The sequence below is a fragment of the Ipomoea nil genome, unplaced genomic scaffold (assembly GCF_001879475.1).
Source record: "Ipomoea nil cultivar Tokyo-kokei standard unplaced genomic scaffold, Asagao_1.1 scaffold1043, whole genome shotgun sequence".
NCBI lineage: Eukaryota > Viridiplantae > Streptophyta > Magnoliopsida > Solanales > Convolvulaceae > Ipomoea > Ipomoea nil.
In genome coordinates, this window is record NW_017617471.1 from 1,277,109 (window position 1) to 1,346,615 (window position 69,507).

The 69,507-nt window shown below is 35.9% G+C and overlaps 11 protein-coding genes and 1 long non-coding RNA gene across 14 annotated transcripts in view; 7 read left to right on the forward strand and 5 right to left on the reverse strand.

Moving 5' to 3' along the window:
• The first annotated feature begins 266 nt into the window (after window positions 1-266).
• Window positions 267-3,708, forward strand: LOC109182285 (ubiquitin-conjugating enzyme E2 variant 1D). The gene is made up of 4 exons (XM_019332413.1): window positions 267-497; window positions 2,228-2,367; window positions 2,876-3,001; window positions 3,350-3,708. The coding sequence occupies exons 1-4, from the start codon at window positions 464-466 to the stop codon at window positions 3,488-3,490; spliced, it is 441 nt and encodes a 146-aa protein (XP_019187958.1). The 5' UTR covers window positions 267-463; the 3' UTR covers window positions 3,491-3,708.
• Window positions 3,709-5,454: 1,746 nt separating this feature from the next.
• Window positions 5,455-6,576, forward strand: LOC109182215 (probable CCR4-associated factor 1 homolog 9). Its single transcript, XM_019332324.1, has one exon. It carries the CDS (start codon window positions 5,594-5,596, stop codon window positions 6,476-6,478), a length of 885 nt encoding a protein of 294 aa, XP_019187869.1. The 5' UTR covers window positions 5,455-5,593; the 3' UTR covers window positions 6,479-6,576.
• Window positions 6,577-8,735: 2,159 nt separating this feature from the next.
• Window positions 8,736-10,097, forward strand: LOC109182217. Its single transcript, XR_002054342.1, has 2 exons — window positions 8,736-9,895; window positions 10,033-10,097. It is a non-coding gene; the product is annotated as an uncharacterized LOC109182217 (long non-coding RNA).
• Window positions 10,098-13,205: 3,108 nt separating this feature from the next.
• LOC109182216 (transcription repressor OFP15-like) lies at window positions 13,206-14,290 on the forward strand. Its single transcript, XM_019332325.1, has one exon. It carries the CDS (start codon window positions 13,486-13,488, stop codon window positions 14,251-14,253), a length of 768 nt encoding a protein of 255 aa, XP_019187870.1. The 5' UTR covers window positions 13,206-13,485; the 3' UTR covers window positions 14,254-14,290.
• A 10,674-nt stretch (window positions 14,291-24,964) lies between these two features.
• On the reverse strand, window positions 24,965-26,046 carry LOC109181330 (transcription repressor OFP6-like). The gene has a single exon (XM_019331082.1). The coding sequence runs from the start codon at window positions 25,924-25,926 to the stop codon at window positions 25,357-25,359; it is 570 nt and encodes a 189-aa protein (XP_019186627.1). The 5' UTR covers window positions 25,927-26,046; the 3' UTR covers window positions 24,965-25,356.
• Window positions 26,047-27,450: 1,404 nt separating this feature from the next.
• LOC109180950 (lipid droplet-associated hydrolase) lies at window positions 27,451-31,421 on the reverse strand. The gene is made up of 14 exons (XM_019330675.1): window positions 31,290-31,421; window positions 31,103-31,207; window positions 30,805-30,878; window positions 30,430-30,501; window positions 30,294-30,322; window positions 29,944-29,994; window positions 29,782-29,832; window positions 29,535-29,594; window positions 29,350-29,432; window positions 28,875-29,022; window positions 28,748-28,798; window positions 28,536-28,640; window positions 28,274-28,427; window positions 27,451-27,996 (listed from the first exon to the last, which is right to left on the reverse strand). Exons 1-13 carry the CDS (start codon window positions 31,340-31,342, stop codon window positions 28,293-28,295), a joined length of 1,017 nt encoding a protein of 338 aa, XP_019186220.1. The 5' UTR covers window positions 31,343-31,421; the 3' UTR covers window positions 27,451-27,996; window positions 28,274-28,292.
• A 1,240-nt stretch (window positions 31,422-32,661) lies between these two features.
• Window positions 32,662-35,980, forward strand: LOC109182394 (putative HVA22-like protein g). Of its 3 annotated transcripts, XM_019332572.1 has the most exons (7): window positions 32,662-32,759; window positions 32,925-33,010; window positions 33,104-33,202; window positions 33,390-33,446; window positions 33,529-33,592; window positions 33,687-33,896; window positions 35,682-35,980. In XM_019332572.1, exons 2-7 carry the CDS (start codon window positions 32,979-32,981, stop codon window positions 35,772-35,774), a joined length of 555 nt encoding a protein of 184 aa, XP_019188117.1. In that variant the 5' UTR covers window positions 32,662-32,759; window positions 32,925-32,978; the 3' UTR covers window positions 35,775-35,980. The 3 variants fall into 3 exon arrangements, with proteins under 3 accessions (XP_019188117.1, XP_019188119.1, XP_019188116.1); XM_019332574.1 differs by lacking the exon at window positions 32,662-32,759 and having other exon boundaries at window positions 32,834-33,010; window positions 35,685-35,980; XM_019332571.1 differs by lacking the exon at window positions 32,662-32,759 and having other exon boundaries at window positions 32,835-33,010.
• A 99-nt stretch (window positions 35,981-36,079) lies between these two features.
• Window positions 36,080-36,628, reverse strand: LOC109181112. Its single transcript, XM_019330866.1, has one exon. It carries the CDS (start codon window positions 36,626-36,628, stop codon window positions 36,080-36,082), a length of 549 nt encoding a protein of 182 aa, XP_019186411.1.
• Window positions 36,629-41,887: 5,259 nt separating this feature from the next.
• Window positions 41,888-43,136, reverse strand: LOC109180935 (transcription termination factor MTEF1, chloroplastic-like). The gene has a single exon (XM_019330655.1). It carries the CDS (start codon window positions 42,968-42,970, stop codon window positions 41,984-41,986), a length of 987 nt encoding a protein of 328 aa, XP_019186200.1. The 5' UTR covers window positions 42,971-43,136; the 3' UTR covers window positions 41,888-41,983.
• A 945-nt stretch (window positions 43,137-44,081) lies between these two features.
• Window positions 44,082-48,117, forward strand: LOC109180906 (2-Cys peroxiredoxin BAS1, chloroplastic). Its single transcript, XM_019330620.1, has 7 exons — window positions 44,082-44,441; window positions 45,112-45,186; window positions 46,261-46,342; window positions 46,456-46,535; window positions 46,992-47,117; window positions 47,384-47,497; window positions 47,774-48,117. Exons 1-7 carry the CDS (start codon window positions 44,223-44,225, stop codon window positions 47,888-47,890), a joined length of 813 nt encoding a protein of 270 aa, XP_019186165.1. The 5' UTR covers window positions 44,082-44,222; the 3' UTR covers window positions 47,891-48,117.
• A 712-nt stretch (window positions 48,118-48,829) lies between these two features.
• LOC109181366 (cytokinin riboside 5'-monophosphate phosphoribohydrolase LOG7-like) lies at window positions 48,830-53,348 on the reverse strand. The gene is made up of 7 exons (XM_019331116.1): window positions 53,082-53,348; window positions 52,215-52,312; window positions 51,092-51,122; window positions 50,787-50,886; window positions 50,630-50,700; window positions 49,661-49,804; window positions 48,830-49,097 (listed from the first exon to the last, which is right to left on the reverse strand). The coding sequence occupies exons 1-7, from the start codon at window positions 53,190-53,192 to the stop codon at window positions 48,990-48,992; spliced, it is 663 nt and encodes a 220-aa protein (XP_019186661.1). The 5' UTR covers window positions 53,193-53,348; the 3' UTR covers window positions 48,830-48,989.
• Window positions 53,349-66,447: 13,099 nt separating this feature from the next.
• Window positions 66,448-69,507, forward strand: part of LOC109181979 (protein SMAX1-LIKE 3) — a 3,652-nt gene continuing 592 nt past the window's right edge. The window contains exons 1-3 of the mRNA XM_019331969.1: window positions 66,448-67,846; window positions 68,318-68,564; window positions 68,821-69,507. The exon at window positions 68,821-69,507 is cut by the window's right edge and continues 592 nt beyond it. Of these exons, the coding sequence (XP_019187514.1) occupies window positions 66,645-67,846; window positions 68,318-68,564; window positions 68,821-69,507 (2,136 nt within the window). The 5' untranslated portion in view covers window positions 66,448-66,644. The remainder of the gene's footprint in view (window positions 67,847-68,317; window positions 68,565-68,820) is intronic.

A 69,507-nucleotide genomic window follows, 5' to 3' on the forward strand; every position in this document is an offset into this window, starting at 1 on the left:
TGTTGACTTTTGAATGAAATAACCAATTAAAAATAAAACAGAACAATAGTTAATCGACCTGGGAGTAATTTTTTCAACAATGAATCAATGATTGTACTCAAAAGTCATGATTTTATGGGATATACTCACGTATATAAACTACTGCATCAAATATCACTATAATTGTTTATTAGAGAGTAATTTAATACCATTGGATCACAAGCTCCTTGGTTTATTGGAAACCTAGATTGTCAAAAAGTAAATAAATAATTGATTAATTTCGCTGCTACTTTATTCTGTCTTTTACTTTTGGGTTTTGGCTTTGTAGCGTTTTTATTGATTAGATTCTCTGTCTCCGCCTCTGCGCCCTCCCACTCTCCCTGCTCCACCAGCATCTATTATCTCTCTCGCTTTCTCTTCTCTTCTCTCCTCGATCAAATCGGCTTCTCCGCCCTAAACCTCGACGCAGCAGCACTGCTCAACCATGACGCTTGGCTCAGCAGGATCGAGTGTCGTGGGTGAGTCCACTCATTCCTCAACGCCGCCCTTTGATCTGCTACTTTTTCTTCGTCTCTGTATCCGATGTCGTGTCGTTTTAGGATCTTCGTGATCGGATTTTGTGTTTTTGGATTTGTTCAATAGATGTCTTACTATTGCTGATTGTTTCCGATTGCCTGTGTCGTGATTGAATCTGTGAAGCGTTTTTTTTACGTGATTGACGTGTCTGTATCGGTTTTGATTCGTGATTTCTAGCCGTTTTGGATGTTTTAAAGTGGATTTTTCGCTGGTTTCGAGTGTTGCATATTGCGTGTTAGGATGGTGATGTTCAATTAGGAAACGAGCTGCTTATGTTTAGCTCTTGATGTTTAAGTAAAGTTGGCATGAACTTCTAATTCAATAAGGTGGTGTGTTGTTTAAATATCTGCATGAATTGGCTAGGTTTTAAAGCTTTTATGATGAAGGTGCTGGTTTTGTACTAGAGTTTGTCAAGGTGGAAAGTTGTGCCAGTGGTGCCCTTTGTAGTTCAATCACTGAACATATGTGGGGTATTTGATGTTTGTGTTAGCCTGTTGTTACTGAGTGAAGGCATTTTCAGATTTATATTGATATCAAGTGATTGGAATTGAAGGAAATGGTTGTAGTTCTAATGTTTGTGCACACTCCTTATTTGATATGGCTTCATAGCATTTCCCTGGTTCGCTGTTATCATTAGTTGTGTGTTAGAAAATATGGAGAAGTTCTAGGCAACCGATTGGCATGCATGTGGAAGTTCGAAATGGTTTTTGTTTAAAACAAACTCCTGCCATACAGAAAATGCCTTAGAAATTTCATTAGTGAATTTGGCACACTTTTAGACAGCACATGCCTGAGAAAACTTCTTGTTACTAACTCCACTCAAATGCTGAGGGGAAGCATGGTGCAGCCTTATAGACAACACATGCATGAGAAAGCTGTCAAATTCATGTTTGTTGTAGTTCTACATCTGGATTCTGGTTTTCTGTTTCTTTGATTGAATGCTATCCATTAATATATTGTTCTCATTTTTGTTGCATTTGTTGTCAATTCATGGGTTTGGAAACTATCTTTTACTCTGATGGTTTTCATTTCTTTTTGCCTTGTGTTCTGAACTACTGATTTTGATCCATAATTTAGTTTAGTTATTTGGAGTAACTAGGCAAACAAGGATTATAGACTTATTTCATCTGTAGACTTGGGAGTGGGAATGCCTTTGAAAACTTATAATTAGAAGTGTAAGAACTAACTTGAAAAGATAAGGCATCTTTGTATTTGTGCTTTATCTGTCTGTTTATTTCCTAGTAATTTTAATTGCTTCCATGCTGAGTTTTGTATTGCTATTTTCACTTCTTAGAGAGTAAGAATACAATTATAAGGGTCTCAATGTTTGAGCTGAAAAAATTTGAGGTCGTATATCAGACTGTTTTATGATCATGGTGGATATAAAATGGGACATTAGGATTTATGATCTATATAAACAGACATGAAGTTATGAGATGTTATTTACTGACATGTTTATCTTTTTTCTTATTCAACCAATTTTTATATGGTAGGACATGCTGCAATCCTTAGTGATCAAGTACCTGATGCATATTTGCACATATGATCTTAATATTGTCTTTTTAACCTACATGTCTATCCTGCAGTTGGAAATCTTCACAGAAATGTGTTGATTTTTTTCAGATATTTTTTTAATTAATTCAATGTCTCAATTATTTCAATTTCCTCCCAGTCCCTCGCAATTTCAGATTGTTGGAGGAACTTGAGCGTGGAGAAAAAGGTATTGGAGATGGGACAGTGAGCTATGGTATGGATGATGGAGATGATATCTACATGCGTTCTTGGACGGGCACCATTATTGGTCCCCACAATGTGAGCAATATATTTCTCCTTCTAGACCAACTGCATTTTTGCTTTACTTGTTTTGAGGGACTAATCTTATCTTTTCATATATTTCTGTAACGCATTTCTTCTTTATTAGTATACTGGTTTTATGTCCTTTCAATTTGTTACATTTGACCTTTTGCTGCTTTTGATCTGCTTGACATGAGACCCAACATGAACTGAATTCTGTATATTTATTCTTGTTGATGCGTTATGCGTAGTGGATGCTGTAATTTCAAGGGAAATTTCTGATATTCTTATGATTTCTTTGTAGATGTTTCTTTATTAAGATTTTGCTTCTTTATGATTTATAAAGCATACATGGTGATGTGACAGAGGTGATTGTTGCTAGAAGGATTCATAGCTCAAGTTGTTGTGTATACTGTTATTTATTATTACATTTTTAATGGTCTTGAAATGATTGATTTTTACATTTATTGAATTTTTATAATTTTTATTGTGGGAACAACCCAGATTAATAAATAGCTTCTTGCAGTCTGTGCATGAAGGTCGTATATACCAGTTGAAGTTGTTTTGCGACAAAGATTACCCAGAGAAGCCACCAAGTGTTCGTTTCCATTCTCGAATCAACATGACCTGTGTGAATCATGAAACAGGAGTGGTATGCAAAATTGCAAAAAGCTGCCCATTTTGTTATATGGATTTAAGATTTTATTATATTATATTATGTTCATGAAATGCAGTTCCTTTTTTGCTATTGTAATGGGAAATTAGAGGTCCAAACAAATCTACAGATTTGAGAAATGCATTGAACTCTGGTTTAGGCCCCGTCATACGAAGCATCTTGCTGTTTATTATATACAGCATTGCATCCCTTTATACTGACCTTATAAGATAAAAATACACAGCCATTAAGAGTGTCTGTTGGATGGCATTCCATCTGCTAAAAATGTTTGCTTGTTGTTTTGTGCTGCTGAGAGTGATGCCTAATGCCTAATATGTGGTATAGGTTGAACCAAAGAAGTTTGGTCTTCTAGCAAATTGGCAGCGAGAGTATACCATGGAAGACATTTTGACACAGCTGAAGAAGGAGATGGCATCTCCACACAACCGCAAGCTAGTCCAGCCACCTGAAGGCACGTATTTCTAGTCTACAAGTCATGGAACCGTGTAAAACTGTAATTGTGTTATGGCAGTGAAAGTTTTATGCAGAGGCCAACGTCCTCTGCTGATCTATCATGCCTTCTCAATCCCCACTTCTCTGCTTTCTAGTTTCTCTGAACAACGTTATGGAACGCTGTTTCTTTAAATGGGATTTTGTGTGTGCCGAACAAGTTTGAAATTAAATATGAATCATTTCGTTACAATTTGTTTCCTGCACGCATGAACCCTTTCCATTCTATATCTCTCTTCAATTTCACAGCTTGTGTGATGACCGTGATCTGAAGTTTTGGTGTATTGTTGTCATGGTTAATAGTTGGTAGGATGGTGGTTGAAATAGATATGATTTGTTGGGATGCAGTGCATGTGAAGGGTTGTTTGTTATTCTGATTCGGTTGGATGCTTCACGTCTTTGTCATTTCATAGGCAAAGATGCATAGCAAATGTATTTATTATGGAACTGTTTATGCTTTATACCCAGTCTTATTAAAAGTAGGATACATGAATGGGGAAGATGATAGTCTTGTTGTTCAAATCAAGCACAAAACTTTCGTGTTTGGTGGGCTATTTTTCTCTAACCGATCCATTACGCCATTATTTTAACATGGAAGAAAAAGACATTTCTTTTACCCAGTCAATGGGGCCGGCGGATGGCGGTCAACCCATGTTCACATTCCCTATCAACTATAAAGGCTCACCAGTCTTCTCCATTTGAAAGAATTAAAGGTTTACCAGACGTTTTCCCTATTTAGTTTGGTGGGATGGCACAAGGCACCAAATCAAACAATAAAATAGAATTAACCCCTTTCAAGTAATCGAATGAGTAGAATATGATTCTCATACCAGAAAGTTGTGAATTTAATTCTAAAATTAACCCCTTTCAAGTAATCGAATGAGTAGAATATGATTCTCATACCAGAAAGTTGTGAATTTAATTCTTGTTGACGCTTTCTCAATCAGGTTTGCCTAATTCATTGAGTCCATCACACAAAGTCTTCTCCCATACAATTTACTTCTCTTGGACTAAAGTCAATAAATGTTGTTTTTAAGTGAAAAAAAGGAGATAATCAGGGAAAGGCACACTGAATTAGAGAAAAAAGTAATAGGTAGTATAAAAAGTTGTCATGATTTTCAAGAATTAGAATAAAATATAAACCAGAATAATTAATACGCCGAAGAATTACATTACTCCAGTGCATTTTTATAATCCACAAAATGCTAGATTATATATAAACACGTTGCTTTAACGTTTGATGTATTAAAAGAGATAATCAGATGTAACGAATATGATTTATATAATTCCAATTTAGCCCTCGATAGTGAAAATTGTGAAAGAAAAGCAAGCAAGCATGTTCAAAAGAAGAGTTTAGTAGATGAAAAGTCTAACTTAAAACTCGCTTCTAATATTAAGGTGTAACTGTGTGAGTTAGATTCTTGCAATGAACATTGAAGATTTAGATTTAGGCTGAACCTCTTTGTATGCAGGAGTATACAGTTTGCGAGTCTAATATATAGTCCAGAAAAGTCGAACAATCGAAGTTATAAGTCGGTTCTTATGTGGTATATTATGAACAATGACACAAGATTAAGCCTTTGTTATCATAGTGTTGGAGTTATGTCCAATATAATAGACTCATTGTTAGTATCGGATACTAGTCTTCTCATCTAATAGACTGATGAGTCACCATAATTTACATATCTATTAGGATTCGGGCATGGACTTGGACGAGAGAATTTCATCATTTGTGTGGGAAAAGAAAAGAAAAAAAAAAAAGGATGTGGGAGGGAAGAAGAAAAGAAAAAAAAAAAAAGGATGTGGGAGGGAAGTTAAAGAAGGGTAATATAGTAATTTGGAAGTGCGAAAGCAAGGCCAACGCAGAGGCCCACTTTGTCGAATGCAGAAAAAATCGGTTCACATTGCGCTGATCACCTGTCACCGCTCCACGTCCTTGTCCCCATCTCTACGCATATACGCTTTGTATACGTATAAAGTAACCTTCCGTATAAATATACTGTCGTTAACCCTAGCCGCTCTCACCCACCAATCGCTATCACCTCACTTCCTCGATCTGGAGTCCTCAGATTCTCTTCCATGGCCGCAGGCTCTCCGCCCCCCTCAACTCCCCCGATTCCGCCGCCCCAGGAGGCGCCGCCGCTCATAGTTGATTCCAAGAAGCCGATTCAGATCCGATCCGTTTGGGCCGAAAACCTCGACTCCGAAATCGCCTTAATCCGTTGTCTGGTTGACCGTTACTCTTTCGTGTCCATGGATACTGAGTTCCCTGGCGTGGTTTTCCGGCGGGAGCTCCGGTCTCGGGACCCGGACGAGCATTATAAAACTCTTAAGTCGAACGTAGATGCCCTTAAGTTGATTCAGGTGGGGATCACTCTAACTGATGCTTCTGGGAACTTACCCGACCTCTCCTCCCCCTTCCGCTACATTTGGGAGTTCAACTTCTGTGACTTTGACGTGGGGCGTGACGACCACGCTCCGGGATCTATTGAGCTCCTCCGGCAGCAGGGGATTGATTTCGAAAAGACACAAGCTTGTGGCGCCGATACCGCCCGCTTTGCGGAGCTGATGATGTCTTCCGGCCTCGTCTGCAACGATGACGTCACCTACATCACCTTCCACAGCGGTTATGACTTTGGATACCTGATCAAAGCCCTCTGCGGCCGCGACCTGCCCGGGACACTTGGGGAATTCCTCGAATTGCTGAATGTGTTCTTCGGGAACAAGGTTTATGATGTGAAACACTTGATGAAGTTCTGCTCAAATCTCCATGGCGGGTTGGACCGTGTTGCCAGTATGCTTCAGGTGAACCGGGATGTCGGGAAGTGTCACCAGGCCGGCTCGGATAGCTTGCTTACTTGGCATGCTTTTCAGCAGATCAGGAAGTCATACTTTGAGGACAAAGAGGCTCTTACTGAAAAGTATGCCGGCGTTCTTTATGGGTTAGAGATCTTCTCTCTGTAGGCTCTGTAGATTACGAGTCCTCGGTTGAAATTTCTCAGTTAAGCTGTACAATCCATTTGCTTAATATTAAAAAAAAAGAAAATATGGTTATAGTTTAATTGCTTCTTCCCATGATTGATCTTGATCCTGCATTTTATAGATTTTCATGTGTGTGCATTTGATCACATTGAATTCTGACTTAAAACTTGATATGTCTGTCAGCACTCTGGAGATGAAAATTTAGTAGTAGAACTTGTAAATAACACAATTTCAGATTCAAATAGCATCTAATCTCAATTAATCTCTGGATTCCTTGTGAATGTATTGATATTGAACCTTTCTCCATGTCCTTGGCTAAAAGACTTGAAACCCATAGTACTAAGGTGAAATCATTCATTGAATTCAAATTTTGCATTTTTTACATTTCTAACAAACAAGAAACAACTAATGTCAAATTCTGGGATGGGTGAACTTGTGATGAGTTTAGGTGATTTGATGTTAAATATTATTGAAGCTGGTGCTTTCTGGATTGTTTGTGATGTAAATCATTCATTGAATTCAAAGCTAACAATTTAATTTTTTTAAAAGATTTCTAACAAACAACTAAATGTCAAATTCAGAGAAGGGTGAACTTGTGATGAGTTTAGGTGCTTTGGTGTTGAATATTATTGAAGCTGGTCCTTTCGGGATGGTTTGTGATTTCATTACAAGTTGACTTGAGAAGTAAGCGGACAAAAGTTGGATAAGAATGGGTTGTTCAAAGTTTGTCTTTTTTAGGCCTTTTATTTTCCAGGTGATTTGGAATGTGTTCTGGGGATGCTGGTGACTAAATAACTCAGTGGTTCTGAAATCATGCTAATAAATTACTTAACCTTTTATGAAGTTAGGGGCAGATTACTGGGAAATGTTCATTAGAGTTGGAAGTTGATTGTCTTACTTCTCAGACTGCTTACTGTCTGTATTTCCAATGTTATCTGATTTAATGTTGATGAATTACAAGTTCAACAGATTAAAGACTTAGAACGTGATAGGTGTCTTGTAGTAATCTTTTTATTGTAATTCAGGATCTATAATGATATTTTGAAATTGTTAGGTGGATTAAGCTCAATTGGTTTCTAGCTTCTCATTATCAAATTTGTATTGTCTTTGGTTGAGGAAATGCTAATTTGGTTTGTTTCAAGAATAAAGTATGGAAATTACTGATTTACTCGGTTTTTACTTATGAACCTGCAAGATTAGGAAGTTTTGGGGTTATTAATAAATTTGGCTTCAATAAATATTTGAAATTGTGCATTTTTTAAGCACTGATGATGCAAGAAGCTACTTTTAGAAGTTAAACATGGAAGCGCTCTTCGACATTTATGATCTTTAATTCTTTATATCATGGAGGAACTTAAATAGAGCACCCGTGCTCTGCTTTCCTCTTAGATTCTTTTCTCTCCATTTTCCTAATATATGCAGAAGTACATGGTTTTATGTAATCCCGGTTTTAAACAACACGTTATATGTGATCCCATACGCTAAAAGGGGGTTCTCACTGTGCCCATGTAAGCACCATTCCTTTTAACGATTTGGTTCATAATACACTGGATATGCAGCATTATTATAAAAATCTTGTCAATGGAAATTATATGCAGGAACATTATAAAGACGCATAGGACTTGAGATGGATTGAATTTTTGGTAACCATGGGTTCAATAATGTGCGTTTATGCATCATTTGCCACTCAGCGTCCCAGCAGTCAAATGCATTGGTGATCCGAGGTGTGGTTAGGATTTCCCTGTTAGCCTTAACTACAGGCGATGTGGCTGGCAAGGGAAGTGAATGAAACAACTCTGAGGGAATTGACCAACATTGTATTCTTTGCCTTATCTATTTGGAAAGGTATGTTCTCTGTCTACTTTACTCAAGTAATAAAGCTCATTAAGGTGTAAATGCTAGATTAGAATCTGTTATGTTTGGTCCTTTAAAAGCCCTTCTGAGCTCTTAGGAGTAACTTTCTTGAATACAGTCATAAAGTGGTTTGGGGACTAACGGGATAGGCTTAATTTCTCCAAAGGCAGAGGTTTTTAGGAGAAAGGAGCATTCTCACTTGAAATATGACATTTGGATAGGATTTCTTGAACAATGATGTTTTTGCTTCATCATCCTTGAGAGCTTGAAGGTTAAACAGCAATATGTTCTAAAATCCACAATTTTCTGAACATGTTTTATTGGAAATTTATGTCAGAAAGTTGTTAGAATTTGGGTAAGATTATGTTTTACTTGGGGTTGCGCTTGCACATGTGTTTGTACATGTATTCATACTGTGAAGATGCCGTTTGCCTTTTCTCTTCCTTTCCAATTTCAAAGATGATCATATTACATCTTCAGAAGTTCATCTCATTTTGGCACTAAGGATTTATTCATTTTCATGTCATGTATTTCTACCCTCTTATTTGCCTTTCCATCAACTATAGCATCATGTAATTTTTAATTTCTTAGCATTTAAATGCATAAAAGTTATCTGTGCCTCTATGATATAACCTTTTTTATTTTCAACCATCATGCAGATTTTCTGCACCCATTTAATATCTGTCCCAACTCCCATTAGGAGTAGATTGAATTTCATTTCATAATTTTCTAAGTTTTTTGGCATTTTTCATCCACTCAAATACTCAATTTCATCAGAGTAAAGTTGAGTGGTGAAATTAAACCAAACCACTTATTGCCAGTTTGGCCAAGTTGATTAGAAGCAAAATGGTTTATTTTTGAAATAATTTATAAAAAGATCTTTTCAGAATATATTCTATTGTGATTATTTAGAATAAAAACAGAGCTTTTAGAAAAAGCCTTAAATTAGTGCTTGTTAAGAAAAGGCAAATTGTTCTCTTATTTACTCCAAAAGCCACTTTGTAAAAAACATTATTGACGTGACATATGGCTTCTTCTTGGAGTAGATAAGATTCACTAAATTGCAGGCAAACAAGCACTTACAATGATCATGAGAAGCTTGTTCTAATTTAGTCGTTTACCCTTTTTTCCATGAATTGGATCCTCGGGGAATAATTTGAATATGGTGGCTGTAAATGCTTCATGAATAATCACCCTTTGCTGTCAGCCTGTCATTTAAGGAAAATCATGATGCTCGTGTCCAATCTGGATGTACTTATGTTCTTGAATTCTTATCTAAGCCAAGTGAAATACCCTACTTACTGTGATACCCTACTTTTTATGCATCGTAGTTCTAAACTGAAATACCCTACTTACTGTTTAGTTTCTATTTTGGATGAAATTCTGTCTCTATTTCATTTAAAGAGTCATGATAGAGGCCAAGAAAGATATGGTTGACTTATGAACAGAGCAAAGCTTGGCTAATATTCCATTAATGTCTGAATGGAGAAAATGGTTTCCACTTGCCACATCCATCATGGCTGCTCTGCCCTACAAATCAATCAGGTATTTTTAGCTTTTTGTTCCAAAAATTTGATTGGTTTCACTTCTATGCATGTAGTAAAGTGATGACAGTAACATATGTATCATATTTCAACTCTTAAAATCTGGGTTATTTTGCTTGTTTGGTACTTCATCTGCAGGGTTGCATGCAGGCCATGGAAAAGGAAACCATGATATCTGCAGGATTGCACCGCAACCCCACTCACTCATATCATGTATGTATAATGTATTTATATGTTTTGTTTTCGAAACCCACCATTCAATATCTCCAATACTGTGAGACTAATCTGGATTCGACCCGAAAAGTTTGACTCCCAGACTTGACTTCACAGTTGTATTAGCAGCTCGCTTATCAACTGGATTTGATAATCGTGTTAAAGTCGAAACTACCATCCAACCCTTTCCCATGTTTAATAACTATGTTACACATGTGTGTCTCCATACATATGTTTATATATCTAGAAAGAGATGCCTAGGATGTGGTGGTGCCCACATGGACCACCCTCACTGTCAACTGTAATTGGTCCCTTATTCTGAGTATCCACACATTATATACACAGAAATTTAGTGCCATCAAAGCCATGTCTTGTAGGCTTAATATCATCTGGGCCATCACAACTTGGGTCAATCTATCAGTGTATGGTCCATCTATAATAAATGTGCAACTATGTTCGATAAATTCTAAAACTTGTGTCGACCCATTGCTGTGGCAACGTGGCATTATCTTTAAAGATGTCATTATCCTCACAAAACATGCCATTAAAATGTGTACTTTTATTCAGTTGGTTCAACCAACCAACTAATCACACTAAAGTCTTCCTCTAAGGCTATAATGCAGTGTGGAGGTTCGAATCCTACTGAAAATCTGGGAGCCATTAGGAGACCTTGATCGATCAGAGTTGATGAAAATCCCTTATGTATAGAGTGTAAAAGCAAGATTTGGGAACTTGTGATTTATCTCCTCTAACAGCTCTTGGGTAGGGGTTCTGGGGGTTTAGGATTAGTCTGACATAAGTTATGGTTGATATTAGTGTTTTCTGCACCGAATATAATTATACTTGTTTTTTTTTTTTTTTTTTTTGGATATCATTGGTATTTAATATAATCATGTATATTATTTATAGTTAATGTAAAAAATAGTGGTGCGGATCACAATATCCGAAAATATTTCAAAAATTATAATTGAGATAATAGTAAGTGGATAAAATCAACTAAGATTGCAGATGAGTATATTGAAGGAGAGTCCCTCTCATGGATGGGGTCTCCATCTGTTTCTTGGGATGCATATGCGATGCACGTGACTGATATTATTGTGTTGTATGCATCACATGATGCTCAACCCCACACGCCCACACCTCCACTCGCTATATAGTCTTTTTATGTACTCTTTGCTTCTTAATAAGTGTACTTATTACTTGTAAGTTGTAAACCACTATTATTTTTAACTTTCAAATTCATGTGCTTTGGGAGCTTTCTATTAACATTCTTGGTTTGAGCTGATCAGTTAAGATATAATGGGTAACTTAAGCTGGTTTACCTTCTTGTGATTTTTTGTCGGTTAAAATCATAGGGAGGATTTCACTCGGAACGTACCTTTGAATAGTGATGGCGGGTTTTCTCATAAATCAATATTAAGTTTAATTATCAAGTTAATATTGTAAGAACTAAGTAAGAATGTGTTAGCGGTTGAAGTGGTTTACCTTCTAATCAACCACTCTCTAAAAGGTCATTTAGATAAGTCACAGTCGAAACTAGAGAATTGAAGTAATCACATACCCGACAAAAGTTGTTATCATTAATTTTTTGTGTGTAATTCAAATCGAAGTCAAAGGCTTAAAAGTTGGTCATAGAAGTATAACTTATGAGCATTATGTTGCTGCTTATAAACTCTTTAAATTACTTTCATTATTATGCCAAAGTGACAAGGATGAAATGGCGTTTCTTGATGATAATCTAATCCCAACACAAGAAATGAGACAAAAGTACAAAGGGTACAAATAATTTTTTAAATAATGTATTTGATTTGTCCATCAATACATATGCATTGGCAAGACCTACATACCAACCCCATCACCAAAATCTTACTAGCTAATTAACTACTATGTATTGGGCGTGTGTTCAAGTTGTAAATCGATGGCTCAGTAAACAGGGTCAAATGTCAATACATATAAGGGATCTGTTCACTTTGAATATAATCCTCACACTGTCGTTATCGAAATTCAAACATTGGTTTCTCCTCCCAAATACTTTCACTTTTTATTCTTAACAATATGATTCCATGCTAGAAAAGATAATGAAAGGAAATTTAGAACTTGTATGCTCATGACTTACTAGTTTATTTAATATTTTGCTAGTATGAATTTCATATAATGGCCTTGAAAATTATGGTTTAAATTTTATAGTGTCATACGTGAAGATATTTTACGTAGGTGAATATATTTTGCACTTATAAAGTTGGATTCTCCTCTCTTTATATTTTTAACTAAGCATATAAAATGTTCGCACAAGGCTTAGCTCGGTTCAGTAAGCAGTATTTGTAGGAAGAAGAATAAGAACTAAGCATATATAATATATTTGAGTCACATCTTAAAATTTATGTCATTCACAAAGTCTGCATTCAGCAATAGGATCATGGAGAACTACCCTTACATTCAACGATTTACACTCATGAGTAGAGAACCAATATTGTGCATTAAAAACACATACCTATGGATGAGATTAGTTAAAAAAATTTAACATTCGCGTGTGCATATAAAGCATGTGCTGTATGCATATCCTATTTTTGTACACAACACACTCCATATGCACAGTTAATATTGAATTTGCCCAATTAATCTCATCCATGGATCTGATTTTTTAATACATACACCAATATTGACTCTTATGTACTCATGGAAATATATATATATATATATATATATATATATATATATATATAGTCGAGTTCCGGTGCAATGAGACCTTCCCGTGCGCATCACCAACAACACACCACTAGGTATGACTAAAAGCACCACACAGTGTTTGGAAATACATTAGTGGTAGAGAGGTATATGGTGTATTTTTTAGGTGTGTTGTGTATTTTTGTATTTCTTTGTTGTGTGTTTCTTTTACACTATACATTGTTAACATTGTTGGTGTATTTTGAAAGCCACTGCACGACTGCACGGGAAGGTCTCACCGCATTTGAACTTTTACCTATATATATATATATATATATATATATATATATATATATATATATATATATATATATATATATATATATATATATATATATATATATATATATAATGTGTCTTGGTCATTAAATATACAACATATATTGTGCATATATGAGTCCTTGTAGTTGTAATAAATTTTGTCTCCTTGATGAGCCACCACCCTCTTTCACCATTGAACTACTCAGCCTTGTAACATTAATTGCCTCATTAACAAAACCCAACCCTCTCCCAAGCCCCTCCACCAAACCTTTCTTTCTACTCTCTATTCAAACTTCCATTTTCAATTCTTCCCTCCCCACTCCCACTATTTCATTACATTCAATTCAAACCTCTCCCCCTTAGCTTAGCTTTCTTGAAAAACCTTCTCAAGCTATGAAGCTCATCCCTTTCCTCTCCAAATCCTCAGAAACCACATGGCCATGGCAGTGCGGCGTCAGCAGCCCCAGAACCCTCTCTTTCCGAGCAGATGACGCCACCGTTTTCGGCGCCTCTCAACCTTATCATCACCCCAACTTCGCCGCCGATCAGTACTCCTCCCCGGACGATGACTCCGTCGAGAAGGTCATCAAAGGGTTGCGGTCGGAGAGGCTGTTTTTCGAGCCCGGACAAACTAGCTCCAAACTGGAGGAGGAGGCGGCGGCGACGGTGGAGGAAGAATCTCCGTTCAAGGAAAGCGTGGCAATGTCCGTGGAGTCCACCGACCCTTTTCTGGATTTCAGGAGATCAATGGAGGAGATGGTGACAGCCCACCATCATCACGGCCATGAAGACGAAGAAGAATCTGGGTTGAAAGTATTGGATTGGGAGTTTCTTGAAGAACTGTTGACTTGTTATCTCAAAATCAATGGAAAAAGCAATCATGGCTATATCGTTGGAGCCTTCGTCGACTTGCTGGTTTCCCTCTCTGCTCATTCTTCATCATCTCATCCCTCAAACCACGAAAAGTCTCCGGCCGCCGCCGCCGCCACCGCCGCCATTATCCTTCCTCCATCGTCGTCTCCTTCTTCATCTTCAAGCAGCAGTAATGAAAACTGCTTGTTGTCTTGTACTAACAGCCATTCTTTTACCTCTCCTTTGTCTTTCTGCTCTTCCACTTGTTCCACTAGTCCCTGTTTGTCTTTTCCTCAGGATCGAGATTGAAAGATTCTGCAGACATCCTTTAATTCTATTTTATTATTACTATATATATATATATATATATATATATATATATATATATATATATATATATATATATATATATATGACTTGAATTATATTTGATTCATATAAAGAGAAAGAAACAAAAAATGGAGAGAGTTCCATTTATATTATACTGCTGCTTAATTCTCAAGAAATTAGTGTTGAATGCTTACTATTCTACTGCTCTCTGTATGTTTGTTTTGATGAGTTACATAGTTAATATGTTAACACAATTATGACATGGAACAAGTCTATGAGTCTAAATATAGGTTGTTAAGACACAAAATTAAGGATCCCTCATAACTCCTGTCTGGGAGATTAGTGGATAAGGTAAATTGCGAGATGTGTCTCAAATATTTATTTTTTGGTTGTAAGTATGATTACAATCCTATACAATGTCGCAGTTGCTAGCAAAGCAAAGTTTGTAAACCTATTCTTGATTGGTTGACCAGTTAGGCAATACTCTAAAGGCTTGTGTTTGGTTCTCTGTCTATTAATTAGTTGTGTTGAAATTAACTATAGATATAGATGTATTCCTAAGAGGTGAAAGAATTAGGCATATCGAAAATACTACATTTTTTTTTGAGTGTATTAGGGTTTCTATCGTCGGACACAATGATTAATTTCCTCACTGAATTCTAGGCACCTCTTTTAGGTGGGACAACTAGCCTGGAGATTTAAAACTGCTCCATACTTAAAGTCAAGGATCGAACCCTTGAAAATACTACATTAGATATTATATGTTCCACTCATATATATTTTAATTTATTCATATTTTTTGTTAATTAACTATTGATATGAATAAAATATAAATAGTTGACATGTTGATTATCTTGAATAACTATATAATCCTGTTTCTCCTAGGAGTAATCAAAACATAGAGATTGTGAAAAGAAAATTGAGAGCAGTAAGAATTGGTGTAGCAGTTGTTGGAAGATGATGGCTATATATGAATATATACAACTACTGCAAAATAATGGAGTATGGACCATTGGATGCATGGGAAAGACCACATTGCAGTTAACTAAAATATTAACTATAGCTCCCCGAAAAACAATGGTCGAGTGAGTGAAGCATAACTCTCGTATCTATCGATCATTAATTGATTATATTCTTGTCAATACTCCCTATGTCAAGTTTATAGCACAAAATCTTCCTAATGCGATTTACCTTTTCTGTGTAATTGTGAATTATTACACAAAAATGAGATTTATCTGATACACACTCGAATAATGACCGCAGATTTTTCGCTATCCGAAAGTAATAGTAATAATGACTGCACAGCCCCCAGATTTGAAATTGTTGGATGGTCATTTTCAATTGGAAAGTTACACAACACTGTGGCACAGATTTAATTTTTGGCTGGGAATTGGCCTCAACTGGTCCTGCTGTTGCAGCCTGATGAATCTGCAACTTTACCATAAGACCTAAAGATTGATGGATGACCTAAGTGAAAAATATATGACAACTTTTATCTCTATGTCCCCTTATAGCAACCTAATATGTGATATATAGGGTTTTAATTTGCTACTCTTTCTTCTAAGATAAAAATAAAAGACAACCTTTAAATTAAATTTGAATCGAAAGGAGGGAGACACGCTGAGCCTATCATCCCAGAAACAACTGAACGTCTCATGTATGGCTGTTCTCACTGGCCTGGTCGGGAGTCAAACTTGGAACCTTGTGGTTACCAAACCAACAACCAGGATATACAATGAAATACATATAATTCAAGAATGGAAGAACATTATTAAAGATATTTTGTTTAGAGGGTATGTATGTAGGGAACCTTATCATCACCCTCAATCCTCACTGGCCAAATTAAAGGGGATCTTGAGCCCTTCATAGTGATGTCTACTGGCCAGCAAATTAAATTAAAGTTTTGTAGGAAAAATACAAAGAAATGACAAATATTCTCATGGGTGAGGAAGAGGGCATGTCACTGCCACTGCACAACAAGGTAGATTAAACTGCTCCACTTGTTGGTTTATGTGGTCCTTTTTTGTGTTTCTCCTCAATCTCATATTGCAGGATGGATATCTCATATAAATCTAGTGAATCTCATCTTGAATTTCCCTCTTGACGTCGTAATAAAACTCTTTATATTCATTGGTTATCCATAAATTAATTAACCCTCTGTTTTTTATAAGTAATTACTTAATAATCATATACAAACAGAATCAATCTCATACTATTATGTAACAAGATAAAATTTAATAGATAAGATAGTAAAGGAACACTACCACATCAATCTTAAAAAATACCCATCTTATAATTTCAAGACATTACATGATTAATTAAAAAAACTCAACGACAAAACTCCCAAACTAAAAAGTGGAGAGTTGGAATAACCAATGTTTGCAAACGTTATTCATGTACATATAATAGGATTTCAAGGAAACATCCTAACGTAAAATGCTCCGTTGTTTGTGCTCTCTCTCCCTAATTTCAAGTCATTAATAATGTAATTAATACAAAATATTAAACTACTACTGCTGCATTTAGTAAGTACTTGTTTTTGGTTAGTTTAATGTATAATTACATTATCATCTTAATTAAGTTCTTAACCTTAATATCGATGCCAAAGATTCTTGCCGAGCGCCGAACCTTCCAAACCTTGTGCTATACCATATTTTCTGTTCTCTTTTCTATGAAAAAAAAAAAAATTAATGTCGCATTAAACAAATTACATGTGATTACCTAGTAATTAAAAGCAACAATAAACAATATAGTATATATACTAAGCAGTAAGCATATACTAATCCTTATTAGTAGATCCGATCCAGAAAACAGGCAAACCAACCCTAAAAGGCATTTTACTCTGCAGACTCCAACTTGTCAAATCCTTTGGAAACCAATACAACTAAACTAAACTAATAAAAAAAATTATAAAAGTGAAGAGTCGGTTCTAATTCAGTTAAAATATATAATAACTAAATGATTAATCCATATACACTATATATATCAGTAGGTCAACCCGTGTAATTCACGGGCCAACCTGTATAACCCACCTCACACTACATGTTAGGCGAGTCGGCTTAAAAAAATTATGACCCAACCCGTTAAAACTCAGTTAAACAGGCTCAATCCAGTTTTGACGACTCTAATGTCTATATTTAATGTATATATACATTAGTACATTACCATAGTCATGGAAGATGGGTGGTGATGATTTTGTGAGGGAGTGAAGCTAGCTAGGGTCATTTTCATTTTAATGAGCCATTAATTTTAGTTTCAGTTCCCAAGAAGCAATAATTATCCTGAAAATTATGACCAAAGGTCCAAAACCAAATGCTATGGGAGTTGGTTTGTCAAATCTAGTCATCTTCTATATGTTCATGGCATTCAATGCTCCCACTTGGGCCAAGGCCCAATATACCCACTTCTCTCAATGCCCTTTACTCATCTCTGAATACCATTTGCTTTCATATACACATACATACACTTCTCACCATATCTTTATAACTTTCAAATCTCATTTTATCATCTCTTTAAAAAGCTAAAGTAAAAATAATATATGAAATTCTTATTTACTTAATTTGCACTCGTGAACTTCAATTTGACTCGCATCTACAAAACTATTAGTTAGAAGAAGATCTAAATTAAACTTCTTTAACATGACATGTACATTACCTTGTATTCTTGTCATTGTAAAATTAATTCAGATTCTTGGTCATGCCAGCAGAATTTATTAGTGAAAAAACTTGACCTAGAATTCTTTTAACATGACACATAAGTAGTACGGAAATAGAATCCCCGTTCTTGTAATTGCATTAGGCTTGACAAGTGATTCTACAAGAAATTAGATTGGTAGCCCTAGAGTAGTGGTTTAGTGAATAAACAGTTGCACTTAACTCTATTCCAGTCGGATGGTGGTTGGGCACAAAAAGGGTACAGTTCAGTGTTGGCTTAAAGTTAGACAAACTCGATTTACTTCCTTATAGAGTTATAGGTCTAAAGACAGATTTATAGGATTCAAAAATAGTTCGATGAAGCAGAGAAATCTGGGTTAGCACTAGTAAAAATAAAAAAATAATTAAAAAAAAATTGTTGGTTTGAGGTGAAGTGAAGAAGTGGTGGGAGGCAGGTTGAAGCAGTAATATGATGGACAACTGGAAAAGACATTGAAATCTTCCATTGTGCAGTAATCATGGCGCTCAGAAACATCAGATCTTCATGAATGGAAATGGATCAGATATCACCATCTGATCTGACCTACATCTATTTATTTACACCAGTTATTGTAATTAAGTCAGGCAGGAGAAAGCTCATATATATATATGCATGCAAGATTCACACAGGCCCCTCAAAATTATATACTTCCTGCAACAGGCAAAACTTCTGATATGATGTGTATGTTTCTTTGTTTCTTGCTTCTGGGGATTTGAGGAGGAAAGTGACCTGTGCTGTGCATATATGGTTTCATTTCCCAACCAAATTACCTCAACCTCAGATTTAATTTTCTGTCTTTGAGGGTGGGTTCACACTTTGACAGATATATAGATCAAAACTTTACATCTGTCTGCTCTGCTCTGCTTCTCAACATCATATCATGGCTTTAATTGTCTTTAAATATTCATAGCTAGCTTCCCAAAGCTTACCTCTAAAAACATCAAACTTTTCTTGAAAAAGATTAGCTTAAGAATGATAATATATATGGTGGATTATTGGAAACTTGGTTCTTGAAATTAAGTTTTTTTAAGTCACTCTGGATCATGATATGTTTTTGATTATCCATAAAGAAAATTCATAATTCAAATGTATGTAATTGTTTAAATCTTATTGTTGTGTAGAGATGTCAATCAGGTCAGTCCACTTAATTTCGAACACTAAATCTTAAGCTGTCGAGGTTGTCGGAAGGTTAAACCTCTTAATAAAAATGAAAAAAATGAGAGTGAGCATTCACACTGGTGGAGTGGGATGAGTTTTGAAAAAATCCACCCATGTCGTCCTAGAATTGGAATTTACTTTAGGACATCCTCAATGGTGAGGATCTTGTAGTTTTTGAGGGGTTTTTGAAGGTGTGATTAGAAAAGAGAAATGAGTGAAAAAGGGAAAAAGGAAAAGAAAAAAAAAACGGACAAAAAAAAATCAATGCAAAACCCTGACAAACCCACAAATTAGCAGGACTACCTCAACCCTCTCTCTCCTCTCTCCTCCACATACCCATTTTTCTTGTTGGGGATGCCCTTAGACACCTTATAAATTAATTATGCGACATATAACTATGTAATGTTATGTCAAACGGGCTAGTCCATTTGGTTTCAATTTCAGGCTAACCCTATCAGGATATTATCAGACTTGTCGTATCGGATTATCTTCTTTTTTTTTTTTGTCTGGTTCAAATTTTTTGCCTAATCCTAAAATTTCAAGTTGTTGGACTTATCAGGAGGCTCAACTGAAACTTTTGACATTTTCAAATTTCAAGTTGATGGGCTTAATATATTTCATATTAGGTGGCACGAAAATGAAAATAAAAAATAACTAGTTAAGAATATGCATTGGGTAACCTTACTCCTGTGTAATAACTCATAAGTCACATATAAAAAGTAAATTTCATTAAAAAGATATTATCCAATAGGATGTAAACATTTTGCAATTTTCTATCATATTATGCACATCAAGATCAAGGGGTTATCACAAATGTAAACCTTACAGTCCAATAATGGTCCTCAGAGCTCACTCCAAAAAGGCCAGAAGATATGATTGTTTCTTTTTCCAGCTTTTATCCATCAAAAATTATGGGATTCATTCTCTTGTTTGTCCAATCTTTTTCAAGCAAAATGAGCTGATCCCTTATTTTGTTGATTGACCTTCCACCTGAAAACTATCATTTCAATTGAGGCATATCACATGTCAAACCCCTGCTTTCTCTATTTGATATAATTGATATTATCATATAAAGATGGCAACACATAATTGAACTACCCTTGGATTTGACTTATTAAAAAAAAAAAACTAAATTCAATCTAACAATTAATAAATATTGATAATTAGCGGACTATTAGTTTAACTGTAAGGTCGAAAGATTAACATTACAAACTCTGTATGCACACCGAACTAAATCTGATTGTTAATATAATTGTGTTGGGTGGCACTTAACGGTATTGACCGACCAAGTATAGCATCATGTTGATACGTACAAACAAATTATATGTAATCTTATTACATATTCTGATAATTAATAATGTGTCCCTTCCACTCAACCACACCCTCCAGGTTACTTCAAGTTTCATTAACAGTACTTTTAGAATATTATATACACGTCAAGTTAATTTTATCCATAAAATTTTTGTACTATGTTAGTTGGAGTTTCTTAAGATTTTTTGTCCGGGTCTTTCTCTGTCCGTTTAACGGTCCAGGTCCACCTGGTTCGCTCCGAGAGGCACAGAAACTGGCCCGAATCAAACCCTGGTTATCCCAAAATTCTTCCCCACAAAGAGAACTTATTTGCCTATTGAGCTACCCTGTTGGGTGGAGTTTCTTAAGATACATAGTATATATTACTGCATTAGGACCACATCAAGTGAGTCTAGTGATCCATTAATAAGCTTTGAGAGTGATAATAATGAGAGACAAAGATAGTTGAGTTGGAAGTAGCTTTGCACTTCATCCACAAAATAAGTGGGGCTTTGCTCTATTATTTATGCTACTATACATATATCAAATTTTGACGTAAAATCCCGAAAGAAGTGATTTAATGGATGAAGTATGATTCTCGTATCATAACGTCACGAGTTTAGTTTTTGTTAACATACTCTCGGTCAAGCTCACCACATAAAAATCATCATAGTAGTGCCCTCTTGTGTGGTTTACTCCTAGTGTACAAACACTTTTTTTTTTTTTTTGTAAGGTCTATACAATATTATTAAATTTAAAAATCAAATCGGAAAGAAAAGGGGAAAATATCTACAAACCTTTAATGAGCAATGATAACTAGAATTAATTGCAGCATTTTATTATGTCCTCTGACTAATTTAATAAATTTTTTCACATAATTAGCTATCATGTCAATTTTTTCGTTCCAAATTTTCAAGGGTATAACATGACTGTTTTATTAACTAATCTACAGATATTATATTATAACTTAGCTTCATGGGTGACCACATACATGTTGTATGACTTGATTCCTACTTAGTAAAGGTATATAATTGACATTGTTTTGAGTACTAGTGTACAAACATTTTGGGAGAATGTATTCCGCGATTTACCTTCTTCACCAAATTTTCGAACGTCGAACCCATCACAAAGTAATCTAGCTCGGTTAATCGATCTAAATCTAATTTAATAATAATAATAATAATCTTAAGTGAAACTATAAACATATATCTAATTTAATAACATTAGAAAAACATGGAGTTGATCCAATATAATAATCCAAAAACAAACTTGATTAGACTTGTGCTAAGAAAGTAGTAGAATCAATTATCCAAAAAACATTATCACAAACATTAAAAACAAGAAGCAGCATAGAATGACATTTAGCTACTCAAGACACCACATAGAGCTAGTGTTGCACTGCAAAAGTTGGACATCCAAAACTCTTTATTCCCATCATCATCTTACTTGTACACATATATATATAAAAGAAGCCCATTGGTCTACTCCATCCACACATCTACCCCCACCCCCACCCCCCTCTCCCTCTATTTATTAAGTATCTAGCAGTTTATGCTTAGATAAACTAATCCTAAATCCCTAAAGTCGCTAGTAGAGTTAAGTCGCGAATTACTCTATCAGTCCTCATGTCCATCTATCTGTCTAACCCTTATCTGTACACTCTGTGCAAAAATACGTCTTTATCTCATTTGATTAGTCAAGGACTTTCAATGACCGATTAAGTTTGGAACTCCACGTTACCGCTTGAGCACCGCTTGAGCAAGATTTTAAAGTGATTGATCGATTGAAAGTTGATTGGACTTCTCCATCCATCCATCCCCCTCTCCCCTCCCTTTTTTTTTAACATTAAAAAATACCCACAACTTTAGGCATGCAAATGGTGGAGAAAACATCATTATTTCACAACCCACAAAGATTTTCCCCTCTATTTGCTAACAACATTACATGGTACATGGACCCAACCTTGTGCAGTTGTGCCTTGACATCCACAAATTCTCAGTCCCTGCAGTCACCTTGGGTTTGGTTGGTTGTCATGTTCCATTTCCCAACCCCTTTTATCCCCTCTCTTTTGGCTCTCCCTTTCTGTCTCCTTCTTTTGCCTTCATTTAGCTTCCCACTTGGATTACAATGCTTGTGATTATGCACAAACATGGTTTTTGTGTCTCTTAATTTCTTCTTCCTCTCTCTCTGGACCTTTTCTTGCATTCTATTAGCTCAAGAAAAGTAGTGGGCAACCAATAATGCTTGTTTGCTTCATCTTACAATGTGTTTAAGTAGCAAACTATTTAGACCACGTAGTTTTTACCTTAGCTTTTATGTCAAAAAAGTTAGGTATTATTATTTCAGACTTCATCAAATTTTTTATGTCATGAATTATGATTTGTCGAAAAATAACAACACAGGTCAATAAAATTTAAATTTATGACCTGATATTTTTGACATCTTATAATAATATCATACACGTACCATATGATATAATTAATACTGAATGAAGTAATCTTTAAGCAAAGGTGGCCTGAACAATATGCCAAACGGGTCCTGCTCCTTAATGCACCTGCCTCGAGAATAGCACAAGTCAAGATTATACTCTTGCTACATGCAATGTTCTTTATTAATCCAATAAATATTTTGTATAGTATAGGACAATTCTATTCCGTCCTTACTCATAAATTATGTACCACTATAATGATATTTGAATACAAATTCCTATTCCTTTTATCTTGTAAACTCTTTTCAATAGCCACAACTGAATTATTTCAAATTTCACGATTTTAACTATAACTTTGATTCCAACATACTAACAACGTAACCCACAATAAACAGCACAAATTAAAGTTCTGTTGATGACAAAGCTTATTAATCACGACACCAACTCTAAACTGAACTCGAACTATTATCGACTTATCGTATAAATCAGTAATTAAATGTGTATTTTGTAGTGCAGAGGGCAGCATTGAGATGATTCAGTGTAGATGCAAGTTGCAGAGAAAGGACAACTGAGACTAATAATTAGAAGCACAGAGCATCATTTGACTGCATCTGCAGCTCAAAACTTGCACTTCTTTTTGTAAATTTGTGGCAACAATTTAACTTTACCTCACTTGGACTTACTAGAAAAAAATTATTAACTTTTATTTTTATTTTAAAAAAACACTAATATATTTGTTTTATCTATTGACTTTCTTGATTAAAACTGATCAACTATAAATAACTTAAGATAATTTATCTTTTTATGGTCGTTTATCAACTAAAATTATATGGTGCGATGAACTCTCCCCAAAGTATACTTGTGTTGGTTACCTAACCCCAGGGACATGGCGCTTAATTGCTTTCCATTGCTCATCAAATCATCAATGTTTACCACTCCCATTCACAAAAAGTTCCAGTCTTTATTTTTGACTATGACTATACATAAATATAATTAATTCCTCGAAAATTTATTATTACTAGCTTTATTGAAAACTATGAACTCAATTTAATGCTAAATTTTTTTTATAAAAGTGTGTCACACTATATACAAAAGAAGTAAATTATACTGGATTGGACTCGAAAGATATTGACGATGATTAAACTCGTGAACATTTAAATACAAAATTCATGTTTCACTCACTCAAACCTCGACGAAGACAAAAGGACATCATAACCCTTCAGATGGAAGCAAACAAGCAAAAAAACTTTAATGGCAATATGGTTGGGAAATGTTGAACCTTGCTGGCGACTCACTCAAACTTCACTATCTCATTCAATTAACTGCATTTAAAACAACTGTCTCTTTGCCTGTTTTATTTATTTATTTCTTAATAATAATGTGCTGTAAATTTTTAATTTTTTCATTATTTTAATTTCTTCTTTTTATTAGTAATTCAAATCCCAACGTCTATCTTTTATAACTGGAGGAGGGAACTATAGCTCCAAACCCGGTAAAGATTTTGAACAAATACCTCTTCTTTTCATTAAAATATTTCTCTCTAAACTGCACACCACTTTATAGTATATCCGAATTTTTTTTGTCATTTAAAAAAATATCTCTTTAATTATTATTATCTTTTTAAAATATCATCTAATATTTCCATCATGAAACTAACTCGAATTCACTTCAAGTCTACTCAACTTTTAATCAAGAGAGACTTGATTCAAATTTTTTTAACACGACACACAAATACAACGGTTTGATTCGAACTTTGTAATAGTACAAGAATCTAGCCTACAATATCATTTAAAAAAAAAAAAAAAAAAAAAAAACAGCCAAGTCCAAACGCTCTAATGGTTTTAAAGATTTGTAAACCTTATTATCAAGAATGATTAGGGTGTATTATGTTACCATCTAATATGCACAAAAATTAATTTGTCAATGTATATGTTTGATAAAGCATATATAGTCACGACTAAAAATCTCTCTAATAGGCATAAATGGTTGTGTTAACATCCAATCTGCACAAAAAATAGCTTCTTGGTTTATTATGTATATTTATTTGTCATTTAACAAAGCTTTCTTAATATAGTAATGATCTTTTTTGTGAAAAATACTATGAAATGCAACCATGTCATATAAGATGAAATATATATTATATATATTCATGATGACGTAATATATAGCTACAGATTACAATTTTCACAGCATTTTTAACCACCATGATGATATCATGACCAAAACAGTACACCCTAAAAATGTAGCAAAAAAGGCTGTGAAAATAGAACCTTTTAGCTTAAACTAACCCTAATTAACCAAAATACACTAATTATAACAATACACTAGCTAATAACTTCAAACACTACACGTAGACTCCCACCAGTAATTTTTATGGTGGTCAGAAATTACCATACTACCCCTACAAGCTACACTACTTACTTACCTACACTTAAACGTGACACTCTTGATTACACTTTATTGATAAGTTGGAAGTTGGAAGGTTAGTCGTGGGGGGAAGTCACGTGCGTTTCCTAAAAGCCACGTGACATCGAAGCACCACCGGTGGTGAAGGTTGCGGCCACCGGCGGCTTGACGGAGAAGACGCCGTTCCAGATCTCCGTGAAGGCGCGGACGATGACGCCATGGTAGTACGGCGAATTGAGCTGGAGGAAGCAGTTGAGGAGCTCCTTGAGGTCGTCTTTGGAGTAGATGTTCTTCTCCAGGATCATCTGGAGCATGGAGTGCCGGAAATCGAGGTAAGGGTCGTCGGAGTCTTTCTCGACGGCGACGCTCTCGCCGCCGATCCTGCCGAAGCCCTGCACCGCCCGCAGGCTCTTGATTTCGGAGTCGGTGTCGGAGGAGGCGTAGGCCGGGGAGAAGGTGGTGGTGGTGGTGTCCCACGAGCTGGAGGAGTAGTTAGAACCATTTGCGGCGGCGACGCCGGAGTAGGAGCGGCGGAAGGTGGTTGTTGTTTTATGGTGTCGCCGTGGTTTGGGTTGGAAGACGGCGGAGAGTTTCGGCCGTCTGCAACTCCCGCCGCCGCAGCCTAGCTTGACTGCCACACTGCTGAGAATGATCTTTTTCTTGTCATGACTCGACATTGCCGGAAAATTTTTTCAGATTACAGACTGAGAAAGTTCAGAAGAAGAAGAAAGTCAGAAATTTTGAGAAGGGTGGTAGTGAGTTATATGGTTATGGAAGGCCAACATTGGTATATAAATTCTGCATGTGACTGTGGTTGCCTCATTGTGCGGTCCATCAGATTATTATAACATTTATTATTATTATTATGTAATTCACATTTATATCCCATGCTATTAATGCTAGCTAGCTGGTTATAATACTAATACAAGTAAGTTGAATATTACATTTTCATATTAGCTTCCCACATATTGTTTAGTAGCTAACTCTATAGTAATGTCTTTGACCCTATAAAAGTTTTTTGGTATAACGGAAGAAACAGAATGTCATTACATTTTTGTCCATAAAAGATGAAAATTTGTTATTTGGTCGATTTTAATTAGGTCTCGGGGTCTTTACACTCCGAACCAGCAAGATAGCGAAGGGATAGTAGAAATACAGTAGGTGATATTGAAGTACAAAGGGGGGATTAGCAGAGGTGACAAATATAAAAGTCAAAATTAAATACTGAAAATAATTAAGGTTCAATTCTGACATGACAGTAGGGATAATCATAAATCTGAAAAAATATAATGTAGAGTTATTTCATATCTTGAGCCATCAGATCATATCCAGCGCACGCTGCTGCCATTTTTTTATAATGAAGTTCCTGAAAAATGTATCCCTGCCCACCTGATTCCCCTTTATGAGAAAAAGAAGATCCAACTATCTTACCCTCAATTTTATATACTCCAAAAATCATATTTCTATATAGGGCCAAAAGAAACTAAAATGTCTGTGAATACGTGTAGACTAATCTCATCTATCAATCTAAAACACGTTTGGCAGTGCATTTGAAAACGCTTGTACACAGTTATTGCCAGAGAAATTGGAGCACGGGGTCTGGAGTGCGCACGAGAGAGGCGTTGTCAAGAGAAAATCGAAGGTAGCACATGAGGGAAGCATCCAAGAAGAGTTTATGAAAAATGAGAGAAATTTAGCATAGTAACCTGCTAAGAATGCTAATTGTAACTCTTTTCTGAATTTGTAAATTATTTTGGAGGTTTTTTTGAGTTCAATGACTTATAGAAAACATTTTCTAAATGGGATGCAGAACACAATATAAAAATTAAGGCCAAAATGTGACGAAATTATTTGTTTAAAATATGAATCCCAAAAAAAAACCATTAGTCAGGATTAAACCTAAATTAACCCTACTATAGCACCATTAATAGAGTATACCAAACAGTCTATGTACACCAACCACAAAAAAGACTAGGGCTTTAACAGTTGTAGCTACAGGGAGGGCCTGGGGAAAGACAGTTTCCTATGCATAATTGCTACCCCTACTTAACATTAAAGAATAAATATTGTAATACTTTTAAAATATAATTTTAGTTTATAAATTTATAAAAAAAAATTATATTTTAATTAAAAAGTATTACACATTTCACGTAAGACAGTCTTATACAAGACTTACCCGGCATGAAATGGTGCCCAGAAACTAACAGACAAAATTTAAGGATGCTTTTAACATTGTAGCTTATGAAACTGTGTTTTGTTATCATAAACATGAGTTATGAGTACAGTCCCAGAAACCAAAAGTCAAGAAAGAGGAGAAACAAAGACAGTACTGTAATAACTTCAATTACATGAGTTATCTGCAGAGAAAACCATAAATTTAGGCAGGTTTTCCATAGGTTCTTGAAGTCTTAGGTACCAAAGCTGACCTAAACCTTGCTTTTGCCATAAATGTCATTAATATGAAGATGGAAGCTCCTAGCAGAAAGATGGTAATTTGGGAGTGTTCTGCCGTGGCGTCCGGGCTAAGTACTGAACCTAATATACAACCATGATGTAAGTAGCATTCATTTGACAGATAAGTAGCAGGCGGGGCGAGAAGATTGAGATCAAACGATCCTCTGTAACATGGCAACAACGATATTCAATATATATGCATCTCCGCTTTTTGTTTCAAGTTTGGCGATGGAAAAATTCTTGCTTTCCCCGTTCTTGAAAATGAAAATGAATGATGTTACGGGTGCCTGTCTGTCAATTCGAAGGAAGGAACGCATTTAACTAGTGAAGGTAACGCTCTAACAGACAAGTAGAGCTGTCAAAACAGGCTTAGCCCGCCGGGCTTTCCCGCCCCGTCCCGCCAAAAGGGCGGGGTGGACTCGTGTTTTAGAATCCCGTATTAAAAACCGGCTTTTTTGTCCCCCACCCCCCCTCGGCTAGGCGGGGCGGGCAGACCCCGCCCCGCCAGCCCGCATTGACAGCTCTACAGACAACGTTACATTAAAAGGAAGAAGATATTAAGGATTAAGATACGAGGGAATGATTACTTCTATGATATATGTCTCTTAATCAAGCTCGCAACATACTGGGCTACCCATACCGAGCCATCCTTTGTACACGAGAAAGCGTGAGAATGGCCCGCCTGTTCTACCGCTAAACTAGCACCAGGAACCTTCTCCGCAATCTGGAAATATAATAAAGCCCAGCAAGAAAACACGAGTTCAAAACAAGCAGTTGACATTATTTTAGGCTTTTGAATCAAATTTGTAAAGCCTCAGAAAGAAAGATTTACCTCGTCAAGCAGATGCGTAGGACCCCAGTGATCATCGTTACCAAACAAAAAAGCCATCTCGTTTTTATTTTGCCTCATGAAGGACCAATCAAGTGTGTCCGAAAGCTAATCCATAATAAACATAACAAAAATTTATGTTTTTTGCACAATTCAAGAACTCGTTTCGGGGAACATTAATCCGTATTCCCAGTGCACTTCATACACAATCTTACCTTATCAAACTCCGTCATTGCCATGAAAAGTACATTCTGCATAGTGTGGAACTGAAAAAATCGATTTCCAACTATTATTAGCACTAGAACGAACGTTGATAGTATTAAATTGAAAAAAGATCCCGACCTGGAGGACATGAGTGCAAAGGGCCTCGACAGCAGCAGGAGACCAAAATTTTCCGACTAATTTCTTCACTAGAGATCTCGAGAACCAGGCTGGTAGCATTCCCAAAAACGCTATGACAGCACTAAGCATTGCAGAGATACACCGGGATCTGAAAATTGCGTGTTATTGCAACACTGAGACAAGACACATGGTAGAAACAAATATAACCTAAATGGAAACTCGGTAATTTGAACGTTAATATTTATAAAGATGTAATTCGGTCTATATAGCTGCAAGTCTAATAGGATTATAAGATAAACTTATAGTCTATTCTTTTCTAGAATGAACACCTTTAACTTCATGCATCTTTGGGTTCGATAAGCAAACATTATTACTAAGCAAATTATAAAGGTCCAAGAAAACAGATAACTACATACTCGAGTCTTTAAGCAAACAAGTGCAATAACTAAGCAAATTAAAAAGGAAGGAGCTTTACGCTGCAATCTTCTTAATAAAAAATTGCGTCCAAGATTTGGTGTTCACGGTTAGAAATGGATATAGTCCGATGCAGAATCCCACCTAAGTAAACAAGGTAGAAAAAAAAAAGTAAAAATTTGAATTGTGGAAAACCAAATGACAAAAACGTTACAAAGAATACTTGTTAAGTGTTCGTTTCATTACCTTTTTCCGCGATCTTTTAAAAACTTCCAGAGATATGTAGGAACCAATAGAGTGCCCGACCTTAGAACAAAATGAAACATCAGTTCATCTCAACAAAAACTTATCTTCCAGAACAGAATTAGGGTATATTCAAGGAAAAACGTCATCTTTGGGCACACCCCCACTGTTTTAACCACACGAGGCATTAATACAAAGCACGACGGAAGAGAAGTTAATTTCTAAAGTCAACATAAGTCCTAGATCCTACCAGGACTATAGGAACTTCAGCATTATGTAGCTCCTGCTCGATGAAGTTGATCTGAAATGGAATGAAATTCATAAGTATATACGAAAAAATGACAGAAAAACAAGTTCGAATGGCAGAAAATATAATGATAATAATAATAACAACAACAATTGATATAATTACCTTATGACTGATTTGTGCTTTCAACGAAAACAGCCTTCCAGACTCCCAATTCTAACAAGTGAACGTATTGTGCAACTATTTTAGCCATAATACTTCAAACAAAAAGTGCCTCAATAATATAATGAAAGAATATATTCCATCAGGTAAACTTCAATATCCGGTGAATATTACTTTCAGAGTGACATAAACACTTCAGTTCACACCTTTCCTCGACTCGAGAGATCTTGAACAGTATATAGCCATCTAAACTCTAAACTAAATTGAAAAGACTATAGCCTGGATTTGGGATAGATCAAAAGTAAAACTTTAACATACATACATTAGGTTCATCTTCACCCAAGGGCCATTACCTTTTTGCCATGAGATATGTGCTGGATAGCTGAAAAATGGAGAACTCAGGCATCACTGCAAAGCGGTAAAAATATTTTTCCCATATAACAATAAATTTAAAAATGAATTTTCGGTTCAGTAGCCAGTGTTCCTTGCCTGTAATGGATGCAGTTCCTCCCAGTAGCTCATATAGCGACTCAACAAAATCAACGTAAAATGAAATAACACCTGCCACCACCATTGACATAGCTCAATTCTCCCTAATGTCTACAACACAAATTCACACTCAGCTCGGGTAACCCCAACCGAGTTGGTCAGACAATTAGCCTGGTAACCACAAAGTTACAAGATCAACTCCCCGTGGGAGCGGCCTATTGGTCTTCTTGATTAGCTATGGTCTTTTTTCTGGTCTTTTGCCGGCTAGGGTCATAAGGCAGCGTTTACCCAGTGCACACCCTCGGATAGTGACAGCAGTTTTACCTCGTCACTCGAAAAAATAAAATTCACACTCAGCTCTGAATATCAAAATACCTGGATTTCCAGGAATGAATACCACATGCAATTTTGGATCTTGGGCATGAACTTCAAGTAAATCAGTCTTGTAGCTGACACAATAAGGAACCAAAAGATATTAACTTTCTCAACAACAACAGAATAAGTGTACGACCCATCACATTATATGCATTGGTCTGAATGCCCATCAGCTCATATGAGCTTCACTGAAGTATATATCACTATTACAATTTCTAACGCAGAATCCCATTGGCAGAAATTTCGAGGATAATAAGAATAAATGTAATATCAACACACAGAGCGAACGAAAAATTACCCAGAAACATTGCAGAGGCGGAAATTGGCGTGTTGTTTTTTGCTGATCAGACTCGAATTTTCAAGAACCATTCTTGAAATTCTGCAGCTTGATGAAATTAATCTTCTGCAAAATTAGGAAAATTGGGTGAAAAAAGATATGCGCATTCTGTAGACTGGATTAGACCCTCACAGTAATCACTGCAAACCTGGAGCTGGGGCAAAGAGATTGGGCAAGAGGAGAGGCAATGCTAAATAGCATCGGATTTGTGGGTCGACGCTAGCGAGCGATACGAGGTTAAACCCGTATAGATTTGGTACGGTTCGTTACAAATAAGGTTGTTCGTTCGTGTTTTCAAAAAAAAAAAAAAAGATTGTTCGTTCGTTAATCATTATACCAAAAGAAGGTAAAAAAATCAGTTCATTTTCTTTTTCTTCTTTTATGATAATTTCCATTTTTTGTTCGTCATCCCATGGAGCCTTAGCTTGTCGTTGTCGATTAGGAATTAGGGTATCTTGATATTTTGACACTCTACTTTTTAAGCTCAAAAGGGTAATTTTGTCTCCGCCAAGCCATTCAACATAATTATGCTAGTATAACTCGCATTGACATTTCAATTAGTCATGAAAGTAAAGTTCAAAAATAATGATAAGATATCAAATTTCACCAACAATAATATGAGAGTAACCTCTCAGAGTGACAAAAAAGTATCCGAAAAAATAAATAAGAGCAGACTAAATTCTACTATAAGCAATATAGTGCCAGACCATTTTATTTTAATCATGATTAACCCAAAAAATGTGATTTTTGAAAAATAATAAAGTTAATTTCACCAAAGGTCTCTTATTTTTTGTGACAGATTCGAAATTTAGTCTCACACTATCATTTTTACCAACATCCTTAGACTATTATTTTTTAGACACTTTTAGTCCTTCTCATGACTTTTTCTAATTTTAGTAAGGGTTTTTTTGTCTCTTCATATTTTTCTTTTGTTATTTTTCCGGTTTAATTGGTTTATGACTTTACTAAAAATCGGTTGAAAAATATGATTATTAAAAATCAGATGTTGCCTAAAGTTATAAACGAATTAAACCGGAAAAATAATAAAAGAAAAATATAAAAAGACAAAAATGTTCTTACTAAAAATATGAAAAGTGATAAAAATGACTAAAAGTGTCAAAAAACTAATAGCCTAAGGATGTTAAATGACAAAAACTGAAATTAAATTTAAAATTGCCACAAAAAACAAGAGACCTCTAATGAAATTAACCTAAAATAATATTTATTATAAAAGTCATTATTATTATCAAACTCATAACTCAATTCCACCTAATTATTAAATATGTAAAATACTTTTATCAAAACATATTATCAAAGTATTGTATTTGATTCTCATTTTAATTATGATTATGTTATGTGAACCAAATACACATTTAGTTTCTTGTTTTTTGTTGTTATTAATAATAACCAAAATTTATTTATTTGAATCCAGTTTTGACCTGTTCTTCTAGTACTAAATAAATCCTAGTCGGCGAATCCTTAAATCAATGCCGGGGAAACTTCTGTGATGTCTCTTTTAACTGCCAACCAAATACTATATAATCTGGAACCTTAGTTCTGCAGATTTTATATGTAAAATAAAGGAAAGCCGTTTCTGACAAGAAACCTCAGCTCTCTCGTAAGTTTTACCAATCCAAGTCGTCGCAGACTTGTAGACCCTAAATTTGCTATTACATACACAACACGCTTTATATATATTATATGTTATAAGCTAAGCTCCTTCTTCATCACATATCATCTCTCTTATTTACAATTCATTTTCACCTTCCATAACTATCTGCAGACTGCACAGAGACCATTTCTTCCTCCTTTTCAAGATCGAGTTTGTAGCTAAAAGATGTTGGGAGAATTCATAATCAATAGCTTAGTGTATGTGATATGATTCTTTCTTCTTCTTCTTCTTCTTGCTGTATTTTTTGAATTGTTGAGTAATTTCATAACCTGATCTGATGATGGGTGCAGATTGGTTCTTGGGTATGCATACCCAGCTTTTGAATGCTTCAAATGTGTGGAGAACAACAGAGTTCAGATTCAAGAACTGCGGTTTTGGTGCCAATACTGGTATGGAACAATTTTCTTTTTCTTTTTCTTTCTTTCTTTCTTTTTTTCTTCCTCTTTTTATTTGGGTGAAGAGAATATCTGCATCACTATTTGAAGGTATGCAAACATGGTCGAATCGGTGTTGGGCCTGATAACCTGATTTTCTCTTGATTGTTTAAGAATGACATCTTTATATTTTATGTTGTAGGATTGTTGTCGGGTTAGTGAGAGTTCTTGAAAGCGTTGCCGACATCTTTATATCATGGTATGCATTATTTAAAATTTTAAACGTTTTCTTGTGTATTGTAATTTGTAAATGTATTGACTTGCCCTGCATTTTGATATAGGATCCCAATGTATAGCGAGGCCAAGCTGGCGCTTTTCCTGTACTTGTGGTATCCAAAATCTAAGGTAAAATTGAAATTTAATCTTGAATTGGTGAACATGGTAATAATTTTTGATGTTGTATTGATGAACATTATTGCATTGTGGTTAATGGTTGCAGGGGACAGAGTACATATATGGAGCATTGTTGAAGCCATTTGTTTCAGAGCACGAAGGGGAGATTGAAAGAAGTTTCATGGAGTTTAAGGTCAGAGCCTGGGAGTTAGTGGTGTATTACTGGCAAAACTGCACTGAATTAGGGCAGGCAAAGTTCTTCCAAATGCTTGACTTCTTGGCTACAGGAAGGCTTACTCAATCCACCTCTACTAAGGTACACCTAATTTCATTTTCTCATGTTACAACTCTCGCATTTAATGTCCTAAAAACGTAACTGAGTGGATAAAGCATGATGCTGATACGAAAAAATCACTAGTTTGATTCTTATCAATACCCTCTCGATCAAATCTGTTGCACAAGATATTACATTCATAGTGTTTATATGATTATAGGCTATTACATAGGAGCGAGGTTTATCCAGAGCACACTCTTAATAGTAAAGGTTCCACTTGTCATCTAGTCTTACATAAGATTTATGTCCTTATATTATTTTACACGTAAGGTCAACGATTAATTTAGTAAATATTTTTTTTTTTTTCTAAAAAGCTAATAATGTCAAGTATCAACTGATCAAAACATATAACACACTAATTTATTAGTTATAAGCTAATTATCAAATACAGCTATAATATGTATGCCTGATTACTTAGGGTATTATGGGAACAAGTGTTGAGTATTGTGGGATAATTTGTAGTATAATATTAATTGGATTATGTTATTTAATTATTTGATTGGGCCTATTCCCTAACGACATTAGGAAATGAAGCTTTGGGGGCCCATGATGGTGAACTTGATGAGCCGTTGATGTATAATTGGCCAAATTTATACTCTTAATTAATGAAAATATTCAAAAGATACCAAATCTATTAATGGGAATATGGATGATATGGTAATATTTTTGTAGAAAAAGGATAATTAAAAAAATATATCAAATAGTATTTGTCTAGGCGATAGGATAAAATTCAAGTAACTTACTTTAAAAAATTTATAATTATCTATCCTGTGAATTACTTGATGACTCTGTAAAGTATCATAACGATTAATAACAATATTAGTAAACTAACTCTTGTTTAACTAGGTATCTAATATCAGTTTGAGCCGACCTCATACTTTGGTTGGCCCCACTACTAGAACTAGTCATTTATTTCACAAAATAGGTATAATCGATTTACATAAATATATAATTATAATTAGAACATAAACAAACTTAACTTGGTTGATAGGTTTTTTACTTTGATAATATATTTTTTTACTTATTTCTTGATAAGGTTAAAAACACATTATAGGAATAACTCCTAATTTATCATGAGATTAAATCTCTAGTCCCCATCAAATCCTAATATTATATGATAAGATCTTATAACACATGTGTCATGATTCTCATGAATCCTAACATATAAATAAATAAATTATTTATTCTAGTAATGACAAATTAAGAGAAATTTATGTAGTACCAAAAATCGTGGACTTGGTCTTATTGGCCAGTCCAACCAATGATAATAACAACATGAAAACATCATGTTACAACAGCCACAACTTTTGTGGTCACCCTTGTCCTTGCCACCACACCATCCATCTTTTCTCGGGTCTTCCAACCAGTAAAATTCTTACAAAGAAGTAATCGCAAGATCACAAATTTAACTATTTGTGAGAGTTGATCAATTATAGATCATGATTAGTTTATTTTCGTGTGATCATTTATCAATTAAAGTTATATAATAAGTTTCACCTAAAAATTACATGTACAAACTTAGATTACTGATTCAGTAAACACTGTATGTTCACTGTTCGCATGAATCATCATAATTTACATATTTAGGAGTGGAATATACTCATTGAATTCGCTACATATAATGGGAAATATGTATAATATTACGCATCGTTATTTATGGACTTCATTATTGGGGTCAACATCACTTTAATCATTTGTACAGCAAAAATTCTGACTTTACACACTTTGATTACAATTTACATCTTTATTTACTGTTATATCATGCAGGAGAAGGATACCGACCACCGTGCCGGTGGAGCTCCACTTCCTCCTCCAGCCCCCGCCGCCACCAAGTCCGGCCTTTTCAAGAAGCACAGGTAGACTCCGATGATCGGCGGCAGCCCTACTCCGGCTTAGTTAGCCAGAACCAAGAAGTGTACTTGTAAATAATTTGGCAAATTTATAGATTTTTTTATTATTTTAATTTCAAGAAAGTGTACTTTGTATCATTGTATGTTTGAATAGTCGACACGGTTTGTAAAGCCTCCAATTGAGAAAATGAAAAGTGGGGAATAAATTATTTTAAATATTTTTTACAAATTATTATTATTATTTTTTTGGAATTGCAATCAAACATATTCTGTAAAGATTTGGTCGACGAAAATAATAATAATACAAACTTGTCATCATCTGAGGCTCCGAAGCCCAATTGCGCGGAGCAGCCAGTCAACGGCGCGGGTCAACGGTAGAAGAATGTGGCGATCCACAAAGTCTAGGAGGGCGACGACGGGGGCGTTGCCGGAGAATCGGATGCAGAGACGGCGGAGGAAGCTGCCGCCGGAGGAGTCCGGCGAGGTGGACATGGGCTGGAGGTATGCCCAGGCGGCCTGTTTCACGAGGCGGTTACGGATAAGGATTTCGGACCCATGGTGAGATCCCGGCGTCATGGGCCTCGGAGAGTTGACGGCGGCGGCGGGGAGGATGTCCTTCAGGGAGGTGTAGTGCACGGGCTTGATCGAGAACAGCTCGAAATCATCGTTCTGCGATGACCCAGAAGACGTGGCGGACGACGCCGCCGTCGTGGCGTACGAGGAGGAGGAAGAAGCCGCCTCACGGCTGTGGCGCAGGCTGAGCTGCGCCGGCGCGACGACGGAAGCGGAGATGGAGTTGCGGCGGCGGAGAAGACCGTTTTGCGGCGTTTCCAGCGCTACCGGTGGTGCTATGACATCTGCCATGATTCGCCGGCGGAGAAATTCTGTTGACGGCGGTGACGGAGCGTTATGCTAAATAGAGATTTGTGGGGTTTGCTTTATAGTAATGGTACGTTTGAGTAAAGCGATTAGTGGCGTCTGTCGTCACCGTCTTTCAAACGTTGGTTTTAGGTTTTGGGCTTTTGTCGTTCAACTTGCCTTTATATTATTGGTTTCTTTAATTACGGAGTGCTTTCATTCTACTCCCTCAACTTCACAAATTGCTATTTTGTACCCCTTTTGTCTTTACTATATTCAATTGAAACACTAATACAAATATACAATCCTTCCATTACTTAATTGAGGATCAACACTTAAAAGGAAACAAATCAAAATAAAAATTTCCACCTTCCTTTTAATAATCAAAACGGCAAAAGATTGAATCTTAAAGTGTTGCGATAATGACATCATTGTATATCCTTTATAATATTGAATCGCGCTAATCTTTCCATTTTTTTCTTCATATGAAAATCAAAATCTATAAGTATTAGATAATTTTTATTAAAATAGTAATTAAGTTACGTGTATCATTTTATGAAGAAAATTTCATACAGTTCTACTATTTGGCATATTAATTTTAGAGAATCACTAGTGTTTTTATTTTTTATCTTTCCCTTATGTCTAATTAAATACATATTGTAAGATGAAAATATATACTCTTAAAAATACAATTAATATTTATCTTTAATGAAAGAGTGATAATTATTGTTCTCTCTCATTGGGGGTTTGTGTTTGAGATTGACATTGATTTTTTGTGCACAGAAATGTACATTGAGTTTTGAAACTATATTGGATTGATATATCTCATATTCTTATGAGTATGAGATTGTGTATGAGGTCTAAGATATAATGTAGTTAAAATAAATAAGGGGTTGAATTTCAATTTAAGAAAAATATAAGTGTTATTTTGGTGAAATAATAATATGCAAAGGAACACGTGGTTCCTGTTGTATGAAAATGCAAATAGGCAAACGCAACAACTTCAATTACCATATACTCATGTTTTTATCCAATTTACAGACTTTGACAGCTAGCCATTGGCTAATTCACAACTCGTGAAGCATCCATCTTTGGATTAGGGAATTTAGGCGGAAATTGGGGTTGTGCTTTTTTGGGTTAAGTCCAAATCTATTATATTTTTGAATGTGTCAATATCTATACATTTTGTATAGTTTATGGTGGAGCATTATTGTGAGCTTATGGAATGATTATTCTCATGTGTGGATGTTAGTTTTGATATGTAGAAGGTAGTTGTAGAGTTGGTTCGTCTTTCTCCTTGGTTGTGGAGTCTTTTATAGTGGAATAGGATGTAATATTTAGCAATTCATTGTAGGTTATCGACTATTTATTGGTGGAATAATGGAGAATATTAATTTTTGTGATAGAATAATGGTAAAATAATGAGCATTTATGGTGGCATAATTGGTGGTATAATGATAGATTAATATTTCAGCCTTTTGGAAGATTATTTCAAGATTATTTGGATAGCTCTGAGTGGATCTTATGATGTTAGTCATCTATTTATCTTCCAATCAAGTAGATATTATTGCATGATTGATAAGTGTGGTTCCCAACCCAAGGGCCACCACACCCAGAGAGTATCTGGGAAGATATAAATCATGATAGATATTATTGTATGATGATTGATAACCATGGTAATCATTTTTCTCAAAAGGTTGAATCCCCAACCCCAAGGGGTCCACAAAACATTTGGAAGGATGCAAATTATGGTAACTCAGCGCATATGCTAAACCTTTGCTTGCTTACTGCGCACAATGAGCCACCTCACTTTGAGAGGCTGGTTGCATGCTTAGGCTAGCAGACCTTTGCTTGCTTACTGCGCACAATGAGCCCCTCACTTTGAGAGGCCGGTTGCATGCTTAGGCTAGACCTTTACTTGCTTACTGCGCACAACGAGCCCCCTCACTTTGAGAGGTTGCTCCCATACTGTCGCTGGTGAGATTGAGCTGCCCATGCGGGCATCACCATAGTAATCATAATGACACAAGACACAATTTTTATTGTTTCAATTATCAGTTTTTGCACCTATTATCTAAATGTGTACTCTATGTGAAACTTATTTTGTCTGGCACCTAGTAGGTTTTTCATAGTTGGAAGACTCAAATCAAGAAAATTAATAAGCAACTTTCACAAATAGTCAAATTTAGAAAAATGTGATTACATACCAAACTAACTGTCTGGCAAACTCGGCCTGTCGGCCCAGGTTACCCCAACTTCCATTTATTTGTTGTGCTAACATATCAGGTTCTGATAGGATGGGAAATAATCAGTTTCATGGGGAAAGGAAAGAAAAAGGAGCAAGCTAAGCTGTAAAATGCACTGCCATTAATTATTATAATTCAGAGAGGTAGAGATGGTGAAAGCAATCAATGAATCTTCTTCTGCATACATCTTTTTGGTTTGCACAATTATTGGAGAATGCAATACCTATCTGTAGTCATGAAACTTGAAGAATGTTTGGTAGAAGAGATGATAAACCATTTCAGAAACTCTTCTTTTTAAAAAAATTTTATTCTGTACTTTCTGTCTTCTTCTTGCAGGCTTCCAGTGGTGATGTTGTCACATATATGGATCATACCTTTGGTGCACAGACATTTTCCAGAAAACAACTTACAGCTTTGACGAAGATGCATGTTCATCATCTTCTTGTATGATAGAAAATAAATTTAAAGTGGGCAGATTCATTATGCACACCGACATTGATCATGTCTACTGAATTATTGAGTCATTGTGATTTACATTCTCTTAAATGTGTTGGAAAAATAGCATTAAAATGGCATAAAATGACATGTTAAGCGGCTATTTTGTGGTACAATTATCAGTGGGGTCCACTTCCGATTTGGATCGGGTCAAAGTGGATTCGGGTTCTTCGTAGTGAGACGAAGAGATTGATATATTGTACGCTCAAAACGGATAATGGGTGAATGAGATATTGATTCTCAAAGTAGACCCATTGAGTTGGAAAAATGTAAGGGAAAAGTGAGCTTTGTCCCACATTGATTTGGAAAGAGGATTTCACCCCCCATTTATACAAGAGCTTTTTTAGAGCTTGTAGAATTGTATAGCATAGAGGCTCTTTCGCGCGGGAGGGGGGGTGCAAATCAAATTTCAACTAGACGAGATTGAAAAAGGCTTGATTCAAGTCCGAGCTCGTGTGCGCCGGCACCTGGGGGCACGAATGTCATTCGGAAATTGGCTGGCCGGCCTTGCGGGCTAAGTTATGCCAAAACACTATATGGCCACACCACGAGAGATCACCCGAGATCAAGACTTGATCTCTCGTGCGCTGTCATGAGGTTACACGAGAGTTTGACTCTCGTGTTGTGAGCACACACGAGAATTCAGTCTCGTGTGCAGATCAAGACTTGATCTCTCGTGCGCTGTCATGAGGTTACACGAGAGTTTGACTCTCGTGTTGTGAGCACACACGAGAATTCAGTCTCGTGTGCACTGAGCACGAACTTTCGTGCATCCCGAAAGTAACTGAGCTGAAACAGCGCGGACCATTTGTTAGTTCTGGACTGTTACAGGATTAATCTTGTATTAATTCCACCTTTTAAATTTTTGAGTTAAATCTCAATAATGGTGGCTGTTTCAGGTGTTACAAATTGTGGATTAAATGCTAAACTAAATGCTATTGATTCCTCACCTCCTATATAAGAAGGGGTGTAGCAGCAATGTTTCTACATAGACGGAAAACAACACACACAACACTGAAATTCTGTTTTCCCAGCTCCAAAATCTCTGCTCCTACTCCCTTCTTGTAACTGTGTTCGTCCCATGCTCTTGTTCGCCGGGTTCGTTCGTTTGGGTGCTCAAACGTCGAACCGTTGTACGTTTTATCCTGGGAAGCCTAGGCCACAACGCTCTTAGCACTTTTGGGAGGTGGCAAATAAGGTTTTAAGGAAAGAATGGCACTCGCCTAACTCGTACATTTCTTTCTTCCTTCTCCTTCTTTCTCGTTTGGATTATGCTTTTAAGCAAAAATCCGTTCTCTCTCTTTTGATATTTTAGTTGGATTGGACTTATAATCCGAGGATTATTAGTTTCAATTTTGGTTAATATATATTGGTATATCTTTTTCGTAGATATACATGTATATATAACCTTCGGATCCGTTTATATATATTTGTGTGTGTATATATATTTCGGGTAAATATCCAATAATATTTTATATACTTGTGTGTATATATAAATATTATTTTTGAGATATTAAATCGATCGTGGTTCATTATCTCCAACAAAATGCTCGTTAAATTAGGGTGTGAGAGCCTTTGAAATTGGAGATTCAATTTTTTAGAAGAAGAAGAAAATAAACTCGGCAAATCATGCTTCTTTTGACTCGATCTGAAGGGACAAGTCTTCATCATAAGTGTTGGGGGAATTATCAACAAATCACTCTATCGAGCTGAGCTTATAGCTTGACGATAATATATGCCCGACCTAGAATGCAATTAGAGTTAGCTATACTCAGCGAATTATATATTGATACGCATCAAAATGGACTGGGGCAGACAGCCAAACACAAGCATATAGGACATGCTTCATGATCAATGCATAAGTTATCATGTATTTTTTAAAAGAGATAATTTTTTTTGGTGATTACCATTTAACTCGTGGTCTATGGCAACTGTTTTCATTCCAAATGAAAGGTATATCATTCCCAATTTCTCGAGTCGCACAATCAATCTATTGAATGTTTCAATAAGATTCGAATCCCACACAAGCTACAGCTGCCTTCAATCATGACTTTACATAGGTGATTCCAATTTTACGCGACTATTTCACGTGTCACACAATCAATTCATCAACTGTTTCAATAGATTTGAGCCCCACACAGCTGCCTTCAATCATAACTTCATATCAGGCGACCAATGTAACCCCCTCTATATCCAACCCTCTTGAAACGAGTGTTAGGGGGCCTCTATTTTTTGGGTATACCCAGAATTTACACTCGCAGACACAGTAACTAATCCCCTCAGTGAATTGTAAAAACTTCTTTTGGATGAAATAGCTGGCCTAAAGATTTAAGAGAGGTTGTGGCATCGAGCCTCAGTTACGGGCCTCTATATTACTTCATTATCAATAAGAAACACTCTATTACCCTCTCTTTTGTCACTAATTAACTCGATCTAATAGCTAAGAAAGGCCACCATTTATAAGATTGTCATCATTATATTAAAGAAATCGAAATTTCAGGCGACGTGAATACACGGGAAGAGATTAGATCAAGGACAAGAAAACCAATTCAATCATCATATATTTATAAGAACAACCGAAGCATCGAATTGAAGCAACTGTTTGTTAATTGTATTTATATTACAGTGTGACATTATCATCAAATTTGGCACGCCACAGGGGAGAGGTTCTCACCGGCATGGAAGAACTGCAGCAGACCTCCAACCTATCCCGGAACCGAACCTCCGACGATTTCAACATCAGAGGCAGCGACAAACACACCCCTTTCTCCACGCACGTTTGATGTCTGGGTTTGATCCTGTTTTCTAAGCTAAACGAGAAGTACTGCGGGTAATCCATCAGTTCTTTCAACTCCCTTCCCATTTCAACTAGAAAGTAGTTGAATTTCGGCTCCAGATTCTCCTCTATGCTGTAGCGGAACAGGGGAGGGAACCGCCGGAGAATCGCCGTGGCTTCTTGCCTCGAAAACCCCAGTTTTTGGAAGTAGTCGAGTCTGGGGATGAATTTGGAGTCGACGGAGCAGGAAAGAAGGGTCGCCCATCTGGGAACGTCCTCGATTCCGATGGTGGTTTGCAGGAAACGGAGAGTTGGACGGAGATGTTCCTCCACGGGACGGGTGAGCAGCCGCGGCCGTCGGCGGATTACTCCGGGGAGGCTCCGGGCGTCCACCCCGGCCTCGCGGAGCAGGAACGTGACGGCGGGGAGGAGCGTGGAGGAGAGAGGGGTGGTTAAGATCTCCGGGCACATGTGCAGCACTCGCCGGACGCCATGGATGCCGAGATCGAGGGCGTGCAGGAAATCAATGACGGATTTGAGCTGCGGGAGCGAGGCGGAGACGAGCGGCGGGTGGGAAGCGAAGCAGCGGAAGGAGTCTACTCCGAGGGAATCCAAGTAAAGAAGCTTCTCCTGAAGCAGCTGGGAATTCTGGTGCGGGCTGAAGGGCTCGGGTTTCGCGGGGAGCGAAACGTCGGGGAGATCGACGGCGGGAGGAGGAGGAGGAGGCGCGGGAGGGAGGTGGAGGTGTTTGGGCGGCGGAGATGGGAGTTTGGGCTTGAGAAGGGCGGCGGGGGAGGCGGTGGCGGAAGAGAGGCTGAGAGTTTGTGGCATGTTGTGGTGGTGGTCACATTGTCGTATGGTGGAGAGTTAAGGGGCATGGAGGAAAAAGATAAGAAGGGAGGCTGAGATGGCATTTGCTAAAGATGACTGTAATCTCAAAATTGGAAGCTTATGGTACTTGAGGATAATGGTTGCATTGCAAGGGTCTCTATAAATCAAACCAATATAATATTACACATTTACACCCTGCCCCAAAAGAGGTGGATTAGAGAACCAACCGGTTTAGCTAAAGCATGGGTAGGCTAGTTCGTTGATCGCTTAATGTGATGAGTTATACAAGAACTAAACATGTTAATGAGGGCCATGCATGCATGAGTAGCCAAGCCAACATAAAAGATGTCTAACACCTTACGAATTAGAGCATGCGTTAAATTCAGACAATCTATTTCAACTAAGACGCTCTTCAAAATCTTGTCTTTAATTTACGATAGAGCTTCATAGCATATTAGTGCTTTAGCCATCATCGGGTATTGTACACAAATGAGAAGGTCATTCATGGTAGCCATAAAAACTCCATCATCTTTAAACAAGCAGACCCCAAATAATGTCGTGTTTGTCTCCATTGACAAACTTGAGTTGAACTTGCAAATAACGCAATATGGATTTTGAGACTATAGAGGATAATGGACTTGTGTGTCTCAATATGATACCAAAGTCTTGGGGGTAAGGAATTTCGTCTTTTGTGGACAATATAATATTGGGCTTGTAGTAAATTTGGTTGTAATTTTTGGCTATTTTTCATATGTTACTTTGTTAGACACCAGTCTTTAGAGGAGGTGATGATTAATAGTGACTCAAATTGGGCAAGGCAAATTGTTTGTTTTTCCTATATCATTTAAGCTATTGGTGAGCTTATAAGGTAATATTAGAGTTGTCAAATTTGTTATATTCATAGGGAGACTGATGCCAATTGGTTTATAAATGTTAGCGACTTGTATTACATTGTTTTTTTTTTTTTTTAATAAGATTAAGAATTCAATTGAAACTTTTAATAATTTGAGGCTCTAATTTTTTTTGGGTGTACTTATTTTTTTTTTATTATTATTTTTTTTTTTTTTGCTAAATTGTAGACACTTGATAGCTTGATTTAGAGATTTAAGGCTCATAGAAATTCGAAACATGCCACGAGTCTTTGCTCGTTTATAACGCTGCCGCTACTTGCCAGTCGCCGGAATCCCATTTCCATCAAACACGATTCTGTTCTGCCTTCTTTGCTGCTCCGATCTCTTTTACCTATTCTTCAATGGCGTCCGCCGCAACTTCAACGGCTCTGCTCTTGTCAAACCCCAAGTCAGCCATTTCACCCAAGTCCTCAGCAAACCCCTCTTTCTCTAAAACCCTAACTGTTCAGTCATCTTTCAATGGTCTCCGCAATGCCAAGCCCTTGGTCTCCCGTGTCCCTCGCACCCTATCTTCCCGCGCCGCTCAAGCTAAGCACCGCAGCTTCGTCGTTCGCGCTTCAGTAAGCAGCCCCCTTTCCCCCATTACTGCATTTCGCTCATGTCTGTCTGTTCGGTGATATACTCGATGCTGAAAGCCTGAAAGAGTTAAAGATCGGTCCTTTTTTGCTTTTAAGTCCTTTCATGTGATTTATTTTTGTATTTACGTGAATGATCTAGCACTGAATCAGTTACTCAACTCTGATGAATGGTGGAGGAATGGCTTAGCATTCAAGTTATACAAAGACTGGTCTGACTTTTCTTTGGAGTCTGTTGTGTCTTTTATATTCTGAAACTAAGTTTTATCTGTCAAAAGCTTTAGCCTTTATTGACTGCTGTTTCAAGTTATCAATGTGTGAGAGTCTGAGAGAAATGTCTAGGTATTCTTATAGAGATTCTCGGATTCAGGTGAATTTTTCATGCAGGATATGAATCATACATCTTAAAAAAGATCCTTTCAAAAAAAATATATATCTTAAAAAAGAATGATACCCTTGCTGACATTCTCTACTTTGTGTAAATATACGCGTATTGGTTCTTGCTCTAGTTTTTAGAGTTTCTGATATTCTCTCATTTTGTTTTAATTTTATAGTTTGTGTAAATTAGGCATGTTGATTGCATTTTTTTTTTTTTGGTATTTTAAATATTCATGACTCATTCAGCTGAAGTTTTTTTTTTTTTTTTTTTCCACAGAGTGAACTTCCATTGGTAGGGAATCAGGCACCAGATTTTGAGGCTGAGGCTGTTTTTGATCAGGAATTCATCAAGGTACATTTCATTGCAGGACAAATGGTTTTCCTACTTTGCAGAATATAGCCTTACCTTCTGCTTGTCCTCAAGGCTGATCCCTTCCCGACCAATACAACTGAGTGTTAATGCCATAGTATCCAATGACGAAATGAGAAGTACACCTCAGGCCTCAGCATACTATGCATTGTTACTCTCAACTAAAGAAAAAAAAATTAAGGAACAAGAATTTGTTTTAGATTATTTTTCTCCTTTGCTTCCACTTCCTGCTTCCTTTATTTTGTTACCTTTCCGGGTATCTCAGAAACTGAAACAAGGCTCCAAACCTCATGATCTCTTTCCTTACTTTTTTTTTTTTTCCCTGTTGTTCATCACCGCTGTCCCCTTCATCCTCCCCACCATTATCTCAAAATCAACCACAAATGATCAAATTAATTTGCTGAAATTACTGGAGGAATCAACATTTGTTGAGATTGCATAACTGGATATTTATTGTTTAACATTATGATGTTTGTTGAAGTTTCTTAGCCGATTTTTGAGGTATGCCTTGGAATTCCCTCAGGGAAGTGCCAACAAGTAGAGCTGTAGAGGTGGCTAGTAGAGTAGTAGGCAGAGGATGCAAATATAAGGGGTTAAGTGGTAGTTGATTCTAAACCGTGGATTGGAAGTGGTGACAGGGTAGATGGGCAAGAGAGGTCTAAGGGTTGTGCATGAAAGGGAGCAAGGGTGAAGGAGAAGTGAGGGGGTAGATTGTTTAATACTTGCTCTTAAGTTCGAGTTGTCAATTTTATGGGTACATTTTTGGAGAATTGCATCCTGTTGAAATTGACAACTGAAGTTTTTCAAAATAGAAGCCAGAATTTTAGACAACTAACCTTTATACAACAATAGCCATTTATTCATTTCAATGTTTTTTTTTTTTTTTTTTTTTTTTTTTGAGATCTGAGGTGTTGTTCTCAAATGAATTTTCCTTTTAATGCTCACCTTTTTTTTTTTTTTTTTTTCCTAATTAAGTACTAGTTTTCTGTATTTTTCCCCATAACAGAGTGTAGGATGCTGTGCTTTGTTTCATATAATCATTTATTGTCATTGCAGGTTAAGCTTTCAGAATATATTGGGAAGAAATATGTGATTCTCTTTTTCTACCCACTGGACTTCACATTTGTTTGTCCCACCGGTGAGTTCAAGAAATAACATAGCAGGACTTTCCACATGGCTATAATGAGTTAGACCTGTAATATGCTTGCTGAACTTGTTTCCTAAACAGCTCTCTTTTCATTTATTTTGCAGAGATCACTGCTTTCAGTGACCGCTATGAGGAATTTCAGAAGTTGAACACTGAAATTTTGGGTGTATCAGTTGACAGTGTGGTGAGTTATTTTCACAATTCAGTTCTTTATTGTATGCATGTGCCTCCATATTTTGATGAACATCATTATCATACTTTCTTTCTGACCTATAACTCACTTGGAAGATGGTTGTTTAGTTGTTAGCATCACTGCACGCCTTTTACCTTGATATTTGATACAACATGCTGGGGACGCAAATATTCAAAGCGCCAATCGTCTGATTCCAACCATGTCTGAATTTTATTCTTAATAGACTTTATGCAACATAGTCTTAGGTTTGTGTTCTATAATAGTTTTTGTGCTGCATTGCCATCATTAAACATTACTCTGTACTTTGGTAGTTGCAAGGGTTATCACTTCTGTTATCCTGATTTTTAGTAGCTTGTACTGGCTATTGTTCTTGCCTCTTCTCTTCTGTTTCTTGATATATGGTAACTACCATTTTATTTACTCATCTGCATGTTAACTTCTTTGCAGTTCTCTCATCTTGCATGGGTCCAGACAGATAGAAAGTCTGGGGGCTTGGGTGATCTGAAGTATCCGTTGGTTTCTGATGTCACCAAATCAATATCAAAATCTTATAATGTTCTGATTCCTGATCAGGTAAGAATGCGATTCTGTTAAAGATTACCCTTTTTGTTGATCCGTCCCAAGAAACAACTATTTGGGTTGCATGATTTAGTTGAAACTGCTTAATTTCAGCATTTCCCTTTTTAAAATATGCATGCTTATACAAGACATATGATGCTATTCTGATGTGTCTATCGTGACCTTTATACTTGGTGGTTGGTGTTTGTACTCTGAATTACCTTTGCTAAAGTACCTTTAATTGGTTTTCTATTCCCTTGCTCGTGGCTCGTGTAATCCAGGGAATTGCGTTGAGAGGACTCTTTATTATTGACAAGGAGGGAGTTATTCAACACTCGACCATCAACAATCTAGCTATTGGCCGAAGTGTTGACGAAACAATGAGAACACTCCAGGTAACCATAAAACTTGACGTTGCATTTTGGATCTTTTCAACCTTGGATTTGAGCTTGGTATGTGCTTTAAAGTGCGATTAAGAATATTGAAATCTGTGAGCTCTAGGGTATATAGGATTTCCCAACAATGCTTAACACGAGTTTGGCTCGTGAAAGATAAAAACGGAAGTGAAACATAAAGATTATCGGCCATTCTTTTTGACAATGTGGAAACAACAATTCCACAAACTCAATTGAGCATTAAGAAAACTGACATACTTTGGGTGCTCGCCTCAGGCGTTGCAATATGTCCAAGAGAACCCAGACGAGGTATGCCCGGCTGGATGGAAGCCCGGGGAGAAGTCGATGAAGCCAGACCCCAAGCTGAGCAAGGAATACTTTGCAGCTGTGTGAGCATAACGGGCTTAAACACTGCCACACAACCGCCCCACATCTCTTACATTTGAAGGGTAAATTTTGAATTATTAGTTGATAATTGCTAGTATTTATGGTTTAAGTTTGACTTTTCCCGGATCTCACTACAAACAATCGAGATTCTAGCAATTATCTATCTTATGAAAACAAAAGTATGAATAAGTATCAGACAGATTTTGGTTGACTGAAGAAATCCCATTATATATCACATGCAATCCTCAATTATCTATAGCAGATTCGTTTGTTGTATCATTAGTGGTTGGTTTATGACCTAACCCCCCCACCCCCTCCCATTAACCAGGATTCAGAAATGTTCAGTTTTGTTGGTTGAAATTCCTTAATCAAGCAGCAATAAGCATCTCCATCAATAATCAACCAATAATGTGTTTATCCATTTATAATTGTCATTATTGTTGCAGATCAGAATATAATTTATTCTGTAATCTTAGTAACAAAGCTTGTCCTGTCGGCTCACCTTTTAATTCATACCCACCAGCAACAAGACCAAATTTTTACTTTTTTTTTTTTTTTTTTTCTGGTCCACCGTATCGATGCTAATAAAGTAAAACTTATGAACTTATATTTTAAGTTGATCAATTGGGTTATATTCCGGGACATGAGATAATATTTATACTTAACACCCCGGCTCAACATCTTGTGCTCAATTGACAGTGCCTATATATAACTTGTTATACATTTATTTTTTAAAAAATATTATATATTCTTTATTTATTTTACAGTATATAATATTACTCAAAAAAAAATTTAAAAAAAAAAAAAACAAATAAGGCAAATGGAATATTGGGAGAAAACTGGATCTGTACAAGATCCACAAAAGCTGGAGATTTTCATTTTTTTTTCTTCCATTATGTATATGGAACATGTTTCATTACAAAAGGACACAGCCCCCCAGCCCCCACCCCACAAAAAAAATAGCACTAAGTTTTCTTGTTTGTGCAATCTGCATGCATGCCTTAGTAGGGCAAAACAACCTTGCAAAAACTATATATATATTATATCTATATTTACTGCAAAATGCTAAAATATCCATAATGATAAAGTGCTAGTGTCTTCTTTATCAGCACAATTCCTGTGCAGTGGGAACACCAGATTCTGCTAAACTCAGTCTTCCAACATCTTCCCAGATCAACTTGGATGTTATCTCATCACATTGTGGAACATATTCCTAGTACACAAGAAAAAAAAAAAAAAAAAAAAACCCCAAAATTGTGTCATTGGTTTATACTTCATAGAATAATCGTGAAAGTCTAAGGTGATGATAAAGGTCAATTTGCACATGAAGTTGCACCGAGTACTACAAGGGCACTTAGTATCCCTATAGTACCCGATACAACTAAAAAGTTCATTTTTTTATTATACCTAAGTGGTGGTTAGCATCTTAGAAAAACAATCATTTCGAGGTAAACTAGTCAATGTTTTAGACATAAATGGAAGAAGAATATTAGCTGAGATTGAGGTTTGAACAAATCAAAAAGTGGGTTTTTGAGGTTATGTTTGATCAGAATATTAAAACAGACAAGTCTGATTCCAAAAGCCAAAGTGTGGGTCACGCCATTTTACCAAAGAAAAGTGAGGCATTACAGGGGCCCAGGGAGCACATAAATTCCAACATAAACTAGTTCCAAGAATTCAAGGTTGTACTTGGGATAGTTTTTAAAGATGTTTTGAGGTGAATATAATATGTATGCTGAGAATGTTGTGAATATAATCTGAGATGATGTATAGTACCTCGAGTTCTCTGACCAGCTGTTTGGCTGTCGGGGCAGACACGATTATGCGACGTGCAGTTGGAGAGATGAAGCCTTCATCCACAGCCTTATCGATAAAAGACAAGAGGGAATTATAGTAGCCTTCAACATTCAACAGCCCCACCTGCATATAATATATTAAGGTTAGATAGAAAGATGAGCACAGAAGGATTAGAATAATATGAATGGTTTGCGGGATTAAGACAGACAAAAACACCCCATGCTTTGACCAAAATAAAAAATTTTATATTGCTAAGCACCTTTCTAAATCAAACAAATATCCACTAATGAAAAACGCCTAATCATGAAGCGTGACTATTATTAGGATTGCTAATCCTCAACAATCTTCCCATGTGAACCGAAATGAAGACCACGTGCATCATGATGCATTGAATATGATCAAGAAAGATGGCATTTTTCGCAAATATATGCAGCTCTGAAAGCTGAGAAGACGACAGTGTGTTGTGAATCACGGCAACATTATGTCAAAGTGTATGACGACTTTGGATGGGGTGCTTTCATGGCATCCAATTTTGGACTTGCAGAAAGTGAAGTGTAAAATCAAAGGTTGAAAATGGCCTACAATATGCACCAAAAGTAGACAAGGCAGCTGGAAATGACCATTCGCTTTTTGTTGAATAATAGACCCCTTGGAGTAGTCTTTAAAGGAATGATTGCGTGGAAGAATGATTTTTGTCAAAGGATATATGTCACACTATGACCATCTTACCGGCAATATTATCATCAACATTTTGATATTCTTATGTAAACCCACCACTAAAAGTCGAAACTTTTCTGCAAGAAAACCCTTTCCATTTAAATCTACCTACCTCAATCCTACTTACCTCTACAATTTTCAGCAGTTTTCATCATTAAGTACTTTCAACTAGTCTAAAAGTCGAAACTTTTCTGCAAGAAAATACCGAAAAGAAAGGGCAAACTCTCTTACAGGCTTACTGTGGATTCCAAGCTGAGCCCATGTGATGACTTCAAGCAATTCTTCAAGGGTGCCATAACCACCTGAGGATAAAGAAAATCGAATTCAGTAATGACCATGTTAAGACTTAAGAGTACTCCATTTCACGAAAACCACGATCAGATATTACCAGGGAGGGCAATAAACGCATCAGCTTTCCGGGACATCACAGCTTTTCTCTCATGCATATCAGAGACTGCTTTTACTTCTCCAATTGTTTCACCGGTAATCTGTTTAGTTTATTAACATCGTTCATTAGACCAAAACGACATAGGGAAACCTAAATTTAAGTTTGAAAGATGGTAAAGCATAAAGCTGCCTTTGTGTCTCTTCAGCATCAAACAATTAAGGCCCTACTGTCCTAAAGGTTGCGCCTTTTACACAGGCAAACATTTGCAAGAAAAGAAAATATGATTGGAAGTCTCAGATTATTACCTCTCTAGGCATGAGACTAGTTGGAATTACGCTGCAAAAGAAAAGAAAAAAAAAAAAAAACATCTCCAAATATTAATTATAATCAGTAATCACCATGCATCAACAATATCATTTTTTCTTAGTAGTAACACAGTGCTATTCAAGGCAAACAATTTCTCAGTTTGGTAATATTATAAGATAATAATGCACAAACCCCACTTAACTTTACTAGGAAGAAAGTATGTGCAATGTGCTTAACATTTCCACAGTAAGAAGGGTAAATGGATAGGAAAAAATAACATTTCCACAGTAAAGAATGAGATGTGTTAAGAAGTACCATTGTTTTAGTACTGAAAATAGCATTTCTTGTCAAGATATGGATATGGAAATGCTACAATCACTCCTAAAAGGCCTCAAACTTTCTACCATACCATACCCCTAAAAGGCCTCAAACTGACATTGCACAGAGCAAAATGCATTCCACTTTTTTCAATTCTGCTCATTAAAACAGCCCCAAAAGCTCAACACAAACACAAGACACTTGGAGTTATTTGCACTGTGAGAACACCTAAAAATGGCACTTTTCATTTGTTAGTTAAATGTCCACCATCAACAGAGTGAGAAACCAAGAAAAAAAATGAGCTTTTTACTGTGCCAAAAGGCAAAAGAGAAAACAAGAGCCACTTTTAATTATCAGAAACCAGCATATGATCCCATGATGTCTGGCTTTGGGCAGTATAGAAGAAGCCAACTTCATAGAGAACTGGGAAAAAACTTGCATGGTTTCAACTTTAAACCAATTGTATAATGAAGGGAGGCCTCCATTTTGAAACAATCCATAAAAAGATAGGTATTATTATGAGGGTAAAATGATGGATGTCTTTCCAATTTCCCAATCTTTTACTTCACATTCAAACACCAACCTTTTTCTCTATATGTGTGTATATTGTTCTTGGACGACGAAACAAACTCACATCCACTATACTATAGTTAACCAGCTCAAATAAAAATATTTTTCTTGGACCACGAAACAAATTCACAATCATTATATATAGTTAACCAGCTCAAATAAAAAAGTAAGTTGCCCCTATATGTGTATATTATATTCATAAACATGAGAGAGGGGGAGAGAGAGAGAGAGTACCCTAGAACATGGCGCCCTCCATCATGAACTGCCTGAGAAACAAGACCCATCAGACCCACGCTTCCACCTCCATACACCAAATCAATCCTTCTCTCCACCTTCAAAGCACATAGAAGAAAACACTTGTCAGGAACCCCATTACTACACTTCACAACCTCCACCATCATTTCAATGGAGTTTTATATAAACAAAAACCAAAACCTCTACTGGCAGGACTATAAGAAAACACTAATAAACAATTCTGATGCATGTGATTATATATATATGCAAAGGAATATAATGGATTATATCAAAAACCAGGAGAGAGAGCTTGAAACTAAAAGAGTCATGATTTCAAGGTGGCACGTTTGGTTCCCCATGGAAAGGTAGCAAATTTTTTAAGGACTAATGTCCCCATAAACTACAAAAGATCATGCAAGAAGGCTGCTCTCAATTGACAGCCATGTTACAGCTAGCACCCCAACCCCCTCCCTCTCTCTCTCTCTCTCTCTCTCATGCCAAACGAAACATAAACCCTAAACCTTCCCTGCCATAATGTCCCCATAAGGATCATCAGAACAATCTAAAGCCATGTTTTTTATGGTAAAGAATGGCAAATAAACAGACTGAGATTAAACTAATACGTTGAATGAAAATGGAGCAAAGCTAGAAGCTTTGGTAATGAAAATGAGAAACGGGCTTTCAATTCAAACGCAATTTTGAATCTTTAACATGCCCGAAAGAAATGGAGAGAACGTGCAAGATTGGGTATCATAGAAAATAATTTCAAAAAAGCTTTTTTTTTTTTTTGTTTCATTATGGGTTCTGGAAAACAACGCAGCAGACAAAGAAGGAGAGGCAAAGAAGAAGAAAAAGAACGATACACACCAGAACTTTGCCTAATTCAATGGCGGCTTCTTGGTAGCTTGGTTTCTTCCCAGGACTGCTCCCACAGAAAACACAAATTCTCTTGAATCTAGATCTTTTTTCGGCCTCCATTGCTCTCTATCTTCTCTCTCTCTCTCTCTCTCTCTCTCTCTAAATATATATATATATATATGTATAAATCTATATAAATATATATATATATTGCTAAACCTGAAACAATGATCTCTTGAACTATATAGAGAGCGAGAAACTAGAGAGAGGGAGAGGTTTGGGTTTTTTCGGATGAATGAAAAAAACTGAAGTATGGGTGTGTTTATACGGACGCATGACCCCATGTTCGTGTTTTTTTTCTTTTTTCTTTTTCTTGTTTTTTATTTAAAATATATTTTGTATTTTACAATTATTTTTATTACAAACAGTACGATTATTGGGCAAACATGTACCTCGGACTCTCGGAGACTTTTTTTTTTTTTTTTTTTTTTTTTTTTCCTGCATACATTCTCTGTGTTCTACTCCGTATTTGCAGTGGTCCATATAGAATTTCAGATTATTGTTTTTTTTTTTTTTAAGTAAAAAAAAAAATCTGAAATTCTAAGAAAGTAGTTCCCAAATATTTATATTATGATAAATAAAAGGTTTCAAGGATTCTTGTCTTGACCCCTGACCTGTGAACCAAATGAAACACGAGGACAAGATGATAACACCCAACTTTAATTTTGTCTTTGCTTTGTCCAATATATTTTTTGGGTATTAAATGGGGAAGAAAATCTCAAATTAATATTATTTAACTTTAATCAAATATCCCATGAGAATTGGTCAAGATCGAGTATGTTTAGCCCAACAAACGACATAGACACAACCATAGATTGCATTCATGAAATGGGTTACAAAGTTAATGTTGATTTTAATGTGTGAGACTTTGTTATTACTTAGAAAAATGAAAATTTTGATGAGTAAAGAGTGGTTGGTGTGGATGAGGATGAGAATGAGGAGTCTAGTGATCGATTGTTCTCAATGAGATTGTTTATAGTCCTTGTTCGGGTTAAGTGATCGATCTTAGGCGGTCAATTTTGAATTTGGGACACAGTCTCTCATATATGAAAGTGTGTTTCGGCATGAGTTGTTACCATATTTTAAGAAGAGTTCTTGCCATATTACTCGTTCAATCAATTTGGCAATAAAAGACTTTAGGGATTTATATCTTTTATCGTCTTCAATTATGAATGACAATGGGGTGGGTGGGTGCGGGGGATATATCCCCTGCCCTCGCACCCGTATTCCCAACCCTCACTCTCCGCACCCACTCCTGCGCGGGTAATGAAATTCCTACCCCATACCCGTCCCAGCGGGGATTTTGCGGGTGCTAGTAATACCTAACCCGCAACTCTAATTATTAATATTGCACTTAAATCTAATAAAAATTTTATACTACAATTCTAATTATCACATGAATTTTTTTATAAGTTTGAAAATAACTCTAAAATTTAATAAGAGTCAATGAAGTTAGTCCTTAATTAGAACTAAAATTGTATTGGTAAAATAACTTGTATTAAGTGTTTATTCATTATGTTATTTGTGTTGTTCCTATTCAAATTTCATAAACATAAAACTAAGAAGTTTAATTTATTATGCATTTTTAATTATAAAACATACATAAACTTATATAATAAATGAATACTAATAACAATATATATAAGTATGGGTGCAGGGAGAGGATACCTCCGCCGCACCCGCCCCATACCCGCGCGGGTATACAAAATTCCCCCATACTCACACCCATTATCTAAATTGTGCGGGTATTATAAAATTCGTAGGGATAGGGATGCGAGGAACTCATTGGATGCGGGTAGAATTGTCATCCCTATATTCAATTGCACAAATCAAACATTTACCATTACTTTAATATATAGTATATAGTTATACTAATAGCAAAATAATAACTTTATTTTCTTATATTTATGTAGCACTCAAGACCACATTTCAATAGTATAATATAATATACATGACCTTTACAAACTACCGGTCAGTAATTACTCATTTCGGGTGGATTCTAGCCACCGATGTTAACAAATCTAAACTAAAAAAAAAAAAAAAAAAAAAAAAACATTATTGTCAAAGATTTATTTAGCAATCACGACAAATTTGTTTCTAAATGGAATGTTGGATCATATTTATGTATATAATATATAAACTTTAAAGAATATGCAGAATTGAACGATAGGCCTTCGCAAAAGATTTTGCAAATATTGCCGATTTGCCGTCGTACTTAGGATATGATTACGTGAACCATCCACTTATCAACTTGATTATTAAGAAATATATTTTTGCTAGTTGCGTTCTAAGTCAACTTATATGGTTGTTCTATACCAATAAAACAAAATATGGTTTATATTTTTCTCCAATTATCAAAACAAAGGGTTACATTTGCATACGTCAATATTACCTCATTTAATTAATTTCAAATAAATTTACATTAGCAGTCGGCTTATCAATTACTCCGTGTTAGTTATATTCCTTTAATTGAGTAAAATCCGTTTATGGTAAGAGTGTCTATAATAAGCCCATTACATTGTGTAGTGTAACGTAACCACTATTGCCAAGTTTTGGTCGCGTATATTTTTCCACAATCTATCATATAAGAATTAACTGAACTAATATGTGTATGCAACACAAAACTTGCTTCATGGAGTCTTTCCACATACTCCATCAAGCCTATATAAGAAAATTCAAGTATAATTAAGAATCATGTTTTTCCACTCCAACACTCTTTCGGGGTAATATAGTTATTTCTTCTCTCAAGAGCTCCCCATACCCCGGTCCGACAGAGTATTTGGGAGGATCTAAATCACAGTGATTCGATGACTCAGCAGATAAAGTCAAATAACGATGTATACAAGGGATCTATCCACTTTGGGCATAATTTTCACATTACCGCTGCCAAGATTCAAACCTTAGTCTCTTCTTTCAGATTTTGCTTTCTAAACCAGTGTGTTAAGCTCGTGAGGGCACTTATATAGTTATTTCTTAGAACATGGAATGCACTTAATTAGCTACCTTCCAAATGATTAATAAGTTGTTTATTATCGCATGCAACTCGCGCATAAAAGTCTCCATTCTCCAATCCTTTGGGAGTGCACCACCCAATTTGTTTAATACAGTTGGTAATATTTCTTAATTAAGTAATAAATAAATATACTTTAATTTAATTAATTAATTAGTAAGTAATCATACGGTCCTACCAAAATGCAAGTGGGTCTAAATTAATCTATTTTTACGCTCTTTGCATTGTCCAAGAATAATGAAACGTTTATTCTTAAACTCTCTTGGTTGTGCCTTTTACACGGATTATTTTAATATAATTTATTTTTTATATGTGATTTATAAGTTATTATGTAAGAATTGAGTTTATCCAGCACATACCCCTAATCATGAGTTTCTATCATCATCAAAATAAAAAAGAATAATAAAGCATGGGACAAATTTTTTTAGTAGTGAAGCCAAGGTGATAATGGGCCTGTTTAAACGGGCCTTTATTTTATTGGGCTTGAAAACATAGTCAGAGTTTTTGTTCCCTTACACTTCGAGTTGTTATACCATGGATCAGGGGTGGACCCTGGTCCTAAATAACGTATAAATTGTATATTTTTAGTATTGAAATTGTGAACTTTTAGAATATAATATTTGTACTTGATTCACAGAATAACTTGCGTTACACTTCAATTCTTATCCTTCATGTAATAATGTATATTGTTAAATAAAACTGTAGTATAATTAAAATGATACATTAGTATTACTATAATAAAAGTAGTGTGTAAAAAATGAAACTAAAATTGAAATGTAATTAAAATGATGAATACTTTATTTGCTATAAACTTAGCATCTCAAATTCAAAATTAACTTCATGAAAGATCAATTCAAATATACATAGACATGACATTAGCCACCCACTGATATTACTTTTATCCTTACAATATTCTCTCACTTTTCAAAAATGAATCTACTTCTACATTATTAAATTTATAATTCCATTATTTTTCCCTAGATCTTACAATATTCTTTCACTTTTAAAAATTGATAAACTTTATAAAAAAAAAAATCAACAAACAAAAATAAATAATTTTTTTTTTAAATGTTACCACAACTATCGCATGCTTAGCCTTTTATACTTAGATGCAAAATTGCAACACATGTCTCCATTTTTGTTAACTCTAAAAGCATCTTCAATAGTTAGTTTTTTGCACAAATTTTAAGATGTTAAGTAGGAAAGAATGATGAAGGAGATTTTTATATATAAAAAAAAAAAACTAGAAAAATAAGTTTTCAGGGAAAAAAAAAAACTATGGTAACACGTCTAGTGGCCACGTGCAGTTGTTGTGCCTCACGCGAAAAAATGCGTGCTTTATTCATATTTGGTGGGACTTACTTCAGAAATCAAAAATACGTGTCTTGTTCATATTTGGTGGGACTTACCCCGCATTTTCTCTTTTTTCATTTCAATCAAAATATCATTAAAAATTTGAACAAAAATTATTATTGTAATTGCTCTTTAAAGTATAGATTCAAATCTCTAAGCTGGACCAACAAAATTCGAGGGACAATTGAAGAAGATGGAAGGAAGACTGGAAGAGGGATGGGCGCATGGGGGATATGTGCAGTCGGGTAATTAAGGTTGGAAAAGGTGAAAGAGAGTGAGAGATAGAAATGGCACTGTAATTATGTTTTGGTGCTGACATTGTAATCATTGTGCTTCTTGCTTGATTTATGCAATATGACTGATAGATTGACGTACTCTCTCATTGTGCTTGCTTTGTTATCATTTTTTCTTTTCATAATAACACACAAATCAACCTCACCTCCTCGGAGCAACAATTTTTTTTTTTCATCCAATTGACTAAAGTTTTACAATCTTAGAGCATCTCTAACAATGCATTTTAGTGAATTTTTATAGAAATTTTAGCATAAGGACATCCACAATGATTATCTTCTTATGAGTGTCTTATATTCACATTTTGTGAGTCCAATTATTCTTTTTCTCCTTTTAATATTTACTCTTATTTTCTTTCCAACCCTTCTCCTCTTTTCTCCATTTGTTGTGAGCTATATCATTTCTCACTCCTACACATTATATATTATTTTATTTACTTTTTCTATAGTTTCTTTTTGAAAGCCAACCAAATAATAATTGTATTAATGAATCAAAGCTGCAATCGAGTCAGGAGGGATAGAATCCCAATATATAAACTGATCCTATGAAAAAGCTAATGATGCTAGAGTATGCGCATGTGAATTAACATGCCTAGTTACATAACTTAACGAGCAGTGATTAAATAAAGTCATAGAAGTCCTGCACTGGTCTACTACGACACCAATATAGGACAATATTTTTGTTGATTCCTGGCGCATAACATTCCGAAGTTCCATGCAATCCGTGAGAAGGTCCACCGTTGTTTCATTCTTGTCCAGAAGTCAAGATATGACTTCCTTACATGCTAGAGCCTCTACCATAAGGCCCATAAGTGAACAGAAACAAATCGGTAGCTTTCTGTTTCGCGCCGCCAAAAAGGAACTTTCCGACGCCAGTAGTACTATGCCGAAGGTTGCCTCGCCAGTGGCCTGCCGGAAACCAGCATCTATATAACATCGCAGCCTGGCGTGATTGCCGTTAATAATTTTAATTTTATAATTATAATATCAATTTTAAATTTAAATAATTTAAATAACAAAATAAAATATAATCTCATAAACTAATCAAAATATAATTTAATAAGTTAATATTCGCTTTCAAAATTCAAATCATCTGTTAACATTCAAAATTGAATATAAAATTTTAGATATCATATAGAGCCACATCTAACACAAGTTTAAAAAATAAATTCAAATATTTGTTTTTGATGTGATGTGACAGTGAGAATGCTTTGATAATGAAAGAGTATTGTAGACTAATTAAAAAAAATAGTCAAAATACTAATAAAATTGTAAATTTAATGATGTGAAAGTAAGACATACTTTCGAATGTAAATCAAGAATTTTTGTTAATGTAAATGCTCTTAGAACATGCACATCAGCGGTTATTTTGCAATTTTTGGGTTTAGGGTTTAGGGTTTAGGATGAAAGAGAGTGAAAAGAGAGAAATATGAGAGCCCGGCAAAAAAGAGTTATTTCAGAAATGTGGACCCACTGAAAAAAAATTTCACCCCGGATGCCTTGTGTGAGTGTCACCATTGTGTCCAGTGAACGCGTTAGATGCGCTGACAGTTGTTATTATACTATTATTATTTTTAAAAAAATCAGTTTTTTTTTTCTCTCTCATTTCTCTTTTCTTTTTGCTAATTACTCTTATAAAAATTTCTCAAAAATCATAAAAGAGTTAATACCCAAAATTGTCCTCGACTATAGTGATTTTTCTCAATTTTGTCCTAAACGACTTTGGTGACCTAATATAGTCCCAGACTTTTGTGTTTCGCTAAATTTAGTCCTCCGTTTGTTATTCCGTCAAATTGGTGTTAAATAAAGGGACAATTCAATAATATCAATATTGACCTCTCTTTACTTTCAACCTGCGAAGTGAGAAATCTCTCTTTCTTACACGAATTACACCCAGAGTTACTCTCAAACCTACGAATCAAATTTTATATTAACAGTTTTAGGAGTGATTCTGAGAGTAGTTCGTAAAAAAAGAGGGATTTTGCAGTTCACATGTCTATGAATAAAGAGATGCCAATATTAAAATTACTGAATTGTCTATTTATTTAATAACAAATGGACGGAATAACAAATGAGGGACTAAATTGAGCAAAAACACAAAAGTCTGGGGACGAAATTGAGTAAAAACACAAAACTCTGGGACTACATTAAGTCAAAATTGAGAAAAACCACTATAGTCGAAGACGATTTTGGTATTAACTCAATCATAAAATATCTCCATAGATGCTCCTAGTTGGATGAAGGGTGCAGCGGCGTTTGTTGATGCAGGTACTGCAAACATTAATGGAAACCCATGCTTTCTTACAATTTGATTTTTCCGATGTGAAACAATTGAAGAAGAGATGTGAAAGAGGGTGTCAATCACCCAAGTTGAAGGAGAGAGAGAGAGAGAGAGAGGGATTGCGATTGTGACATATATGGATCCATCGCTTTCACAACTAAAGTTGCTGCTCATCTCAAATCTCAATTCAATTCTCTCTGTTTCCAATTTTCGACTCTCATCTTCCTCATGCCCGGACTCCGCACGCACGTGGGCCGTGGGGGCGTTCCGCCGCCGCCGCTCCGCTGCCCTTACCTTTCTCCTTCTCAAAATATTTCTTTTTCCAAAATGCTGTTTTTTTGAAAGGATAAGATGTGTATTCATTAATTATCAAACAAAGATGAAATAGAGGCCGGTGGTATAGTGAATCACGAACTTAAGACAGACATAAAATCAGTAGCTCGTGTTAATACATGAGCTATATGATTCGCTGACCTATTGACATGGTGAACACATACGTTTCCGATGTCCACAACAATCTTCCGACATTGTTTAATAATCAAACCAGTATAAAAAAAACGAGAGTTAAATGCAAAACAAAAATATAAACAATCTGACTCTAAAAAAATATTATTAAAATAATGAGCCTTCAACCATGTCAACGCCTCTTTGACCGCCTCCAAAATGTTGTTTATTCATACAACATAAGTTTTTCAAAAACTAGTAATTAAGTTAATTTAGAGTATTAATGACTTTATAATTTAGTGACATTAAGAATTTCTCAAATGAAAAATTATAAGTTCCATTTTCAGCGACAACAATATCATTATATATAATTATCAACAGATACTATATTATTACAGAGTAAATAGCATTAAAAAAAAAAGTTAATTTAGAGTAGACTAATCTTATCCAACATTTTCAACATTCGTAAAATGTCTTAATTGTTACCATGGAAGAATCTTCAATCTAGTCCAAGATTCTAGAAGGCCCAATATGGATTTCTATAAGGCCAAACCTTTGTGGGTTTGTTTACAGTAATTGGCCCAACTTGAGTTTTTCGTTTGTATATATGTAGACATTAGGCTAAACTACACAAGCCCATGTCTTTCCAAGTTTCCTTTATCCTCTATAAATGGGCCCACCCAATAGACCCTGGCAAACTACCACTATATTATCCACATAATACTAGTACACCTGTAACGTACTAATTATGGTTTCAACTTCCACTTTTCATCACTATTGACCTTCTTGATTTAAGCTGGTCAGCTATGAACAATTTAATACAACTTACCTCAGATCTTTGCCATTATTAACTAGCTAAGATTATAATAATGGATTTTTTATCTAGAGTATACTTTTTTAAATTTTTTTTTTTTTTTTTTGAAATCTCGAGTATACTTTAAAGTAACGGTTATGAGCTTTCCCGCTTTTCAAAGAATCAACTATTGTGTACCGAATTTGGATTAATTGCTAGAGTGAATCGGAACATTCTCTCGAGCCTAAACAGAACAGATGCTAGGCTATGAAAGAGAGGAAAGAACATTCTCGGGGGGGGGGGGGGGGGGGGGAGGGGGGTGTAACACCAACACCCTGCTACTTTAGCAGTTTATACCCTCATAATTGCAGCGTCTGCAAGTGCATGAAACATGATAGTTTTGGTCATTACTTAATAATGCAAAACATAAAATAATCAAAACTTTTGGGAAAAGCAGTCTCTGTGGTACGTAATTCCATCGCCTTTACGTTAAGAAGGCTGTCATGTCAAAATAAGAGCAACTTTTTTCTTTACTCACCTTTAAACTTTAATCTCCCTTGCCTGCCCAGGCCACCCACTACCCACCCAAACAACCCCCCCCCCCTCTCTATATTTGTGTGTATATACAATTATACATACAAAAAAATTGTCAATGACCTTGTGATCAAGTGGCATGAAGTAATTATTTCAGATGAAAAATCATGGGTTAATTCTTAACTAGAGAACCAACTCATAAAAGGCAGGCTGGTCCGGTGATTATATGGACATGTATGTATATACGAGAGGTTGATTGTAGTATTATTATAGTGAAATTTCTTTAGCCACATGGCCAGATGTGTAGGGAAGACTACGCGTATTTGAGGCAGAAAAGCATAAATGAGGTGCCCTTTTGAGTAGATAATGCCATATTTTGCTTTTAATTGTGCTTTATGATGTAATGCTTTACTTAAAGCTAAGCAATATAATGAGAAAAAAAGGCAAACAACTAGCTACTTGACACTTTGTTACCAGCCCAGGAGTGTTGTATTAATGGATGGTGTGATCTACTCTCCTAAACAAATACATATATTAAAGTGATTATTGATGGTGAAAGAAGAGAAAGATAGATAACCATAGGTAGCTTTAAGCTTTTATTCTTTGACACAAATTAAACCTCACAGCGTATCAAAAAAGTATTGTGTATCAAGAAGAAACATGTATACGACGACAGATGTACATTGGGTAAACCACCTCATTATATAGAAAGATATCAAGAACACAGATGAATGCCCAACTGATAATCTACTTTTTTCATGTGGGTCCTAATACAAATGTCTACATCAAGATTTTGTGTGTGGGTACACATAGTATTTTTCAGATATATATAGTAGTATTGTTAGGATACTTAATTCTTTTTGTAGTGCATGGCCCCAACCCTAGGGAAGAACTAACAACAAACAGTTAAGGTGACTTTTTGTACAGTTATGCCTTTGCTCTTTGTTTAAGCAAGATAAATATATAGATACAGAAGAGTAATGGGTGTGAAAGAGTTGTATGGGCTACATTTGGTTGTATTATATATATATATATATATATATATATATATATATATATATATATATATATATATATATATATATATATATATATATATATATATATATATCTGCTAATTAAAGAAGAATGTTACATGTTCCTTGCTTTCATTCAAAAACACACCAACCACTTTTCTTGTTTCCAAGAATACTTTGGATTCAAAAATGAATTGTGCCCTTTGTATGTCTTTTTAGGCCATCAAAGATAGGAGAGAAGCTTTTTGACTGGGGACTTAGAAGTGAGAATTATACCCCCCTTTTGAAAGAAGATAAAGATAAATACAATATAGCTTGTGGCATGTAGTTTCTTAGCTTAGCTTGGACCATTTACTATATCAGGTACACTTTGTGGTTTGTATTACTTTTCATCACATGCCAATATATATGCATGTACTGTGTGTAGATACACCCTTCATTTTTATATTGCATAATTTATAAATAACTAATGAATGTATATAAGAAACCGTGACAATTATAATAAAATTTAAGACATATTGTCAGGATCAAACGCATCACTGCGCCAAAAACTATTGCTAGTAACGAATGCACAACTTTATTTCCTTATACTTGCGTAACAGTCAACACAACATTTCGATTGCAGGATGCTGGACTTTGCCATCCAAGCCTTTGTGCAAAGGATGTAGTACGTATATCTTATTGAAATTTTTTATAGCAAATAATATAGAAAAAATATGTGGTTTTACTTTTTAGTCTCTCAATTATGTAGTTCTATCATTTTGGTTCATATCTTTTGGTTGTTGCAGAATAAACCTTTAACTTTATATATAAAAAAGTTGTAGTTCCTCCCTCGAGTACCAATAAATTTGTGAACTTTCGATTAGCAAAAAAATATATAAAAAAAATCCATATGTGATTTTACAAAAAGCTAAGGACTTAATAAGACATGAAATATGAGTCAAATCTCGATGGAGCAGAGGTTCATGGTTTCGTTGGTCGAGGGATGAAAATTGCAATAGTTTTGTAACGATGTGAATGTATTTTGTAACGACTCAAAGACGACATAAACTAGAATAATTAATGTTGCATAATTGATGAGAGATTAAAAAAGACATTTCTCTCAATAATACTATATAATAAGAGACTTGTTGAGGTATATTAAGATGACATACATAAAGAGGGAGAAGGATTGGAATATGGAGACATTCCCTAAGAGTGGAAATGGCCCTAGTCCCCTAGCCTAGGTCATGTCACTTACATACTCATGTAAAGTCATATTAGATGCTCAAAACCCCTTTGGGTCCCCATATGAAACATTCCTAGAGTTTAGGATTTGAGCTTCTCTCCATTGTCATTCTCAAACAACTAACATATTGCCAAAAATATTAATTAGGAAATTTTCTTCTTAAAATAAATAAAAATTTGAGACAGATCGAATTCTTGAACTCCCATCATTGGGATATCTATCATTCATTCATCCATCCCCACTACTCCTGGCCTTAAACCACTTTAATTTCTTTGTCAAAATACAATGTTGTTTTTGCCTCTTTTGAATGACTACTTTTATGTTCAAGGAGACATTTAAGACTAAAAGTGTTTTCATCAGTACATAGTGATTTGCCAGGTGGGATTGTGGAACACCATCCAGCAAAAGCACAAGATGATTGAGGGTTAAAAGGAAGATCTCTAGTTTGTTGTGCACAAGTATATATGTTTATATGTAATTCATAAATATATATAAATGTATTTTGGGGTTATTATTTTATGTATATGTAGGTGAAAGATTTTAATTGGGATTCTCTGTTGGAGTTACCAAGATAATGCAGATAGGATTGCTCTACTTTCTATGCCATATGCCACGCTGAAGAATGAGACCACAAACCTAACAAGGCATGGGCAAAACAAAGTAAATTATCCCCACAAACTCTCCAATCTTGAAAGAAAAGAAAATAAAGGAACAACAAGATTCACTTCACTTCTTCCACTAACAGATGCATGTAACATAAGTCAAGATCTTAAGTTTAAAATTAGGGTCAACTTCAATATCCTATCATCTATATGTGTTGTTGGATGCTATATAAATAAGTATAAAGAAGTAAAGTTATATCTTCAATTAATTGTCAAGATCAAATACTTATCACATGCCAGAAGTTATAGTTAATAAGGAAAGTGTATGTTTATGTCATTTGACTGATTCTAAAATAATAGGCCGGGGCCGTATTTAATACGGAGTAGTTGGATTTGAGCCCTCTTTTTATTTTTATTATATAAGTGTAAATATAAAATGAAAATACAATATTTATTAAAAAAAATTTGTCAAAATATAATGCATAAAATATCCAATAAAGACAAATAGAAGTCAAAATTTAACATAAAAATAATATTTTTTTTATGCATATTTAGATACAAAATCATTTACCAAATTTTTGATATCATTTTTTCCAAAATCTCATTTCCAATGGCACTTAATAGTTGACACTAATACATGAATTCCAGAAACATAATTACCAAGTATAAAAAATAATAGATTATATATATAATTTTTAAAAAATTGGGGGTCCTGCTGTGCCATCGCCCTAGTTGCACATGGCCAGAGCCGGTTTTGTTTCATTACAATTGCTTAATAGTCAGCATCATACCATGCATGTTTTGATGGTAAAATACTGCGTTTGGATCTCCCTAATGTCGCCTAATATTCATGTATGATATGATGTATGTGCTCATATGCTAGCTAGGACACTCACTAAATATGAAGTGAGAATAGTTAACCTTCAAGTTGCAATATTGAATAGTTGCAAATTGATGATATTTGGAGTGAAAAGTTGAATTTGATTGTTAAGGAGATTATGGAAAAGGTGTGTCTAATCTAAGTTAGACAGCTCCACTTTGATCCTTATTATATCTTTTTGCCTAATTCTGTAAAATGGTTTGACCACTAATGAGAAGCTAACTATGGATCCGATTTAATTAGAACAAGATTTGTTGTTCCACGTTCATAGGTGCTGTGTATGTGTTGATATATCTAATCAAATCTAAAGCTTCTTCCATCCAGTAATAACAGTTAAAATAATAATAATAATACTACTAGCCAATTCAATATATGCTTTGCATGGAAGGCAGTGTTCCACTTCCATATTATATTGCTTGTCTTCAAGATCAGATAACTAGCTTTATTTATATTTACAAAAAGAGTTACGTCCTAATCTCAAGAGTTCTTATTATCCTGATGTCTTATTTAATTAAAACTCGTGATCTGCTCTAATACTTTAATACCAATTGTCAGAATTAAGGACTTATGACTAGTTAAAAATTATAACTTTATTTTCTTGTACTTACATAATAATCAGTATCACGTTTTGATAGTAGGATGCTGAACTCGGCCCGCCAATTAAGAGAGTAAAGATGAGGCACCTTTGATTTGGTGCATTCCTTCAATTCCTCCTCCTAGTCAGCACATGCATTCCACTTTCCACTACAAAATCCCTCTTTGGACCCCAAAATTTTACCTCACCCTCAAGAAAAGAACATACATACAAGTCCTCCCCCTACCCCCTCACCCCACCCACCCACCCCTACCCCCACCTCTTCTTATAGTATTTCTCCATCTCTTTCTCCCTCTCTTTCCACACAATTTGGTGTTCAATTCTGCATACCCTCCAATTCAAGAAACCCTACACATATCCTCTTCTTAGTACCCATGAAACCAATATTGCTTTCACACTCTTAGATTCTTATATGATCTCTGGTTTAATTTCCCTTAGTTGTTTATATTGTTGAAGTGAAAAGATCATCATAATCAGGTGGGGAAGATGAGAACAGGAGGGTGTACAGTGCAGCAAACTCTAACACCGGAGGCCGCAACCGTGGTGAAACAAGCCATGGCGCTTGCTAGGCGGCGCGGCCATGCTCAGGTGACGCCTCTTCACGTAGCGAACACCATGCTTGCTTCTCCTACCGGCCTGCTTCGAAGAGCTTGCCTGCAATCCCACTCTCACCCTCTCCAATGCAAAGCTTTGGAGCTTTGCTTCAATGTTGCACTTAACCGCCTCCCTGCTTCCTCTTCTAGCCCCATGTTCGGGCCTCAGTCGCAGAGCCCCTCCATTTCCAACGCCCTCGTGGCGGCCTTCAAGCGCGCCCAGGCGCACCAGAGACGAGGGTCGATAGAGAATCAGCAGCAGCCGATTCTGGCGGTGAAGATCGAGCTGGAGCAGTTGATCATCTCCATTTTGGATGATCCTAGTGTGAGTAGGGTGATGAGGGAGGCTGGGTTTTCTAGTATTCAGGTTAAGAGTAATGTTGAGCAAGCAGTTTCTCTAGAACTGCAGTCTTCTCCTTCAAACCCTAAAGAAAAAAACACTAACACCACCTGCAGCCTGTTTCTTTCCCAGTCTTCTCCATCATCTCCTCAGACTAAAGTAATCCCATCATCCCTAATATTAGCTAAGCATGAAGATGTGATGAGTGTAGTGAACAGTATGATGAACAGAAAGAGGAGGAGTATTGTGGTGGTGGGTGAGTGCCTTCCCAGCTTAGAAGCTGTGGTCAAAGGAGTGAGAGAGAAAGTTGACAATGGAGATGTGGGTGAGCCTCTGAAACAACTCAAGTTCATCACTGTCCCTCTTTCTGCCTTTGCCAATAACAGGAGAGAAGAGGTTGAACAAAAGATTGGGGAACTAACTTGCCTTGTTAAGAGTTTAGTGTCAAAAGGAGTTGTTTTGTACCTGGGAGATCTCAAATGGATCACTGATTATAAGGCTAGTTCTAGCAGTTCTGGCAGCCATAGCCGAATCGGGTGTTACTGTTCTGTGGAGCATATGATCATGGAGATTGGGAGACTAATCTGCAGTTTTGGTGAGCATGGAATGCTTTGGCTTCTGGGAATTGCAACTTTTCAGACTTTCATGAGGTGCAAAACTGGGCACCACTCATTGGAGTCTGTTTGGGGCCTGCATCCTACCACTGTGCCTGCTGGAAGTCTGGGCTTGAGCCTCAATCCTGCTGATAATGAAAGGTAAAATTTCTCAACTTAGGAACCAATTCAATCAAAGATTTTGTTGGGTAGTGGCTCGGAGAGCCGAGCCCATCATCCAACCTGACCTAACTATTACGCAAGTATAAGGAAATAAAGTTGCAAAAGATTTAGTTCAGAAAGAAAAAATATATATATTTGATAAAGAAAAAGTTAAGAAAAAAAAGTAGAAGTTGTAGTTGCTTTCATATTTCAATATGCATCTATTCTGCCTCAAAAGACTACTACTACCTCTTTCTTGTTTTTGTTGTTCTTCATAGTTGTTTGGTGTGCCTGCAGACCATGACCTTTTCTTTTTCCATTAGCTTTCTAATTTTCATAACATAATTTAATTAATTAATTAATTAATTCTCTCCTATTCCCTTTCCACTGTACTGTACTCCCAAATCATGATTCATTCTTGAGTAGTTGAATCCAACTGATCTGATCTTGATCTTCATACTTTCCATTCAGTGATCCCATTGCTGAACACAGAAACAAGAAATCAGAAAATGGATCTTCTTGGATGGTTCTTGAAAATGGTGATGATGATAATAATGAGGAGAAGCAGCTAAACTGTTGTGCTGATTGTTCAGCCAAGTTTGAAGTTGAAGCTTTGAGCTTACAGAAAACCAATTCTATGAGTGAATCCACATTGTCTAGCCTCCCTCCTTGGCTCAGAGATGAAAGTAGAAGGCTCCATAGCAGCACTCATGATCAGGTACTACTTCTTATCTTTCTCGGGACAATATTACTCGTGTCAAATCTTTCAGTTTGCTCTAAATTAATCTTATACCATGCCAATTGATGGTTGTTGGGCCGCGACTCAAAGAGTCGGTCCATGTCAGCATCCTGCCATCTAAATGTGTCCCCGGAGAATTATAAGAAAATTAAGTTTTGTCTTGACTGCTCGAGAATCAAGTCCAGCATCCTATTATTACTTGATCTGACAATGGTTTTTTTAATTTGTTGTTCAGAAGTGTGTTTCAGTGAAAGAGCTGTGCAAGAAATGGAATTCGATTTGCAGTTCAGAACACAAACCATTACTAGAGAGAAACTTAACCTTCCCACCGCCATCATCGTCTTCTTCTTTCTTCTCATACGATCAACAATACCCTAGTTTGAGAATGTACATTCCTGAGAATATGAATCCTGCAAGAACAGCATTCTGGGTTAATCCCAATTCCAATTCTACCCCGGCTTCTTCAAGCGAAATCATGGAAACCGAATACTACGTCCCAAAGTTCAAGGAGCTGAGCGCGGAGAATCTGAACATTCTGTGCAACGCATTGGAGGAAAAGGTGCCGTGGCAGAAGGACATCATCGCGGAAATCGCGGGGACGGTCTTGCAGTGCCGGTCGGGGATGGTGAGGAGAAGGGAGAAATCAAGAAACGGCGGCCATGACGACGTGAAAGAAGAGACGTGGCTGTTCTTCAAAGGCGGCGATGTCCAGGCGAAGGAGAAGATAGCGAGAGAGCTAGCTAAGACGGTGTTTGGGTCTCCCTCCAAACTCGTCTCCATCGCCCTGAGCAGCTTCTCATCCTCGGCGGAGGATTTATTCCGGCATAAGAGAACGAGAGACGAGCAGAGCTGCAGCTATATCGAGAGGTTTTCTCAGGCGGTTTCGGCGAACCCCCACCGCGTTTTCATGGTGGAAGATGTT

What these genes read in the sequence shown, in the direction of transcription:
- LOC109182285 (XM_019332413.1), top strand. Translation starts at nt 464, where the DNA reads ATGACGCTTGGCTCAGCAGGATCGAGTGTCGTGG. An exon ending in CCATTATTGGTCCCCACAAT is followed by an intron (nt 2,368 to 2,875) that starts GTGAGCAATATA and finishes AGCTTCTTGCAG; the next exon opens with TCTGTGCATGAAGGTCGTAT. An exon ending in TGAATCATGAAACAGGAGTG is followed by an intron (nt 3,002 to 3,349) that starts GTATGCAAAATT and finishes TATGTGGTATAG; the next exon opens with GTTGAACCAAAGAAGTTTGG.
- LOC109182215 (XM_019332324.1), top strand. Translation starts at nt 5,594, where the DNA reads ATGGCCGCAGGCTCTCCGCCCCCCTCAACTCCCCCGATTCCGCCGCCC.
- LOC109182216 (XM_019332325.1), top strand. Translation starts at nt 13,486, where the DNA reads ATGAAGCTCATCCCTTTCCTCTCCAAATCCTCAGAAACCACATGGCCA.
- LOC109181330 (XM_019331082.1), bottom strand. Translation starts at nt 25,926, where the DNA reads ATGTCGAGTCATGACAAGAAAAAGATCATTCTCAGCAGTGTGGCAGTC.
- LOC109180950 (XM_019330675.1), bottom strand. Translation starts at nt 31,342, where the DNA reads ATGCTATTTAGCATTGCCTCTCCTCTTGCCCAATCTCTTTGCCCCAGC. An exon ending in AGGAACTGCATCCATTACAG is followed by an intron (nt 30,323 to 30,429) that starts GCAAGGAACACT and finishes TCCATTTTTCAG; the next exon opens with CTATCCAGCACATATCTCAT. An exon ending in TTTATTAAGAAGATTGCAGC is followed by an intron (nt 29,023 to 29,349) that starts GTAAAGCTCCTT and finishes CGCAATTTTCAG; the next exon opens with ATCCCGGTGTATCTCTGCAA.
- LOC109182394 (XM_019332572.1), top strand. Translation starts at nt 32,979, where the DNA reads ATGTTGGGAGAATTCATAATCAATAGCTTAGT. An exon ending in GCCGACATCTTTATATCATG is followed by an intron (nt 33,447 to 33,528) that starts GTATGCATTATT and finishes ATTTTGATATAG; the next exon opens with GATCCCAATGTATAGCGAGG. An exon ending in CTCAATCCACCTCTACTAAG is followed by an intron (nt 33,897 to 35,681) that starts GTACACCTAATT and finishes TATATCATGCAG; the next exon opens with GAGAAGGATACCGACCACCG.
- LOC109181112 (XM_019330866.1), bottom strand. Translation starts at nt 36,628, where the DNA reads ATGGCAGATGTCATAGCACCACCGGTAGCGCTGGAAACGCCGCAAAAC.
- LOC109180935 (XM_019330655.1), bottom strand. Translation starts at nt 42,970, where the DNA reads ATGCCACAAACTCTCAGCCTCTCTTCCGCCACCGCCTCCCCCGCCGCC.
- LOC109180906 (XM_019330620.1), top strand. Translation starts at nt 44,223, where the DNA reads ATGGCGTCCGCCGCAACTTCAACGGCTCTGCTCTTGTCAAACCCCAAG. An exon ending in TTGATCAGGAATTCATCAAG is followed by an intron (nt 45,187 to 46,260) that starts GTACATTTCATT and finishes TTGTCATTGCAG; the next exon opens with GTTAAGCTTTCAGAATATAT. An exon ending in CACATTTGTTTGTCCCACCG is followed by an intron (nt 46,343 to 46,455) that starts GTGAGTTCAAGA and finishes TTTATTTTGCAG; the next exon opens with AGATCACTGCTTTCAGTGAC.
- LOC109181366 (XM_019331116.1), bottom strand. Translation starts at nt 53,192, where the DNA reads ATGGAGGCCGAAAAAAGATCTAGATTCAAGAGAATTTGTGTTTTCTGT. An exon ending in CTAGTCTCATGCCTAGAGAG is followed by an intron (nt 50,887 to 51,091) that starts GTAATAATCTGA and finishes TAAACTAAACAG; the next exon opens with ATTACCGGTGAAACAATTGG. An exon ending in AGCTGGTCAGAGAACTCGAG is followed by an intron (nt 49,098 to 49,660) that starts GTACTATACATC and finishes CTTGTGTACTAG; the next exon opens with GAATATGTTCCACAATGTGA.